Below are 72,089 nucleotides of genomic sequence, written 5' to 3'. Positions count from 1 at the left end.
ATTATGTACACAGCCATGTATCACCATCATTGATGGCGATCCGATGGATACATCTGTTGTAGGGTTGTCACTGACTCAGACGTACTTATGAATATAATCATTTTCTGTGACTGTATCTTACATTAATTTGTAGGATCCTTTACTATAGATAATTGAGCTGATCTGTAACAATAACATCTTCATGCCTTATATATCATGTACTGTAGTACGCCGCTAGATTAACACTGACGTGGAAAGGTAACATATGGCCAGCGAAAGCTCTTTTTTTGAGAGCCCAGCTGGTCATGTGGTCTAGCGGGACGGCTGCAGTGTAGGCGATTTGGTGTCACGATATCACAGTAGCATGGGTTCGAATCCCGGCGAGGGAAGAACCAAAAATTTGCGAAAGCAAATTTACAGATCTAACATTGTTGGGTTGATGTTTAGACGAGTTGTATATACAATATGTACACAGCCATGTATCACCATCATTGATGGCGATCCGATGGATACATCTGTTGTAGGGTTGTCACTGACTCAGACGTACTTATGTTTATATATATATATATATATAAACGAGTCTAAATTGAAAACTACGTTCAAACCTATGATTGCGTTGGATAAAAACCGCAATTTTTATACGTGTGCATGTCAAACAAATTTCGTTGTAGAAGGGTCTAAAAACAGCACAAACAACATTTTCCAAAAGACCAACAAAGTGAAAAAGTATATTTAAACAAAACGCATTTGACTAACAGGTCGAACAACTGATGTTCTTTAACCCTGCTGACAGCCATTGGCGACTTCCAAATAAAATTGATCACAAGTTGTAACAAACTGGATCTTAATATAAATTTAATACGTCACAGAAATTTTTTTTTGTTAACTTGTGGCCACGATGTTGCGCCACAAAATTTTGGTGTCAATATTTCTTTAGTACACCAGATCTAGATTTCGACAATATATGTCTCTTCAGTGATGTTAGGGATCGAAACGGTATTTGGAAGGCCATATAATTTACTCTCAATTTAAGATTGACTCTTGATTTAAGAGTCAATATAGGATGAACGGATCATATAAACCGGAAGGAAAATAGGATACATGCCCAAACAAAAATTATATATAAACGAGTCTAAATTGAAAACTACGTTCAAACCTATGATTGCGTTGGATAAAAACCGCAATTTTTATACGTGTGCATGTCAAACAAATTTCGTTGTAGAAGGGTCTAAAAACAGCACAAACAACATTTTCCAAAAGACCAACAAAGTGAAAAAGTATATTTAAACAAAACGCATTTGACTAACAGGTCGAACAACTGATGTTCTTTAACCCTGCTGACTGCCATTGGCGACTGCCAAATAAAATTGATCACAAGTTGTAACAAACTGGATCTTAATATAAATTTAATACGTCACAGAAATTTTTTTTTGTTAACTTGTGGCCACGATGTTGCGCCACAAAATTTTGGTGTCAATATTTCTTTAGTACACCAGATCTAGATTTCGACAATATATGTCTCTTCAGTGATGTTAGGGATCGAAACGGTATTTGGAAGGCCATATAATTTACTCTCATTTTAAGATTGACTCTTGATTTAAGAGTCAATATAGGATGAACGGATCATATAAACCGGAAGGAAAATATGATACATGCCCAAACAAAAAATATATATAAACGAGTCTAAATTGAAAACTACGTTCAAACCTATGATTGCGTTGGATAAAAACCGCAATTTTTATACGTGTGCATGTCAAACAAATTTCGTTGTAGAAGGGTCTAAAAACAGCACAAACAACATTTTCCAAAAGACCAACAAAGTGAAAAAGTATATTTAAACAAAACGCATTTGACTAACAGGTCGAACAACTGATGTTCTTTAACCCTGCTGTCTGCCATTGGCGACTGCCAAATAAAATTGATCACAAGTTGTAACAAACTGGATCTTAATATAAATTTAATACGTCACAGAAATTTTTTTTTGTTAACTTGTGGCCACGATGTTGCGCCACAAAATTTTGGTGTCAATATTTCTTTAGTACACCAGATCTAGATTTCGACAATATATGTCTCTTCAGTGATGTTAGGGATCGAAACGGTATTTGGAAGGCCATATAATTTACTCTCAATTTAAGATTGACTCTTGATTTAAGAGTCAATATAGGATGAACGGATCATATAAACCGGAAGGAAAATATGATACATGCCCAAACAAAAAATATATATAAACGAGTCTAAATTGAAAACTACGTTCAAACCTATGATTGCGTTGGATAAAAACCGCAATTTTTATACGTGTGCATGTCAAACAAATTTCGTTGTAGAAGGGTCTAAAAACAGCACAAACAACATTTTCCAAAAGACCAACAAAGTGAAAAAGTATATTTAAACAAAACGCATTTGACTAACAGGTCGAACAACTGATGTTCTTTAACCCTGCTGTCTGCCATTGGCGACTGCCAAATAAAATTGATCACAAGTTGTAACAAACTGGATCTTAATATAAATTTAATACGTCACAGAAATTTTTTTTTGTTAACTTGTGGCCACGATGTTGCGCCACAAAATTTTGGTGTCAATATTTCTTTAGTACACCAGATCTAGATTTCGACAATATATGTCTCTTCAGTGATGTTAGGGATCGAAACGGTATTTGGAAGGCCATATAATTTACTCTCAATTTAAGATTGACTCTTGATTTAAGAGTCAATATAGGATGAACGGATCATATAAACCGGAAGGAAAATATGATACATGCCCAAACAAAAAATATATATAAACGAGTCTAAATTGAAAACTACGTTCAAACCTATGATTGCGTTGGATAAAAACCGCAATTTTTATACGTGTGCATGTCAAACAAATTTCGTTGTAGAAGGGTCTAAAAACAGCACAAACAACATTTTCCAAAAGACCAACAAAGTGAAAAAGTATATTTAAACAAAACGCATTTGACTAACAGGTCGAACAACTGATGTTCTTTAACCCTGCTGACTGCCATTGGCGACTGCCAAATAAAATTGATCACAAGTTGTAACAAACTGGATCTTAATATAAATTTAATACGTCACAGAAATTTTTTTTTTTGTTAACTTGTGGCCACGATGTTGCGCAACAAAATTTTGGTGTCAATATTTCTTTAGTACACCAGATCTAGATTTCGACAATATATGTCTCTTCAGTGATGTTAGGGATCGAAACGGTATTTGGAAGGCCATATAATTTACTCTCAATTTAAGATTGACTCTTGATTTAAGAGTCAATATAGGATGAACGGATCATATAAACCGGAAGGAAAATATGATACATGCCCAAACAAAAAATATATATAAACGAGTCTAAATTGAAAACTACGTTCAAACCTATGATTGCGTTGGATAAAAACCGCAATTTTTATACGTGTGCATGTCAAACAAATTTCGTTGTAGAAGGTTCTAAAAACAGCACAAACAACATTTTCCAAAAGACCAACAAAGTGAAAAAGTATATTTAAACAAAACGCATTTGACTAACAGGTCGAACAACTGATGTTCTTTAACCCTGCTGACTGCCATTGGCGACTGCCAAATAAAATTGATTACAAGTTGTAACAAACTGGATCTTAATATAAATTTAATACGTCACAGAAATTTTTTTTGTTAACTTGTGGCCACGATGTTGCGCCACAAAATTTTGGTGTCAATATTTCTTTAGTACACCAGATCTAGATTTCGACAATATATGTCTCTTCAGTGATGTTAGGGATCGAAACGGTATTTGGAAGGCCATATAATTTACTCTCAATTTAAGATTGACTCTTGATTTAAGAGTCAATATAGGATGAACGGATCATATAAACCGGAAGGAAAATATGATACATGCCCAAACAAAAAATATATATAAACGAGTCTAAATTGAAAACTACGTTCAAACCTATGATTGCGTTGGATAAAAACCGCAATTTTTATACGTGTGCATGTCAAACAAATTTCGTTGTAGAAGGGTCTAAAAACAGCACAAACAACATTTTCCAAAAGACCAACAAAGTGAAAAAGTATATTTAAACAAAACGCATTTGACTAACAGGTCGAACAACTGATGTTCTTTAACCCTGCTGACTGCCATTGGCGACTGCCAAATAAAATTGATCACAAGTTGTAACAAACTGGATCTTAATATAAATTTAATACGTCACAGAAATTTTTTTTTGTTAACTTGTGGCCACGATGTTGCGCCACAAAATTTTGGTGTCAATATTTCTTTAGTACACCAGATCTAGATTTCGACAATATATGTCTCTTCAGTGATGTTAGGGATCGAAACGGTATTTGGAAGGCCATATAATTTACTCTCAATTTAAGATTGACTCTTGATTTAAGAGTCAATATAGGATGAACGGATCATATAAACCGGAAGGAAAATATGATATGATATATATATATATAATTTGTTTCAGAGATCGATTTATGAACTTTATGCTTAATATAATTAACCCACAATATATGTATATGGTATACGGCATTTATATACGTGTACATGCATTAAAAAAATTCCATTAGATATATTTTAGTTTTGACTGGTACAGTAAGTTGGTTTATGCCCAGTGTAAACTATGTCAAACATTTTTTATGAAGAAAAGAGTTTCTAGTTCGTAGGAAGATATTACGACATATTTTGCACAATGTAATTAAAAGTATTATTTCCTTGTTTCAAAGTAAAAAACATAAATATTTTTTTTTCATATTTATTATATAAAACGTGAATTTGTTTTGTGATCAATAAAACTTACTGCGATCAACTAAATTGTACTTACAATGAGCAAGGACTTATATATTACTTTATGAGAGCCGATGATTAAATATCCACCTTATTTTTCCGAAATGTTCATATATAATATTAATATGGCGTCAAGTGTTTAAACAGTTATCAAATCGGAATTATTTTAATTTTAGTTTCTTGTGTACAATTTGGAAATTAGTATGGCGTTTATTATCACTGAACTAGATAAGTATATATTTGTTTAGGGGCCAGCTGAAGGACGCCTTCGGGTGCGGGTATTTCTCGCTACACTGAAGACCTGTTGGTGACCTTCTGCTATTGTTTTTTCTATGTTGTCTCTTTGACACATTCCCCATTTCCATTCTCAATTTTATCAAATCGGTATGCACGTTAAAAAAATATTAAAAATGTCATATGAATAAATAAATGCTTAAAAAAAAATATGCAATTTTGTAAAAATATTAATCATGAAATAATATATATATATAAATATATATTAAATGACTGAAGCAATTAAAATTCTTAATGATATTGTTTCAATATTGCCGAAAACTGAGACTACTGTAACTGTTATACATGTAGTAGTCTCAGCCGAAAACAATACGTAATATTGATAATATAAGCAAGTGTGACAAACCAATCAAAAATTTGTTGTTTGGGATTATTCATGGTTGACCAGTTCTATATTAACCAGGTGTCCTATTTTTTATGAAAATAGACAGAAAAAGTATGAAACAAAAATAACCGATTTTTCAAAACAATATTTTCAAAATGCACTGCATAATTTAAACCGCTTTAAAGTGTTTCATTTTATTTTATGTTTGTACATATACGAACAATTGATAGCAAGTCAAACAATGTTCCTGACTCACGAGTATTATATTTCTTTTGAAATTGATAGATAAGCGGTTTTTCACAAATACCGAACAAAAGAATATAGCGTAAACGTCAATTAATGGACAAGCAACCCAACTAGAAAAATAAAATTTAAGAGGCATCAAATGTTCATGTATAACTAGTTTTGAATTTGAGAAATCATTCAATGTCATATGATTCTATTCAGATTTGTGCGTTTTTCGATTTACGAATAAGTCAATAAGATAAATTAGTAATTGAAGCAAAAAAAAAATACATGAAATAACGAATTAACTTAAGTTTACAAATACATACCTAGGTGCATTTCATAAAACAACATTTGAACTTATTAATAGATTTTTTTCAATTGTAATTTTATGTTTATGTACCCGATATGGAGTTCTTCTAAAAAAAAAAACTTGAATGAGTATTTCTGGTATATATACATGTACCACACGTGACGTTACGCACGATACTGGTGTCACTTCTTACTTTGACGTGTATTAACATTTGGATGGCGAATATGTACTTCAGTTAGTAAAACAAAACTGTATCATTATATACCAAAATATTCCGTTTTAATTGTATTTTATCATTATTAAATTAGATAGTCGTTTTATAAAATGTGTGTGTGTCAATCCGCCTGTTTAAACCAAAACTGTTATGAAAATAACTTGTAAGATGTAACAAAATTTTACCGTAATCACTCTAGTAATCTCTCAAAAATATTGCAAATATTGCATAAATTCCGCCAAATTTCACTCATTAACGTCATAACTAACAAATTAATTGTGACGTCTTATTTGGCGAAAAAGTCATGTCAATAGGCAAATAGTGGCAGAAAACAATAAAGGTAAGCATTGTAATCATTTGATTTTAACGTCACTAGATTTGCATATAAAAGTTTCTTCTCTAAATAATTGGAATATTTTAAATGACTAACACTATTTAAAAATATAGAAAGACGTCTCATAAACTAAGTTTCAACGTATAAAAGTTTGCTCAAAATCGTGTTTGTTTTGATAACCAAACAAGCCATATTTCTCAGTCTTACAAAATGTCCCCTTATTCTACATTCAACGTTTCCTTACACATTTTCCTATATTGTGTCATCTCAGTTCAGAATGCGAAGCTTTCACACTTTGTACGTTATGCTTATCCGATTGCTCATGGATTAAGCTTTAAAATGGTACCCATTGTATTGGTATAGCCGTTTAGTTAATTAATAATATGTCTAACTTTCTGAGACTTACAAAATGTCCCCTACGTCTTTTTTCGTATTTCAACGTTAATTTATCTTTTTTAACGTCACCTTTCTTATGCGTCAATTCGACGTATTTAATTTGCGATGTGTTTTAAATTAAAGATATTTTTGCAACTGTAGGTTCCATCATGAAATCAAAAGGTAAAATTGACAAAATGAAAATGTATAGAGAAAGGAAAAAACAACAAAAAAGTGAGAGAAATAAATTATACTACGAAATGAAACAAAATGAAAGAATAAAAGAATACAAAAATTCCATAGCTGCTGTAAAAAAGAGAAGACAAAGGGAAAAACACAACTCACTTAAGCAAAAAGCTGAAGCTAGGAGATTAAAAAATTGCATAATGTCAGAAGGTTTAGGGAAAAAAGAAAAAGTGAAGAAAATCTTGAAATTGTAGAAATTGAAGATGTAACGAATTTTACAAATAGAATGCAAAAATCCAGAGCAATGAAAAAACTTAAGAGAGCACTTCCTCAGACTCCTAGAAAAAAGGCTGAACTTTTGATAAACCTTTTGACGGGGAAAATATCTAAGCAGTCACCTACAATGGCAAAATTAAGGCAAATGAACATTGTTAAATCCCCTGACGAAATTGAAAATTATGAAATAGCAAAACATGTCTTAGTTGATGTTAAAAAGTCCTGACTCATACAAAAGCTCAAAGATCAAAAGATTCCTTAGAGAACAGGATCGCACAACATGCTGCTATCGGTACCATATTGAGTTCAGAACTATTTTTTCAGAATGTATGAAACAAAAAAAAATGATTCTCGAATCTACACACGATCGCGCTATTGTAGCGGCACGCGATTCCATTTTCAAAAGTCAAGCAGATATGTTTGCTGAAACTTTATATCCTAAAGGTACAAATAAAGAGCATTATAAAACAGAATGCTTGAACAGAAAATGCCAAAACTGTGGTGTTGCAAATCTCCTTTAAATGCCAGAGGAAAATGACACAACTGATGAAGCTATTGAAGTGACATGGGAAAAGTTTGAATATGTTAATGTTTGTACAAAGGGGAATCTGGAAAGAAAAAAACTTATGCCAGTAAAAAAAACAACAAAAATAGAAACACTTTTCAAATTTCTACTGGAGCTTTTATCTACCTTTCCCTCACACCAATTCCGAGCAGCATGGCAAAACCAGCAACTCAAGGCTATTATATCGAACCTTTCTGCCAACGATTGTATTTGTATACACGACTTTTCAGAAAACTTTAGGTAAGTTTTCAATATAGGTATATGACATTAATCCTTTCAATATATCTGTCGGTAATTGAATCCAGCAATTTTATTATATTACGCATACAAGTACATGTAATCACAAAACTGGTATACTTGGCCAATATGTAATGTTTCTCAAAGCCTGAGCTGGGAACAGACACACTTCGCCAATTCAAAAATTAAAATCGAGAACACCCTTGCATTTTTTACAGCCTCGTTGTCAAATCTTAGATAAGATTACTATTTTAAATTGTCCGTAAAATTACCTCCGTATAATTGTTTGAAATTCATGTACATGTATTTATATTCCTTTTGATAAAAACTTGTAATCAATACAATATCGGAAATGCCAACAATTATTATTACAATTTTATGATGTTCTTAAAAATTCCCTGCCGTGATTTTCAGCTGTTGAATTGAGAAAAACGATAAACATATTCTTTATTCTGTTTTATTACCCAACTTACTACAATATGTATAGAAATGCCCATGCTTTATAAAAGGAAAATTTCGACATCTGGTCATTATGAACGGAGAAATTGCTACAGCCAGTCATTACGAAATCTCAGTCATCCATTACGAAATCTCAGTCATGCATTACGAAATCTCAGTCATGCATTACGAAATCACACCCGTGCATTACGAAATCACAGTCATGCATTATGAACAGATGTCGTTTATTTCTTTAAATAAGTGTGACATTATTTTTTTTAAACTTAATATCATAAAAACAAGTTTAAATGATGTTCATTGACATCGTTTTGTAACGACTTGAAACAAACGGAAATATTTCACAGCCTTTTTCGAGTACGACTTTCGATTATTATCACTATTTCATTTCCGTTGTTCAATCCTCAGAATGTAGACTTTAGTATGTAAGGAAACTGTCTGATTTATTCTTCCCAGTCTACTTTTTATTTACTAGATGAAATGAATTTTAATAGCATAAAATTAAGTACTTGGATAAGAAATCAGAAATTTCATCTGACAGTCACAATGTTGACCAATATTCCATGCGAAATTGAATGCGAAAAGACAAGTTGTAGTTCAGCTATGAAATTCCTGTATCTTCTTCACGGTAAGTTTCTTACTCTTTGTTCAATAGAAGAATTAAAACCATTAAATAAAAATGTTATGAAACCGGCTTTCCTGTATCGATCCTATTGTAGTTTGTGGATAGCTATATAATTTTGGATCCGAGACTCGAAGATTGTTCTTGAATGAAGTTACCTTTATCATGTTTAAGTTGGTTAATAAAAGTATCAATATATGGACTTTTTCATATTGGCCCTGTAACATGCCCTTAATATTAATAATGGCCTCGGACAGTTGTAATGGCCCTTGGCGTTGCCTCAGTGCCATTACAACCATCCTTGGCCATTATTAACACCTCGGGCATGTTACAAGGCCAATATGAAAAAGTCCATACATTAATACTATATTATTAACCAACTTACTACAATATGTATAGAAATGCCCATGCTTTATAAAAGGAAAATTTCGACATCTGGTCATTATGAACGGAGAAATTGCTACAGCCAGTCATTACGAGATCTCAGTCATGCATTACGAAATCGCAGTCATGCATTACGAAACCACACCCGTGCATTACGAAATCACAGTCATGCATTATGAACAGATGAAACGGGACATCGATTAAAACAAAATGTCGTTTATTTCTTTAAATAAGTGTGACATTTTTTTATTCTTTTTTAAACTTTATATCATAAAAATAAGTTAAAATGATGTTCATTAACAATATTGTTTTGTAACGACTTGAAACGGAAATATTTCACAGCCTTTTTCGAGAACGATTTTCGATAATTATCACTGTTTCATTTCCGTTGTTCAATCCTCAGAATGCAGACTTTAGAATAGTTAAACTGTCTGATTAATTTTTCCCAGCTACTGTTTATTTGCTAGATGAAATGAATTTTAATAGCATAAATTTAAGTACTTGGATGAGAAATCAGAAATTACATCTGACAGTCACAATGTTGACTACAATTCCATGCGAAATTGAATGCGAAAAGACAAGTTGAAGTTCAGCTATGAAATTCCTGTATCTTCTTCACGGTAAGTTTTTTACTCTTTGTTTAATCGAAGAATTAAAACCATTTAATAAAAATCTTTTGAAACGGGCTTTTCTGTATTGGTCCTGTTGTAGTTTGTGGATAGCTGTATAATTTTGGATCCGAGACTCGAAGACTGTTCTTGAATGAAGTTGCCTTTATAGTTGGTTAATAAAAGTATCAATATATGGACTTTTTCATATTGGCCCTGTAACATGCCCTTGATATTAATAATGGCCTCGGATAGTTGTAATGGCCCTCGGTGTTGCCTCAGGGCCATTACAACCATCCTTGGCCATTATTAACACCTTGGGCATGTTACAGGGCCAATATGAAAAAAGTCCATACATTAATACTATATTAAAGGTGTTCAGCCAGAAAAGAAATACAAAGTTCCTATTTCCAACGCACAGAGGTGTCTCTTCACGTGTCGATCATTCATAGACACGAAGTTCTTGAGTACGACAGAAAGGACAGCACAACTGAAAACCCAAATACTATTAAGGAACATGTCTTTGTAGTTAGTAATGATGATAAGCACGATCATCATTTTGTCCATGAAGTCCAACATCAGATAAAAGAATACTTAAATTCCATATCCTATAATGTGTCAACAATGCACGAATATGCTGATGGTTGCCAATGTCAATATAAATCAAGGCACTGTATGGGTGATGTGTCAAATGGACAGCAAGATTTTGGATACGACAGACTAATAAGGAATTATTTTGAGACTTCACACGCTAAAGGTAAGTCGATGATATCTTAATGATTTATCTATAGGTTTGTTCCCTAAGAGATAGAAAACTCATTCAACACGTATTGCACTCAGGTAGTGGACGCACAATAATTATAAAAATAAGGAGATGTGGTATGCTTTCCAATACTCCTTTTCGTCACCACGGCAAACAGTTTTTATCATTGTGGGATTCCGGAAATAAAACATCCATCTTCGCCAGATTAGCTTACAATCTTTGGAGTCGAACGCACCTTGTAATGAGTGAGATTCTAACTCGCATCCATGAGCGGATTACTGGAGGTGCGCGCCGCCCGATTACCTTCAAATCTGTTAAACATGAAAAACTATCCGAATTTCAACACAATATTTAAAGAAATCATACAATAAGGTCAATTATACTGAATTTTACGCCGTGAAAAGACCCCCCTTTCCAACCCTTTCAAAATTCTGGATCCCCACACCGAACACATCTGAAAAAAATCCTAACGTGTCGCTTCTGTAATCTTCTTAACATTTCCAGTTAGTGTATTTCCAATACTTGTTTATGCCATAGTATTTACAATATCTGATCTAAATATTTATATTTTTCACTGTAGGTCCTCAAGATGCTGCGGGTGGATATGTTAAAAGACAAGCTGACTGAGCGATTTTAAGGAGGAAAGCAACAATTCAAACAGCTCATGATTTGTATAAATTTGCAAATAAAAACCTACAGGAAACAAGAGATTCGTCAGTTTGTTTAAGGCGTGTTTTCAGATTCATAGACAACATAGATCGGAATCGCGACAGGTACTTTAAGTCCATACCTCAGAACAGAAATATTCATCAAATCATTTCAGAACGAGAAGGCTTACTTTCGGTAAGAAATTTGTCATGCTACAGCTGTGATAGCTGCTTGCTCAACATGGCTCATTCCTGTCAACATACAGAACTTTTCGGCTTAGTAAAAAATATACAAACAGAAAAGGAACGCGGGTGTGCAATTGTTGAAGATATCTCCCCATATGACGATTTCGAGGTAGTTGATATGATCCGAAAAGGAAGTTTAGTTGCCTTATATACAGACGATGAAGGAGAAGACTTTTATCTAATGAAGGCAGGATCATGTCAAGAAAAACTGAAAAGTTCGGAAACTGCCGATTGGCAGGGTCAGTACCCAGAAGGAACTACCGTTATTCGTGGATTATATTACAGAAAACAGGACATTATCGTACAGTTTAATTAAACGTAAAAATGTGATTTTGAGTGTCAAATCTGTCTTATATGTAACACGTTATATTTTGACGGACTCCGTAATTGATTTGTCCTTGGCCATTCACGAAGAAATAATTGTACTGGCAGAGCAAAGCAGTTTATAACAGACTATTCGGAAAAGAATTGAACGAGTTATTTTGTCTTTGAATTGCTCTTATATTTTGTATATTTCTTAAAAAGTAAACAAACAAACATTAAAAAAAGACAAACTAAAGAAACAATTAACGTAAACAAAAAAGGGAAATAAACAAAACAAACATACAATCGAAATAAAAAAACATCAAATTCAGTCTTTCAATGCCGTCGTTTTTCAACGTTTCATTTTTCCATGTAGAAAACGTCGTAATTCGACGTTACGTTTGGTGACACCAGTATCGTGCGTAACGTCACGTGCTATCTACATGTACAATATACGGAAATGACACGGCTTGGTATTGTAAAGATACTGAATGAAGATTACCGTCAGGTGTACATACCCGGGCGAAGAATTTACTGGTTTGTCAAAACGGTTAGGAGTAATTTGTCATATTGTAAAGGTTTGAATCGCGCTCATCTCTTCTTTTTTATAATATGAATTGCGCCAATAAATGGAACTTGACACATTCCCCATTTCCATCTCAATTTTATAAATTGTGTCATAGTTACCTCGAAACGATTAACCTATTTAAGCTTACATGTAACATAGAATACGGACTTCAACTGTTAAAAATAGCTTTATGATTACTAAAATTACTAAAATTCGAAATTATGTACTCCTCCTTCTGTATGCCATGTTTTTTTTAATGTCATTTCTATCTTTCCATCAGGTCCCTAGTGCACTATTTTGTTCTAAGTGCACTAAGGAGGCCCTTTGCGGTATCTGTACCTGTAAATACCGGAAAGGACCTCCTCGGTGCACTAAGAACAAACATTTGAAAACAAGTCTATAATATTTGCGCAATAAAATGATTGTTTTATTGGCGCAAATGAATGCTGCAGTTTTTACGAAAAAGTGATGCAAAAAAAGAATCGGCGTAATTAAGTTGTGGCGCAAATTAATTCCTTTTGAGCAAAACTGGATATCGGCCTTTAAAACATTGTGTGTACACAAAAAACAAAAACAATATTCATCTTTTGCGCAGTCCAGCCGGAGAATAAAAGTTTTTGCAATTTGTGTAGGATTTTAATTTTAGAATGTAATGCACAAGTAAGAAGATCGTTAGAAACCTTAAGTGAATCGGAAAATAAGCTATGCACGATGAAAGAGAAAAGTGTGGTTGCGTCGATAATTTGTAGAACCGAATATTCTTCAAATATGTGTAGAATAATAATAAAAAAATATATTATTTAGTCTCTTTCATATAAATACTGTAGATTTGTATTTGATCATCGATTGTAAACATCAAGAGAAATAAACCGTTGTAAGCTTGGTAAAAACAGAAGAACCAGAAACTGCAGTAATGTATACCTCACAACACACAAGCGTTTTATTGAAAACAGCTATCGCACCAATATCATATTGATAATATACAGATCACAGAAGCTAGTATTTTATTTGATGAAGGTGCCAAACGTTCATTCATCACTCAGAGCATATCAGACAAATTATAGATAAGACCAAGCGGAAGGGACACAATTGAACTGTCAGCCTTTGGAGACAATGAGAAGAATATACGCCATTTGGATACAGCAACCGTTCAACTACAAACTGACAAAGGTGAGATTGGAAACAGTAATGCATTGGTTGTTCCAGATATTGCAGTTCCACTTCAAAACCAAACGAAATACTGTACACGCAATTTGCCATACTTGAAAGATTTAAAGCTCGCACATCCGGCAAATAACGCTGATAGCTTTGAAATTTCACTCTTGATAGGAGCCGATTATTATTGGGATATAGTTCAAGATCACGTGATTAGAGGGGATGGACCTACAGCACTAGCATCAAAAATTGGTTACTTGTTATCTGGACCGGTAATAAAAAACGGAGAGAAATCCTTAACTTCATCAGTTCTTTTGAATGTTACTTCACACCATGCAGAGGAAAGCGATATCGAGAAATTCTGGAATCTAGAATCGTTAGGAATACGTTTACCATAACAGAACGATGAGGAGAGTTTTGTAAAGACTTATCAACAAGACTGTATCAAATTTGAAAACGAATATATTCTGCCAAGATGCCATGGAAACTGGATCATCCGGACTTACCTTCAAACATCATGATCGCTAAAGCAAGGACCGAAAGCACAATTAGAAGACTAAGTGGTGAACCGCATAAGAATATATTCCGAAATTATTAAAGACCAAATGAAGAGAGGGTTCATAGAGAAGGTAAACGATGAAAACGACAATGGTAAAAGCACTCACTATATACCACACCATGCCGTAAAAAGATTCGACAACAACATCAATTCGTATAGTGTACGACTGTAGCTGTAAAAAAGTCACCAGATCACGCAAGTTTGAATGATTGCCTAATGTCAACTCCACCAGATTTGAAGGACTTGACAAAAACATGAAAAATACATGGATAATATTTTGTCCAGTTCGGAAAATGAAGATGACGCCGCAAAGTATTTTGTACAAGCCAGATCATTGATGTCGGAGGCTGGATTCAATCTTCGTTCATGGAGTTCAAATTGCTCAAAACTTACAGATTTAACCAAACAACATGACGTATGTGAAAAGGAAACTTTTGTCAAAATACTTGGACTGAAATGGGATACACTTAAAGATACGATCACTTTTCAAAAAGTCGACTTATTTGATATTGAACTACCAAATACCGTATAGCGGGTTATTTTCGCGGGGTGCAAATTTTCGCTTATTTTCGCGGACAGAACTTAATCGCCAAAATAAATTCCGCCAAATTAAAAGTGTACATACAAAGGTATTAATAAAAGTTTTTAATCCGCCAAAATAATAACCGCCAAAATATTTCGTATACCTTGTTCAATGAAAATCGCGAAATTTTACACCCGCGAAAATAACCCGCTATACGGTATTACGAAACGTGAAATTCTTAAACAGTCGTCACGTATTTACGATCCGCTAGGATTACTTAGCCCTGTATCCGTCCGAGCAAAGGTTTAAATGCAAACATTATGGGAACAGAAGTACGAATAAGATGAACCCCTACCATTAGAAGTACAGACAACATGGAAAAATTTAGCCAATAATTTGGAGAAAACGACTTACACAGAATTGAAAAGACCGTATTTTCCCAATTTACAAGATCAGAAAACCCAACTTAACGTTTTTGTAGACGCTAGCACAACTGCATACGGAGCAACTGTTTACATATGTAACCATCATGAGTCATCATTAGTTATTGCAAAGAATAGAGTAGCACCGCTTAAACAACTGACACTACCACAGCTAGAATTAATGGCCGCATTGATTGGAGCACGACTAGCCTATCACGTTAAATCAGTTTTAAACATAGAAGTCATAACGTTTTGGTCAGACAGTCAGATATTTCTACAGTGGTTTTCCAATTCAAAGCAATTAAAAAGGTTCATACGAAATAGAGTAATGGAAATACGCAAATTGACCAATACACAAGAATGGAGATATTGCCCAACGAAAGATAATCCAGCTGACCTTCTTACTAGAGGACTCAGCGCGTCACAGTTTGAACAGAATACACTATGGTTCAACGGACCCGAATGGATCTCTGATGAATCAAAATGGCTGCCATGGAAGCCAAATGACACAACAGTACTACTTACCAGTAAAGATATAGCCTTTTACAATTACCGGCGTAGACTTTACCGGAGCGCTGTACATTAGAGATACACATGATACTGAAAACAAGGTTTGTATATGCCTATTCACTTGTGCTTCAACGAGAGCCGTACACCTGGAAGTTGTACCGGACTTATCAGAATAATCATTTTTACAAGCCTTTAGAAGACTCGCTAGTCGTAAATCTAGACCACACACCATGATATCGGATAACGCCTCGACATATTTAGCCGCCTCGGAAACATTAAAGAAATTAACCCAATCACCATCGCTAAACGACACATTGTCAACATAGGGGAGTCCATCAGCCACGGAAGGAGTTTTCTGCAGGCTGGGGGCTCCGGTTTGCACACAGGGGTCTCCCAGGCCCTTGGGACATGTTGGGGTGTTCAGTTCCACGGGGGCACGCCCCAAGGCCCGTTCTTTCCCTACCCGGATTGTGCTCTCCCTCATGTCCCTTCCGTGTCCCAGTCCAAGCCGGTCACTTCCGGGTCTAGGGTCACGAGGCTCATCCTTGTGTGTGGGGGCATAGGGATCAGGGCACCAGGGAACTTTCTCAGGGAGTAGGGGAGTGGAGTCCAAATTGTGCAGGGACCTTCCAGAGCTGGCTTTTGACAGCCATATGCACCTGGATCGTTCCCTGAGCAAGATGGGGATGCCTTCCATGACATCCTTGGGTGATTTTCCTCGGGTGCAGTTGAACCCTGCTCCTGTGGACCCAGTCAAGCTGGCTGGAGGGGTTGCAGTCTTTTGTGATCCGAAGACTTGGCCCCGTGTACCGTTGAGGCTGGAACTGGGATGGGTCGGGCGGTGGGAATCCATCCCAAGAGTGCCAGGCAGTTTGAGGATGCCGGCCGTCAATGGTGGCCGTCTGTACGGAGTCAACCTGTAGGCGAGCAGCTCTAGTTGTAAATAGTTGACATCAGGGCCCGTTGGCCTTTTATAAATGAATTTACAGCCCGTTGGCTCCCAAATTATTTTAGTAATAGCCAGTTGGCTCCTACTTAATAAAATTAACGGCCCGTTGGCCAAGATGAAATAATTTATACATGTATAATCCTGGGGTGTGTGTCTTAGAGATCCCAGGATTCTCGGAGATAGGGGTACCACCTGTTGTTCAATTTCCAAGGGGCAGGGATACTGGGCGGGTCAACTGTATTTGTAATTTAAGAGTTCCTATATTTTTATGGTATCCCATACTTATATCCCACCAGAATAGAATCCTTAGTTTTTCTCCTGGGGTTACTCCTTTTTTATAAAGTCGGAGCCGCAGTGGCGGATCCAGGAATTTTCATAAGTGGGGGCCCACTGACTTACCTAAGAGGGGGCCCGCTCCAGTCACGCTTCAGTGATTCCCTATATAAGCAACAAAATGTTTTCCCAAAAAGGGGGGCCGGGCCCTCTGCCCCCCCCCCCCAGTGAATCCGCCTCTGGGAGGGGGGAGTGTAGTACCTCGGGGTTGTCGGTGGTGCTCCACTGGCGGAGGAGACAGATCCGGAAGACAACAGATTATCGTTCCGGATCTGGCAGTCGAAATCTAGGGCCAACACCAGAAGCAACGCTGATTCTTGCCGACACTGATATCACGAATATATCACTGATATTTGCAAGAGATCGCCATAGTAAGTTTTAAGAAAGCTTACAGTATTTATCCTGTAATAATTTTATAGAGTTATGTTTATTGTTAGCTCAAAAGAAAAGAACATATTTAAAAATATTATGAAAATAAAAATTTAAATGTGATGATTATTGGAACAACTCAATTATAGTTTCTTGACTTGTTCAAGGTCACAACACTAGGATCAGCAACGTCTATCACTAAGTCTTATCATTAAATAATATAAATGATTTCTTTTTCTAACAATTAGTTCAACAAGATGAGATCGGAATGTTTAAAGTAGATTTTGTTTTCTTTCTGAGTATTCTATCGAGGCATGTAGAAACCATATGTATTTGCTTCAAACATATTTTATCAAGTATCAATCAATACACTGTAAAACTATCTAAACTTATCTTAATGAATAGATTAAGCGATCACAAATTTAGTGTAGTTATTATTAGTTTTTGTCAGAAAAGAACTTTTTCCCTTTTATTTAACAGGACAATTCGTGTTTTATTTTTATTTTTAAAGATAATAAAGCCACTGACTCCCTATTTTCGTTAGATGTTTCAGAAGTATTAATGAGAAGTGAGTATATCGTTTAATGTTTTAATAGTCCTTTTATAATTTGTTTTAATAACCCAATTATTATTTTGGATACATACATCTTTTCGAGGCTTTTCCAAATATTTCAATAGAGCTTCTTAGTGACAAAGATTCCATAGCAGTTTTTAATCAAACAGTGTCTCTGGTTCTGGTGGATAGATTATGCATGAATATAAGAATTATGAGCTGTTGTATGATTGTCAATGGGAGAATTGTCCACCATAGTTCAAATGAAGTCAATGCTAGCAATTTTAGGCAACCGTATGGATGTTTTTAAAATGCAGTCGACAAGTAATGTAATTAGCAATATTTTCCAAAATAACACTTACCAAGTATGTGTTTAGGGATAACTTCATCATGTTCATCATGTGTTAATTCTTCTATTTTGGTATTTGTCGCACGCACATCTAAAATAAATTTTTTTTTTTTACATATAACATCTTATATTTTAATATGTATGTATGTGATTACCTCGTGTTTCACATGTCAATGTGACGCAGGGTTTTTGAAATAAAGCATAGTGCATATTGTATATTGTATTGTAATATTATAAACAGGTTCACCGGTCCTGTTATCAAATACATATATACAGTGTGGTTCATAGTGTTCTCTGTAAGAGTTTATATGTAGCCATTTATATTGTAGATCGGGCGCAATTACCATTTAACTGAAGTTTAGCTTTTAAGCGGATTTTACAAAATGCTGTAGCTAAAATACTGTCACTGTTGTATCAAATCTTTTAACGGGGTTATTGACAGTGTATGATTGTTTTACATACTATTTTGCAGTTTCACTAAACGTATTCAGTTAAGACAGGTATTTTGTTTTAAGCATCATAAACTGACTGTCTTGATTTTTAACTGAATAATTAAACCTATTTTATATGCACCTAATACAGCAATATTTTCCAGACACTATTCAAATATTCATAGAGTTAGTTTTGCATTAAAATTGTTCTACTGGTCACACAAAATGTATCATTTAATCAAAATTAAAGGGCGACATGACACATATCTTAAAGTTTATGTTAACCTTTTTTCTTTTCTCTGTCTCTCAGTTGCTTTATGCCTGAAACAAACGAGAACAACTTATATATATGATGAGAGAATTACACTTACTTTGATACACTCAAATCAACTTTATTTTGTGATATGAATTTTATAATACAATATCCTAGACTAAATCAATGGACATATAAAATATCAACATACTAGTTGTAAATAAGATGTGGTATGAGTGCCAACGTTCCATCTTAGTAACAACGAATAACCAAATAACACATATAGCCAAAGGCACGGCCATTACTACGAGCCTTGTCCCATACTGAACAGCAAACTCCGAAAGGCCTCAAAATGACTAGTGTTGGACAATTCAAACAAGAAAGACAACGATCTAATATGTTGAAGAAAAAGAAAAAAACTAGAAGCACTTTTGAATCTCACCACCAAACCACAACTACTGAACACCAACCTCTAGACTTAAGACATGTGCATAAACAGGTACCAACATTCATACTGATATGGACAGTAGCGTAAAATTACAACATACAAATATATATATTCAAGTAATTGGAAGGTTGAGATCTCACATAACCTATTTAATATCGCTGCCTGATTGTACATGTTCTGTAAGGATCTTCTGGTCTTTATTAGTATTTTATGTGTTTTAATTTTAGTTCATGTACATGTATATGCTTTGGACTTTACTAGTAGTGAGACATCCGATCACAACGACCTAAGTTTTATTTAGAGGCTAGCTCAAGCCCGCTTCTGGGTGCGGGATATTCGGGCTGTGTTAAAGAGCTGTTTTCTGATCTTTGGTCGGGTTGATGTCTCTTTTTGAAAGTCCCCATTTCCATTCTTAATTCTATGAAGCCTCTCTCAAACAAAGGTTTTTATTCTAAGGCAAGCAGCCACTATGAAGATATACTAATACAGTAACACAACAACACTGATATGCACAACTGTATCATTTGGTCTCTTCTGAAGAGATGTTTCATTTGCAATCATGCCACATCTTTTTTTCTATGCATGATATAAAGTTTACTCTCTCACAGATCATGCAATTTGCCGTTTGAACGACACATTACTTTTAATTATATTTACAGTAATAATTTTATATCCGTGGGATTGCTTCATTTTCTATATGTTTTCTACTGACTTTGAGTTAAGATGTAAGTGCATTCATTGCAATAAAGACTAACAATTGGTAACACTACGTCAAGTGAATCCATGATGTAAAAATACCTATTTGACACCACAGTAAATCAAGCTCTGAAATCGCAGTTTTCTCGATATCAGAAACAACATCATCATACGGTCCACGTCTGAGAGCTTCGAGAAGCTGTTTGAATGCATCTTCACCTTTGCGAACTAGTTTGCTAAGTAAAAGTCTGTTACTCTCGTGTCGAGTAATTGAAAAATTATAAACTTCCTCTTTTTCTTCAGTGTCTAAAATACCCGTCTCATAAAGGTGGTCTAAAATATCGGTTTTGCAATCCATATCATTGACAAACATCAAGTAATTCTTTTGAAGCTTTCCAATGTGCTCATGGATTACTGAAATATAAGTGAAGCCATTGAATATTACTTCTATGAATTTAGTGACAAAGGAGCACAGACCGAAGGGGGCATCCAAAAGTGTCTTACCACTTGTTTGATTTGATATTACTAACTTTGTACTATTTTACCATTTTTTAACAATCAAAATATTCCCCCGTAAAATATAATTAGCTGTCTTTTAATTGGTTTATTTCTAAAACTTGTCCACGTATTGATGTTATTTGGCTTGATATTTATCTAAAATTGTGAAAAATTATTGATAAGGTTAATTCGTAAAATGACTCAAGAAATTTAAAGAGAACGATCGTAATCAGTTTAAAAAACAAATTGGCGTCGTAAACAAACATCATGCATATAATGTAACAAAGCATTTGATAGTGTAAACTCTGGCCCATTTGAAATACTTTACCTCACTGTGTTGCAAAACATGTTTGGAACAGACTATGGATTCATTGATATTTTTTGGATTCCAATTTTTAGGATTGAGAATATTTATCTCATGGTCATACTGAAATCAGCATACAATCCTGTTCTGTCATTTCCCAGGTCGACTGCTTATATTCTAAAAAAATTACATTTTACTTACTTATGTCTTGACAGCTGATATGTTCATCACACCTTTTACTACATTGCATTTTACTAACAAGTTCTTGACAATCAGTGTTGTAAGGGTTAGATTCTTGTAAGACGTCCTTCAACATCTGAAAGGTATTATAAGGTCGGTCAATCAGGATATCGAGCAGAACCCTGTTACGTTCTCTCTGTGTTATTGGTTTCATAATTTCCTCTCTGTCCTCTATCATTAATATGCACCTGGAAATCAAGCTATCCAGAACCATCTTGTCAAGTACTGTTTTATTTAATAACTCGTCATAGTAAGGAATCAGACCATGTTGTTTCGGATCTGAAATAACAAAAAACCTATCACTTAATTAATATGTAAAGACATCATATGAATCATATGCATGTGAGTTGGAATACACTCTGACTATCATATGTGATATTTGTTTTGGATACTGTAAAACTGTCAAAGTAAGAATCTACTAATACAAGGAGACCAAGACACTCCTATGTTTTTGTTTTGCATATTTCGTACAGACAGAATTTAACCAAATACCAATTTAAACATTTCAGCTACAAGAGGTTTGTGTAACAAAATTTAAACCACAAACAGAAAATAATGAACAAGACCCCCCTTTTCTTCCGAGTAGCCTGTTATGCGCACCTGCTAGTTTTGCATGTTTGTGCACTCTACTTGCACCCTTCCGATTTACTATATCTATTAGGTTTTCTATTTTTTCATTCATAGGTGATATTACGTATGATATTTGAGCACTTCTTCGACAGCGACTAAAATTTTGTGTTGGACATAGCTGAAATGACCGGGTGAGCTAAAAAGATCAAAATTTACAAGTGTCTGATAGATTGGTGTTCATACATTACATCTCGTCATTATCATGCATTTGATAAAATAGAAGGTCAATTTATTGAATAGTTTGAAATGTGTTCGATGGTTGACAAAGAGACGATGGAGTTACGAACAGAAAGCCATGGTGAATGCAATATGAGCACGATGAGTGAAATAACTTATACTACCTTTGACAATAAAGTGTGTTTGTTTTAACTTAGTGCTTAGGTGCAGTTCTGTTTCTTTCTTTTCTGATTTCTGAGAAAAAAACATGATATAAATATTATATATAAAGTACAACTATAAACAGTATTTATATCGGCTGCATTGAATACATAATTAGTAGTAACATTTGTAAGGAAGTCATCATATATTTGTAATATAAAAGTGAGTGTATTGAGTAATACAATGTGTACGGAGGTTTTCTCATGTAAAACATGATGAGGACGTATTTAGTATTTATCGAGTGTAATACCAATAAGTATTTGAAATATTTCTTAATTTAGAATTTAACTTTATGTTGTTGAAGTAAATCATTCTTGTCACGCTTGCAATTTGGGTATCCTTTGTCATATGGTTAACATCCAATGAAGAATGAAATGACCTATTGGGTTTCAATAAGTACTAATATTGTATGTAAAATATTTCCAAATTTCTGAACTTCCGGTAAAGTGTCAAAACGAAAACTTAGCTAAATAGTTTCAAGGATTTTTAGTTTTTAGCTGTTCAAAAAGAATTAGAGATTGCCTTTGCCATTTATGATTTGTTAAGGGGGTGATTAAATCAGAGTTTATTGATCAGAAAACATTGGGCGTCGATCACCAATCTTGTGTACGTTTATGTTACAGGGAAAATTTGTGCTGATTACAGTTTCAAAAATATATCTACTATCACTTATAATTTTTGCGGTTTACATTTTTAACCTATCTTTGTAAATTTTCAAGAAAATATTAAGAAAATAAAGTTAAGTAAAAAATCGAAATTCAAGTAATAATTTGTAAAAATATACTACTAAACGTATATTATAATATTTTCGCATTAAAATGTAAAACATCTTCAAAGGCCAAAGCTCGTCCAAAGAGTCATTTGACGATATTGTCCTTGTTGAATTGTTTCAAGCTCTTGTACTGCGGAATTATTTTTTCAAATGAGAGGTTTCTATATCAATTAAAATTGCATATACAATGAAAAAAGTGACACAATACAGATATTCAAGAACAGTACTTCTAAACGAAATAAGAAATATTTTTAGATTTTATAGTGTAGCACACTTTCGTACTTTATTTGGCCTTTTTAACTTTTTTGGATTCGACCGTCACTGATGAGTTTTTGTAGACGAAACGCACGGTCTGGCGTATATACAAAATTTAGTCCTGGTATCTATGATGAGTTTATTTAACTCTTTCCATGTTGTCCTTCACCTCTCTTGTTCTTGAGAAACTGAACGAGTATGTATAATCTTGTGACATTAATAACTCATGACTATGCTAACAGGGGTCGTTTCAAAGTTTCCATATTTTTGCCTATTTGTAGATTATATTTCTCTGAATATTGTTTACATTCCCATTAAGTGTTGTCACATGTATCATTGTTTCTAAACAAAATACACAATTCGGTTAACAATTTCTTCCCTAAGTCCAACAAACTTATATGTAGAGGGTAACCTGCCAATTTCTGTCTGTTTGACTTCATGATCAATCGTGTATTTCTGTTCATCTTTCCGTCGTACAAATTGAATATTAAGCTGTTGATTATGTATTTGTTTTAATTATTAATGTGCAAGGGAATTGACTCATAATACCTGTCACTTTTCGATTTTTAAAACATTGATATATTTGTAGATTTTCGTAGTTCTGGTTAAATTTGTAACTTTAAAATTCTCTCTTTCTATCAACAAATTAAAAATGAACATTTCAAGCTCAGCTCCTACAAAAAAAGCTGTCAAACTTCTCTGAGAAGGTTAGAGTTGAAAGACCTTAAAATGTTTATCTGATATTTTTGTATATCATTTTTGCGTTAACGGCTTTGGCTATTGAGATTTAAGCCAACAACTATAGTTTCACATCATTGTCAATTTTTGCCAACTATATGTTTAAACTTTATTTTTAAAATATTTCTATTATACCATTATCATAATATATAAGTTTATGTAAAAAATGGACATACAATTTGAGGTGCATTTGGAAGTGGCGTATAAATATAATCAAAAGATGCAAACGCACATTTTTTTTTACAATAGACAGGTGTCAACGCAATATGTTCAGTTCGAAACCGTAGGTTCTAAAAAAAAAAGACTTACATTAATAGAAGACGTATCTTTTCGATTTTTCTGTCTTTCAAGTTCTTTGGTCTGCAACTTGGGTAGCCGGGAAGAAATATCACATGCTGAAGAAGACGTCAAGCTTTGTACAGCTGGATCATCAGTCTTTATATAGCTAGGAACATCATCATACTTTCCTTGAACAAATAAAGCATGTCAAATCAAAATTAAGGGTTTCCGGGCTCCAAACGAAAAAAAAACCTAAAAAAAATAGTTCTTTATTGTTAGATACTTTTAATTATCTGCAACTCACTGCAACCCAAAAGATTTTCATTCTATTTAACCACGTGCAAATAATATGCAAAAATCAGATTTTAGGGAAAATAAGTGAGGTATTTTTTTGTGGTTATCTTTAACATTCTTTCTTGATTTACCTTGCTCCTTTATGTTCCAGGGTTATTTCTTAATAATACTTGGAACACGTAGAGTGCCGTATGTTTTTTTGTGTCTGCCCTAAAGCTTCTAATCCCCTGGCGTAAAAGAGGGACGAAAGATACCAAAGGGACAGTCAACTTTCCATTCTATCGTAAAAACTTCGTAATATAAAAAACAAGATGTGGTATGATTGCCAATGAGAAAACTATCCACAAAAAAACCAAAACAAACATTAACAATTGTAGGTCACCGTACGGCCTTCAACAATGAGCAAAACCCATACCGCATATAGTCGTAAGCTTGTTAGGTGATTTCTAGGCGAAAGGATTTGTAATAATGCCTGTACGTATGCATTTATGATTGTGTCATGTTGACCGAACCTCTCTTTAAATCGATATATGTCTTTATCGTAGTTTACATTTGTTAGTGCGAACCCTGCTATAAAATCTACTGCTTCATGTTCTAGTTGTGCTTTCAAGTAATTGATTTTTTGTACATTTGTACGTGACAGGTTAATATAAGTTATATGGTTCGCTACTGACTCCATACGGATCCATAGAGGGTCAGTAAAATCCATAGAAGTAGAGGCCGCCGGCCTCACCCCCTATGTATTGTATTCACCCTCTATGGATCCGTAGCGGGTCAGTAGTTAACCGTATAACAAATTTATCGGACGCTGGACTTTTTCTGCGGCGTTTTGTTGAAAAATAAACAATGAAACACAACAACATTAATAGATGACGTCGCCATTAACGCGTCACGAACCCCATATGAAACTTACTAACCCCATACGGTCTCATAGTGGGTCACAACGTGACGGCGTTTAACCAATCACAACGTGATAATTCATCTGTGGTTCGATAAGATGTATTGCCGACTCATATGAGTCCCAGAATGTTTGCCATTCTAAGATGCTGCCTGAAAATACATTAATATTGGAAGCGAAAGTTTGGGTAGGCGCTGACTACTAGCTGACGAAAATGTACTTCTCTGCGTGATAAACAGGTGACTGGATTGTACAGACGGGTTTTCAAAAGAATGTGCGTTGTGTGAGTTGGCTATGTTGTGCGTTGGAACTAACGGTATAGTTTCTGGATTTAATGTGTGGTTGTTGTATGTGCTATGACGAGACTGCGGTGTGTGGACATTTTGTATGGACTAACGTATGTGGCGAATCTACGTTTCCTTATCCACTGAATATTCATCTGAATCTATTATCTCATTTTCCACATTTTCCAGTTCTGTTAATTTGATATTTTTTTCGTTTAAATCCTTGTTTTCCGATCGTACTGATTTCTATTTTTCGATATCCATTGGTCAAGGCACCATAAAGATAGATGAGTGTTCAGGCAACTATATTACAGCAACTGGTTAGCCATTACATTTAATATATAAGTACGTATTTCCGGACAAGGCGACGTCGAGTTAATCGATAATCTCAACAATATCCTATTAAAATCTGTAAATACATATACATGTATCATACCACAAATTTTAGACGATTGATAATGCATCAATCGATTTCAAAAAATCCAAATCTAACCTGAAATCGGAATAACTGATTGTTGAAATTAAGTAATTTCTTATGTCAAGGCTTTAATGGGTGTGTTTTAATTAAAGGTTTGGCTTTCTGCATGTACATGTATATGCATACGTAAAAAAAGAAGTTGATTTGTTTTCAATAACATTTTTTAACTTTTGTAAAAGTTTATATGTATATATATACTCTCCTTTTGGGAGTTTCACAGCAAAACGAAGCTTATATTTGTGATACATCATGTAACCAGACTTAAATTTTGTTTTCTATATTCTATGTTTATTGCCACAGTGCACTTGGAAAACCAGACAAAAATAAATTGAAAGAGCGAGCACATTTGTTTTGTATACTTACAGGCTAGCCATTCACATATATATATATAAAACATTATCTATTTTTTAATTTGAAATGTCATATGACTTTAATTAAAGAAAACAATTGCATGTAAAATGATGATATGCTCCAAGAATAAACCTTCATACATTTTAGTTCATTAATAAACTCCTGTATTTATACGGGTCTCTCCGTCATTGTATCTTGTATTATTCATTTCGGGATTGATCCTTTCTGGATCTGGGAATTCTTTTAGTGAATTTTGGGATATCGCATTAAATATACCAAATGCATGTACTTCTAAAAACTTGGGCTCTCTAATATTGAATGGTATAATGTAAACTAATTTCCAAGCGGAAATGGGAAAAGACCATTTGACATGCATATTCGTACCTAATGAAGCATGATAATAATACAAAAAAAAAAAGATTTTAATATGACTAGCTTCAAACGCTATTATTACCACCCGATGATGTAACTATAAAATGACTTACTCCCCCATTTTTTCTATGTCTCCTTTTTGTCATAAAAGAGGAACATAGAAAAATGGGAGAGAGTAATGCCATTTACTTTTGATGAGATTTGTGTCATACAAATACTGACATTTGACTATTTGTCTCTTCATAAAACCAATCAATCTTTTTTTGCAGGTACATTGTTTTTTAAATACCAGTGTTCCTACTGGAAATTAAAGCGTCATGAAAGAGTATGGTATGTCAACAGTAAACTTGCAACAGGAACATGGACATGTATGCACAATATTATCTAATCATGTAAGTATAGTCAATCAGCATCCAATCAACATTTTGTCATTACCACCTACATTTTCAGGGTTCACTTTGTTGGTTAATGTTAATGTCATACTTTACTATATCTTTTTATTGATCAGGTCATAAAAATATTACTAGCACTTTCACAGATGCAGTTCTTGCAAGATTTTTATAAACTTATACTATAGGCTAATATCAGCAATATCTCGGACAAGGATAATAGTGGATTATCTACTATTTCAAGACAGTTATGCCCTTTTTAAATATTAAATTTATTGCAAATGGCCTCGTTAGTGCACTCAGTAGAACAACTATTGCCAGATGTGTATTAAACTTTATACTAAAGGTTTGTATCAGCGAGTTTTAAAATGGTGCATGATTGATTTTTTTTCAAAGAGTTATGCACCTTGGAAACATTAGATGTATTGAACATGACCTTGTTAGCACTCTATGGGATACTATTCATGCCAGATTTTTGTAAAACTTATACTCTAGGTTAATATCAGCAATATCTTGAAGAAATTATAAAATGGTGAACGATCAACGCTTTTTAAAGAGTTATGCCCCTTGGAAATATAAAATACATGTACTTATGTTTTAATTAACTGGTATAATCTAAAAACTATAAAATATGATTGATAAAAAATCATCAGCATTGCAAGATCAAAGAGTGCAAATATTCATCAAATTTGTACTGCATCATGATCTAGATCATTCTATCATTCTCTTCAACTTCGTACTTTATTTGTCCTTTTTAACTTTTTTGGATTCGAGCGTCACTGATGAGTCTTTTGTAGACGAAACGCGCGTCTGGCGTATATACTAAATTTAGTCCTGGTATCTATGATGAGTTTATTTGATCATTTAATTACAGCCCTTGTTCACTCTGGACTTGGAGAAAGACAAGCTTATAATTTCCTGTCAGAGCTAGATATCTCAGCATTTAGTTATAAACTATTTAATGTAAGACTGCGAGAAGTATGAAATGTTTTTGAAGAGGTAGACAAGGAATCAACAAATGAAGCACTGGAGAAAGAATTGACAGCTGTAGAAGAGTATGTACCTAAAAATAATAAAAATTAAATTATCCTCAAGTTCATCAATGGGATACTTTAAATTTAACTTATAATGAGCACTGATTGAATTTCAATTTTCTATGCACTGTAAAAAATTAGAAACACATTATTATCATTTCAGTAATTGAGACCTTCAGTTTCCATTTTGTAATTAGACTTACAGTTATGTAGATTTCTAACATTTGACTAGATAATTTGATTCAATAATGCTTATGGTTAATATGGATTAGGACACAATGACAAACATTATTCTGACTACAATTGGCGATTTCAGTCTCTAATTACATTTTATATTATGTTTAGTTTATTAACTAGTACTTTTATTTATTAATTATAGAAAAAAGGGTAAACTTGTGGTTGTTGTAGATGCAGGATGGCAAAAAAGAGGAAGTGGTAGTGCGCGTTTCGTCTACATAAGACTTATCAGTGACGCCCATATCAAAATAGATATAAGCCAAACAAGTACAAAGTTAAAGAGCATTGAGGATCCAAAATTCCAAAAAGTTGTGCCGAATACGGCTAAGGTAATCTATTCCTGGGACAAGAAAATCCTTAGTTTTTCAAAAAATTCAAAGTTTTGTAAAGTTTTTGGAAATTTATGAAAATAACCACAAAATTGATATTCATGTCAACACCGAAGTGCTGACTACTGGGCTGATGATACCCACGGGGACGAAACATCCACCAGCAGTGGCATCGACCAAGTGGTGGAAATAGTTATCAAAAGTACCAGGATTATAATTTAGTACACCAGACGCGAGTTTCGTCTACATAAGACTCATCAGTGGCGCTCATATCAAAATAGTTATAAAGCCAAACAAGTACAAAGTTGAAGAGCATTGAGGTTCAAAAACTCCAAAAGTTTTGGCAAATACGATAGATCATATGACAGCAAATCAGGTATAACTAGACACTATCAGTTATAAGAATGAAAACAGGAATTTGGCATATACATATAAGATATCTCGTAATATTTTCTTTATGAGATATATTATAAACCAGACCTAAATAAATAAATTGTATGTTTTCTATTTCAATTTCCCCAAAAAGGTATTGTAGGTATGTTATTTTATTTAAACTTTTTTTTATAAACATGTTTTCTCCCATGTGACAACATTTTCAGCTTTTGACAGTTTACACGTGGCACAGTTGTCGACAAATCATACTTGTTGATTTTTAAATTCTGGTTCTAAATACGTTTGTCCAATATGTGTTGTTATTTTTTATCAATAAAACGATTTATCTGATAGAGATATATAGTTATCAAAGGTACCAGGATTATAATTCAATACGCCAGACGCGCGTTTCGTCTACATAAGACTCATCAGTGACGCTCAGATCAAAACAGTTAAAATGCCAAACAAATACAAAGTTGAAGAGCATTGAGGACCCAAAAATTCCTAAAAGTTGTGCCAAATACGGCTAAGGTAATCTACTCCTGGGCGTAAGAAAATCCTTAGTTTTTCGAAAAATTAAAAGTTTTGTAAACAGAAAATTTATAGAAATGACCATATAATTGATATTCATGTCAACACCGAAGTGCCGACTACTGGGCTGGTGAAACCCTCGGGGACGAAACGTCCACCAGCAGTGGCATCGACCCAGTGGTGTAAATAGTTATCAAAGGTACCAGGATTATAATTCAATACGCCAGACGCGCGTTTCGTCTACATAAGACTCATCAGTGACGCTCAGATCAAAACAGTTAAAATGCCAAACAAATACAAAGTTGAAGAGCATTGAGGACCCAAAAATTCCTAAAAGTTGTGCCAAATACGGCTAAGGTAATCTACTCCTGGGCGTAAGAAAATCCTTAGTTTTTCGAAAAATTAAAAGTTTTGTAAACAGAAAATTTATAGAAATGACCATATAATTGATATTCATGTCAACACCGAAGTGCCGACTACTGGGCTGGTGATACCCTCGGGGACGAAACGTCCACCAGCAGTGGCATCGACCCAGTGGTGTAAATAGTTATCAAAGGTACCAGGATTATAATTCAATACGCCAGACGCGCGTTTCGTCTACATAAGACTCATCAGTGACGCTCAGATCAAAACAGTTAAAATGCCAAACAAATACAAAGTTGAAGAGCATTGAGGACCCAAAAATTCCTAAAAGTTGTGCCAAATACGGCTAAGGTAATCTACTCCTGGGCGTAAGAAAATCCTTAGTTTTTCGAAAAATTAAAAGTTTTGTAAACAGAAAATTTATAGAAATGACCATATAATTGATATTCATGTCAACACCGAAGTGCCGACTACTGGGCTGGTGATACCCTCGGGGACGAAACGTCCACCAGCAGTGGCATCGACCCAGTGGTGTAAATAGTTATCAAAGGTACCAGGATTATAATTCAATACGCCAGACGCGCGTTTCGTCTACATAAGACTCATCAGTGACGCTCAGATCAAAACAGTTAAAATGCCAAACAAATACAAAGTTGAAGAGCATTGAGGACCCAAAAATTCCTAAAAGTTGTGCCAAATACGGCTAAGGTAATCTACTCCTGGGCGTAAGAAAATCCTTAGTTTTTCGAAAAATTAAAAGTTTTGTAAACAGAAAATTTATAGAAATGACCATATAATTGATATTCATGTCAACACCGAAGTGCCGACTACTGGGCTGGTGATACCCTCGGGGACGAAACGTCCACCAGCAGTGGCATCGACCCAGTGGTGTAAATAGTTATCAAAGGTACCAGGATTATAATTCAATACGCCAGACGCGCGTTTCGTCTACATAAGACTCATCAGTGACGCTCAGATCAAAACAGTTAAAATGCCAAACAAATACAAAGTTGAAGAGCATTGAGGACCCAAAAATGAAAGATTCCAAAACATTTTTTGATTATGCCCCATTTATGAGCATTATGTTTTCTGGTTTGTGTGTCCATCCATTCGTTCGTCCGTTCGTTATTTCGTCCGTCTGTCCCGCTTCAGGATACAGTTTTTGGTCGAGGTAAGTTTTGATGAAATCGAAGTCCAATCTACTTGAAACTTAGTACACATGTTCCCTATAATATGGGGCATCCATGTATTTAGAACACATTCTCGTTCTTATTATTTATTTTTATTTTTTTTACATGATGATTGTAATTGGTTAAAGTAGACGTTAGAAACGTAGGTGGGGTCTGGTAACCTGAGACACAAGCAAATAGTTTTGTACCCATATAAAATGTTTTATAAACTATATGAGATATCTCATGAACCAAGGCATATTATTCATGCTTGGGCCTGTGATAGCCAACTATGCAATATGGTTTGTTTTACATTGCTAGGGGCTCTATGGTTTACTATAACTATTGACACATACTTAATTAAAACCCTTGATAAATAGTTCTCTTATTGACGATCATACCTCATCTCCTTATTTTTGTCCATTCTGCGACTTTTGTCGCAGAAAGCTCAACGTAGGAACAGTGATCCGTCATTTGCGGTGGCGTTAAATTAATTCTTAAAAGCTCTATATTTTTGAAGATGGAAGACCTGGATGCTTCATACTTTGTATAAGTATGCCTTATGTTAAGAAATTTCCGTCTGTGACATGTCTATTGTCCTTGACCTGATTTTCATGGTTCAGTGTCTTCTTAAGAAAAAAGTTAAGGTAAATATGTCCAACTGTCAGGTGCCATCTGACCTTGACCTAAGTATATAAAGACTATTTATAAGATTCAAAATATTTATAAAATATCTTACGTATTGATATGTAGTAAATAAGATATCTTAGATATCTCATATTTTTTATAAAATATCTTAGATATCTCATATTATATATAAGATATTTAAGAGATCTCATATAATACATAAGATATCTTAAAGGAACCAGATTGTATAAGATATCTTGAAGTTAGAAAAAAAAGTAAAACGACTTGCCATACTAAATACATTTAAAAAAAAACAGTTTTTTATTTAATAAATTATTTTTAATTTCTAGGCCATTGTTCTATGGTTGGTCCAGAGACTGAAAAAAATATAAATCGCTCCGTCAGATCAAAAGTCTGCAGAGTTTGCAGTAGAGCATAACCAAGAAATGAAAGTCCAACAGAGCGCACATGTTACCGTAACTGGGAAGCAAGTTCAAAGGGAATGGAGGCTGATATGGTAATAGAAATGGTGAAAAATTTACAGAGTAAAAGCTGTACAGTAGATGCATTAGTTGGGAATGAGGATTCGTCAACAATAGGATGAGTACGGGCTAACATCAGTAATAAAATTGAGGATATTTCTGCTAGCAAACACATAAAGAAGATTCATGGAAACAGTCTTAACTCTCTCAAGAAAATCATCCTGTTTTAACTGTTAAAATCATCAAATATTTACAAAGTAGTTTTAACTATATAATAGAGGGGGAGGACAGGGGGTACCCTTCTCCCCTCTCCCACCCCTCTTCTCCTTTCTCCGACCCCCGTTCTCCTTTCTCACATTAGAATAAAACATCTCCTTTTGAGATGTTTTTTCTTGAAATATTAGATCATTTTTTAAAAGGAGAGATATTTTCTTTTTTCTCCTTTCTCCACCTTTTTCTCCTTTCTCCCAGCCTTCCTCTCCTTTCTCCTTTCTCCCATCCCCTTTCTCCTTTCTCCTACCCCTTTTCTCCCTGTCTCCCTTACCTCTGTTCTCCCCCTCATAATAGCCCAAGGTGAAGGTAATCCAGAACAAATAACAGAAGATCTCAATGCACGTTCGAAACATCCTTTTTGGCGATCAGCAATGCTGCTTTAGTCGAAGGTGTAAATTTCTCAGTAATTTAAATTCTGTTTTTAAATCATTTTCTCAAGGAAAACTACTGTCAAGTCCTAGTCTACAAAAGTCAGCAAAATGTTTTTGAAGGATATGATCAGAACAGCATTAGATTTTCAACTTTTGGTAGTCCCCAAGCTAATGAGAGTTTCAACAAAAAGCGTTCTGCTAAAACACAAAAACATCTACACTACAGTTCTTCAGGAAATTTGAATAACAGAGTTGCAGCAAGTATTGCCCAGAAGAACACAGGTCATAGATACCTAGTTATAGTTAGTTTTACTATATTTATTAAAACCCCTACTTGAAAAGGGGGCAGTATATAGTGTTTGTGGTGTCCTTCTGTACAGCCATTTGTCTGTATCAAGTAGGTAGGTAGAACTTATTGTTATGACATGTAGAAATAGTAGATTTGCATATTTTCCTACCTTTTTTATTCAACCAACTATTTAAGGATTATAGCACTTTGACTGTGGCTCATCAAATTCAAATTAACATCTAAGGCATATATGTTTGTATGTAGAAGCATAAATTGTAAAGACTATACTGAACACTTCACATGCTGTGGACACAACACCTCTGTCTTTGTTTTGTGGGTCAGCATTCAAAGCATCATGTAGTGTAGATCTGTTTATTAACAAGCACTTATTATTTTGTATTTTGTAAGAAAGAAAAAAACATTAATATGAATATGAAATCTTATTTGTTATTTTTCATTTTTTAGGTTAAAAAGAAGTTTGGGCTTTCACCAGGTTACCATAATCAGCGCCTTGACAGATTAAGAGATTATCAGCGATCAAAGCAGAGGGTCTTGGCAACTACAAGAGCATTTAAACGAAATCGACTGGAAAATAAAGCTAAGATGTAATTAATGTATATTTTATTACAAAATGTTACCCTATTATTTACCTGGGTATAACTCAAGAAAACTGCAATGTCCAATGAAAAACCATATTTTTTTATTGTGGAATAACAATAGAAAACCACATCTATTACAAAAACCTTGTTTTCCAAGGGGAATAACCCTAGAAAAGTACAACTTCTAGCGATTAGCCCCCAAGAGCTTCTTGTAACTCATAAATTAATACTGAAACCCCATACATATTTGCTGTTTCAATTAAGTCAGTAAAAAGCTTTCATTGAAATTAGATTTGATATTTTGATAATTTTATGGTAGTTTTCAAGACAAACTATAATGAAAATTTAAAACATAAAGACCCAAATGGTAAAAAAAAGAGTGGGTGACAATTTTTCTTCATTGTTGAAATAAATCTAATTTTATTTAGGCACCAAAAGCTTGCCATTGCAGACGTCAGAGAAGTGTCTCCTATCAAACAGGGTGTTCTCTTGATGCAGCAATATTGGATGATATTCATAAAATTGAGAATGGAAATCGGGAACGTCGTTCAGCTGTCCTCTAAACAAATATATACTAGTTCAGTGATAACGAACGCCATACTAATTTCAAAATGGTACGCAAGAAACTTAAATTTAAATAATACATGATTAACAAAGGCCAGATGCTCCTTATTTGGGACAGGCGCAAAAATGCGGCGGGGTTAAACATGTTTATGAGATCTCAACCCTCCCCTAAGTTTAAACATATTTTATTGTCAAAAACATTGACAATAGGATTATACACAAGTTTTGCAACTTAAAACGTCTTCTCCAAAAAAAAAGTTATTCCTTTGCACTGTATTTTTACACGAGAGGAAATAATGTTGAGCAGCGTATAAATAACCACATTGACACATTGCGTTAGTTTTAATATTTGCGTGATACAGATCCATGTTCAGGGCACTGCATTTGTTTCTTAATCTTGCGTGCAAAACATTTAAATATTTATCGCCAATATTGAAATATGCAGGGGATGATTTGTTTTAATAATATTTCTGTTTAATTTTTAATTCAAACATATTTTAAAAAGAAAGTTCATTTCAAGCACTTAAATCGAGCGAATTCCACATTTTGATACTGTATGGAATAAACTATTCCCCTATACCTCTAGCCAATGTAAAAAAGTAAACACATAACAATATGCACATTAAAATTCTGTTCAAGAGAAGTCCGAGTCTGATGTCAGAAGATGTAACCAATGAAAATAAACAAAATGACAATATATAAATAACAATAACAATATCAGGCACAATCCTTTCCGTTAGCGGTTTAGTATCATACCATCATAACATATATGAGAAGAACATAACCCATGTCATGCCAACAACTGTTTTTTGAATTTTCAGTCTGTTCGTGTACCAGTTGTCACTCCATAGTATCTTCCTCTGGAATCTAAGACCTTGAATGACAGTTGTGTGACATACTTTGATGTTGAAACAACAGGACTTGGTAAGGATTTACTTCTTATGACAAAAGGCTTTATTTAAGAATTGAATACCTCTTTTTTGTAGATTTACTGGGGTGTAAAAGTATTGACTGAAGTACTTTGTTGAGAAGCACAGATTTGCTTCATTCTAAAAATGTAAACGGTAAACGCTTTTACAACCCTATAAAATAACTAAAAGAAGCATTCATTTATAGTAACATGCTATTTTGTAAAAATCATGAAAACAAGATTTTTTTCAAGTTTTTCTTTCATTTACCTGTGCACTTTATTGTGGAGGCCAGTGTCTTCAGAAAGTTACATTTCATTTTGAAATAAAGGTTAATTTTAGAATTATGCGAGATTATTGTTAGCCAATCAAAATAATGTGCTATAATGAAACATACATGTAATGTAATTATATAGATATAAGTAGATGTGGCATGAATGCCAATGAGACAACCCGAGAACCCAAATATGACTAGTGTAAAACCAATGTCATATATACTTGATCTACACAAACATTGTTGGTTGTCTTTTTTTTTTTACATTTTGAGAGATGAAATTTAATGACAATGGTTTGAATTTTAGAAAATTATAGGTTTGAATTTTAGAAAATTTAAAGTATTCTGCTGATACAGTTAAAAAAAAGGTTGGAAGAAAAATGAAAGGATAGATGTGGGCATCTGATAAAAAAAGATCACTGTGACATACATTTTACACTTCATCGCATTTTGCTATATTCAATGCTAAAGTTCATATATCAGCATCTAGACTACATGCGGTAGGAGCAAGCAACCTTGCATCAGGGATTGAAGGTCAGCGTCCAATCTAAATTGGGTTGCTGTTACTGAAATGTGATGCCTCAGAACTTAATATTTTTAACAAAGTTGTAACTAATACCAACTTGTCTAGCAAGTAACTTTGAACCTCTAGATTATATTGTTTTTATTTCAGGCAGAGATTCTCACATAATACAGTTGTCCACTGTCTACAGCCAACACACAAAATTCAACAGATACATAAAACCAGCTAGACCTATATTACCCTAAGCCTCTGAAGTGACTGGTTTGAAGTTTAAAATGGGAAAATGTACCATAATGATAGAGAAGTTCAGACTAATGGAATTTCTTATGCCTTAAAAGCTTTTATTATCTTTCTGAAAGAGATTAATAACACCGTACTTGTTGGGCATAACTCTAAGGTTTTTGATGTTACAATCTTAATTACTGCACTTGAAAACAAAAATGGTCTACTTAATAACGTTGTGTCATCAGTGACAGGATTCATTGACACACTTCCTCTTTTCAAAGTGTGTATTCCAAATCAACCATCATATTCACAGCCAAAAAATTACAACACTTAATTGGGTGAACTGTATAATGCTCATAATTCAATGCAAGATGTTGTTGTTCTACATCGCTTATTTGAAAAAAACAAATCACCTAGTCTAGTATTGAAATACAAATTCTCTGGCACTAATGAATCTAATATACAGCTGTATCTACACAGAAACTGTACAAAATGATTGCTTACAACACTGAGACCTCTTACAAGGAATAGAGAATCTATTTACTGAAATATGTGGACATATCTCACAAGCTCGTGTCACAAAGTAAAAAAAAAAATTCAGACAATATCAACCTATCTGAATGATTTGGAGGAATGAATTATAATGGACATGTAGAAGTAGTTTTATTGACAAAATAGACTAGCTTGATTTTATTTGTAGTTACTTTTTTTTTTACTATATATCAACATTTAGATGAAAAAAAAAGAAATTGTATTTCAAGAAAAGCTATTTCGTAAAATAATAACCCTCTAAAGACAGAAAATTTTATTTTATCATAAGGGTATTTGTTTATGTTCATTATGTGCTTGACGTAGGGTAATTGGATGTTTCGTGAAACAACCTACTGTTCACTGCTTATGATGTTCATAAAAGAATACATTTTTTTTTTTTATCTGAAACAGCATCTTTGGCAAATACCATTCAAATAACAATGAAGGTCCTGGATCTTCTTGCCTAACAGTTACTTTTTTCTGTCTTTAGAAAATAGCAAAAAAAAAATCGTACAAGACGTAAAGCAGAATTTTTTTTAATACAAACATTACATAAGCTGGAGTATTCAGATTTAAAATTATTTCTTTTGGACAAAGATAGACACAAAATATTTATTCGCCAATGACTTAGACATTGACATTCTGATATTTTGTGTATAAGATAAAATAGTGAAAAGTACGGAAAAATTTTTCCTCCAAATTTCCCCTATATTACCAGTCAACAAATTTCCCGCCATCTTTTGGCTTGAGTTGAAAATTTAGGTCTACTAACTTTGTCTTTAGTGCAAATTAAACAACATCTTTTAGGTTAAATCATTTTATACTTTTATAATGTACTGTCTACTGCATTATAATTAGGTGGAAAAAAGTTTTTTTTTCTGTTACTTTTTTTCTGAAATAATTTAGCTAACAGTAAATGCTTGAAGATAATAACAAACAACTAGAGGCTCTAAAGAGGCTGTGTCGCTCACCTTGGTCCATGTGAATATTAAACAAAGGACGCAGATGGATTCATGACAACTTTGTGTCTTGGTGATAGTAATGTGTTTGTACATCTTACTTTACTGGAAATTCTTGCTGCTAACAATTATCTCTATCTATAATGAACTTGGCCCAGTAGTTTTAGTGGAAAATGTTAGTAAAAATTTACAAATTCTATGAAAATTGTTAAAAGTTGACCATAAAGGACAATAACTCCTTAGGGGGTCAATTGACCATTTTGGTCATGTTGACTAATTTCAAGGTTTCACTTTGCTGTTTACAGTTTATCTCTATCTATAATAGTATTCGAAATAATAACCAAAAATGGAAAAATCTCCTTAAAATTACCAATTCAGGGGCAGCAACCTAACAACAGAATATCCAATCCATCTGAAAATTTAACGGCAGATAGATCTTCACCTGAAAAACAATTTTCCCGAGCCAGATTTGCTCTAAATGCTTTGATTTTTAAGTTATAAGCCAAAAACTGCATTTTACACCTTTGCTCTATTTGTAGCCGCCGTGGCGGCCATCTTGGTTAGTAAACCGGGTCATCGGACACATTTTTCAAACTAGATACCCAAAAGATAATTGTGTCCAAGTTTGGATTAATTTGGCCCAGTAGTTTCAGAGGAAAAGATTTTTGTAAAAGATAACAAAGATTTACGAAAAAATGCTTAAAAATTGACTATAAAGGGCAATTACTCCTAAAGGGGTCAACTGACCATTTTGGTCATGTTGACTTATTTTTAAATCTTACTTACTTGCTCAACATTAATGCTGTTTACAGTTTATCTCTATCTATTATAATATTTAAGATAATAACCAAAAACAGCAAAATTTCCTTAAAATTACCAAATCAGGGGCAGCAACCAACAATGGGTTGTCCGATTCATCTGCAAATTTTAAGACAGATAGATCTTGACCTGATAAACAATTTTACCTCCATGTCAGATTTGCTGTAAATGCTTTGGTTTTTGAGTTATAAGCCAAAAACTGCATTTTACCCCTATGATCTATTTTTAGCCATGGCGGCCATCTTGGATGGTTGACCGGGTCACCGGACACATTTTTTAAACAAGATACCCCAATAATGATTGTGGCCAAGTTTGGTTTAATTTGGCCAGGTAGTTTCAGAGGAACAAATTTTTGAGAAAGATTACTAAGACTTACGAAAAATGGACAAAAATTTACTATAAAGGGCAATAACTCCTAAAGTGGTCAACTGACCATTTTGGTAATGTTGACTTATTTGTAAATCTTACTTTGCTGAAAATTATTGCTGTTTACAGTTTATCTCTATCTATAATAATATTCAAGATAATAACCAAAAACAGCAAAATTTCCTTAAAATTACCAAATCAGGGGCAGCAACCCAACAATTGGTTGTCTGATTCATCTGAAAATTTCAGGGCAGATAGATCTTGACCTGATGTCAGATTTGCTCTAAATGCTTTGGTTTTTGAGTTATAAGCCAAAGCATTTTACCCCACCCCTATGTTCTATTTTTAGCTATGGCGGCTATCTTGGATGGTTGGCCGGGTCACCGGACACATTTTTTAGACTAGATACCCAAATAATGATTGTGGCCAAGTTTAGTTTAATTTGGACTAGTAGTTTCAGAGGAGAAGATTTTTGTAAAAGCTAACGATGGACGACGACGACGGACGACGGACGCCAAGTGATGAGAAAAGCTCACTTGGCCATTTGGGCCAGGTGAGCTAAAAAGAAGATTAATTATTGCAAATTATATGTCATTTGTATAGGCCATGGTTGTTATGAAATCAGTGAAAAGCAGAAGAAAAAGCGAAAGTAAAGGTCCGTTGACTATGAACAAAATAAAAAGACGCGCCTTTTGCGTTATCGCAAAGGTAAACGTATAGGTCGATGCCCGTTTAATTTTGAAGTAAACGTTAAGTTAACGCGGCGTTCACATGAAGTGTACGCAAGTAATCAGTGTGTTATTTTTTTTCCGCGCGTCTTAATGTAATAGTCTGCACCCAACTGTAGGAAATTTTGGAGTGACTTGTATGAACTCATGCCTGTACACGTTGCTTGAACTTGCCAATTGAGTGCCTGCATTGTTAATTCTTCTGAAATGCAACTCATTGTGTTCACAGTTAAAGTTAAAGTTATCGTTTTTCTTTGATAACACGAATTAATGCAATCTCAGTTTATCATCTTTCGACTCTATTAACAAACTGAAGCATGGTAAAAATCCGAAAAAAAAAATTAAAAAAAAAGACAAACAGTAAAATTATAAAAAAAAAGACTCAACATAGGAAACTGGTCGATTAACCAACCACCTGTCACGAACGGTTAACGTTTGTACAAGCTTTTAAAATTGACTGGATGCACTTTTATATTTTTTGTAAACGTTGAATTTTCGGGATGGGTACACAACTTTGCAATCGGTATTTCAATTAAATGGATTTGTTTTTTTTCTTTTTTTACATTCTCGGATAAAGAATCAATCTCAGGAGATTTTGATGAAGTATACCTATATGAAAAAAGCAATATCTTGCCTCTCCAAAGTGTTGGCTGTTTGTTATACAAGTAGACATCAGAGTATTTTTATCTGACAAAAACAATGCAACGAAACATAAATGCATGGTATACCTGGATCTTTCACCCATTCAAGGAGCGTGTTTCTAAACTGACGAACATGTAACGGCTTCTTTGCCATTCCAACTGTCTCCATTGTGTCTTTAAATATTCTATCGTCTACTTTTGACAATTTGATTACATCCAACTCACCTGGAATAAGGTAACCGTTCATTAAGCATGTTTTGAATGCCAAGTATATACTATCGTTAATAATTTTTTTTATTTTCACATATAAGATTTTGTAAATGTATTGATGAAATTGAAATTTTATTCAGCATCTCAACTAATTACATATGCAACTTAACTAAAAGATTTGTCAAACAAATTATTTGGAAATGAAACAGGTTTGTGGCTTCAGATAAAATTAGTACGAGAAAAAAATGACTACCCTGCGGACGGGAAATCCAGGAGAAAGCTATTTAAAATAAAGGAACTAAACAAAATCAGTCACCGTACGCACGAATTAGTTATTTTTCCTTTGTGAAATTTACACATTTTGCATTGAACTTGATTCAACCGTCTCCTCTTTGTTTTTAAGTTTAAAGCAGCTTTATTAAAATTATTTTGTGTGCAATAGTTAAATTGATCCACTACAGCAACTGTGCAGCCTTTATCCGATACATTGAGTTATATATACTTTACCATGTCTAATGAAGTTGTCATAATACTGAAGCATGCTCGCTTTTTTCAGAACACACTGCAGTTGCCATTCTGACAAGGTCTGTGGTATATATGCTGCCATTACTATACACAACTCACCTGAAACACAATACTGTGGGCAAAAATAGGTGCATTTTTACAAATGATATATATATATATTAAAGTAATATGAAGGTCCATTTTGTTACACCTGGTGTACAATTAATTTTGCAATCATTACGACATGCTAATCGTTATTATAGGTACCAGGCTTAAAATGTATTACGTCAGTCGCGTGTTTCGTCAAAACAAGCCTCAACAGTAACGCTCAGGTCAAAATAACAAAGTAAGCCAAACAAAGACGAAGAGCATTGATGACCCACAATTCCAAATAAGTTGTGACAAACACGGCAAAGGTTATCTGTCTGGGACAAGAATATGCTTATTATTTTGAGTAATTCATACTTCTGCAAACAGCAAATTTATAAAAAAAAAATACCATATAACTGATATCTATGATGTCAACACCGAAGTGTTGACTAACTACAGAATAATTCGCAAAGGATAAAACAACCTACATGTAGGTCAGCACAGCCGAACCTCCCATTGTATACATTCATCACCCAACTAGATCGACCCACAAAAGTGACGTCAAGGCAAAAAGGTGTTTGAGAGCAAATATTTTTGAAAAATAGTGGAGAAACAACACTTAGAAAGCCGTTTGTCTTACTTTATTTAACCAGGTGACACTACTAAAGCAATGTGGAGTATGGAGATAAAACAGTAAGGTTCTTAAAAAAACACGTGTAATGTATAAATCTCGTATTATTGATAATGAGGGAGATATACCATTCCTAGATCTGAAATATATAGCTATTTTTGTTTCCATTTAAATCGGAAATAGAACAGTTCAAGATTCACATATAAATGGTAAAGTAAAGTGTTAACCCTTTTGCAAAAATGCAGTTTATGGCCTCACGTTCAAAGTTTATCTTAACATTTTAGGTCTATCTTGTATAGCAACCAGTATACTGGTGGGGATTATCTCAGTAAATACGTAACATATACAGTTTGAATCTATTTGTATTTGAAATAAAATTGTTTAACATGTTGTGAATTTTACACATATTTAAACACAATGGAATGCACATTTCTTCGCAAAATCTATGCATTTTTTCCCTATCAACAAATAATTACCCATAGCAACGGCATATTTTTTTCTTTTACAAGATTTTGCTTATTATATGTAAATAAACAAAAAAATAATTCAAGATGCACATTGGTAAAGTACTAAACTCTAAAATATCACCGATAAAAATCAATGCAGAAAAAATAGCAATCAAAAGAACAGAAAAACAACGTGAACACTTCAAAAGGAACGCGGTTCATAATGCACTTCTAGAATCCACCTGTGCATTAAACATAATATCATTGACCTTACTGTGAAATTATTACATTTTGTCGTGTATTTATACGTGTACACCTTGTATAGTCCTTCAATTATATCGGAAATTTATGATATTATATGTTGTCTCTAGAGATGGGTTTACAATTTTTGTATTCCCCCGCCGTAGGGTCTCACATAGCGACAAGAAGAGTAATGTTACAACAAGAAGGCTTACTGATCTTCAATAAATGAATACATAATCATATATTATACTGTTATTGGATAATTTGTTTCAGTATATGAGTGTTTTCTTTGTGAAGCTGATGTTGAGTCGCTAAATTTAAAAAATTCAAACCAGATTATCTAATGTTTAATTGTTTCAGACTCAAATATTCGTATGCATGACACATATTATTCTGTGAATTCTTTTTCAAAAGTATTGTATTTTGTTTCACTAAAAGCTCATAACAAAACTTTAGTGCTACTATATAAAGCACAATTTAAAACTTTAATAAACAACAACTATCAGGTGTAATTAATTGACATTTTCTATCTATTCATTCTTTTAGTAAATATAAACTGTCTTAAGGTTGTCTCTAAAATTCTTCTACGGTAATTTTTTAGGCCACCCGTCGTGGCAGAGAAACCACGAAGGCTGACACTGGGTCCGTTTGCTCTCAAACCACATTCATAACATATACGATATACCATATACATTCGAGCCTAATTTTTTTCAAATACATGTTGATTTATGTTGTCACTCTTAGACTAACGGAAGTCTGGTGACATATTTTGATTGCTCATATCTTTTTATTTTTTTTTATTTTCCACACTATATGTCCATTTTTTTTTTTAGAAAAGTATTAACCAATTGTAATGAAACTATACAGAAGTCCAGCCATGGTTGGGAATTTCAAGATGTCAAAATAAAAAAAAAAAGGGTATTTTTAATTTTTGGTGAATAATTGGATTATGCCTAAACACATGAACAAATAATACTCATTTTTGTTTTGTTGTCCTCTTTCAATAAATTTTCCTCTCAAAAATAAGATATTGCAATGGAAACTGATCAAAAATATAAACAACATGTTTTTTTTTCAAACTTGTTGACTGACATATGAAGTTGTTGAATTTTCAAAATAAGTGCCATTATCATAGAAACAATGCAAAAACTACAAACTGCTCAAAACCAAATAAAATTTTATAAAATTGTTAACCACCTATTAACTTAAATGTGAAACTTGAGTTTGGAGTTTAAAAAATGGCCGTCGCGGTCATGGAAAAAGTAAAATCAGAAATCAATTAGGAAAGTCCATAACAACACATTTTAAGAAAATTTGATATTTCGCTTTCAGAACACACATATATTTGTGTTGTCATGTATATATATATATGCTTTCACTGCTTGTGACGCCATTGAACCATATCATTTAAAAAAAATAATACAATCAACACCTTTATCAATTACATGTAGTCCAGTGTTGCTTACAACTATAACGTACACTTTGCTGATTATTGTACATGTTGTGAGGAATTAAATGTGAACTCCGAATATTGTCTCATCAGTTCTAACCCATTAGAAGATAAATGATAACGAATTATTATATTTTTTTCGCTAAATTGTTTCGCCAATAGTGAATTTCAATCGCTACAGTTGTGCAAAAATGGCGATTACCAGCGAAAACCCTGGTTTTATATTTTATAGCGAAATAAAAAAGTATAAAATATGATATAAGAAATAAACGAAAATAAATTTGCAGTGTAATATTTGAGATTATTGATTTAATTATCACTGAGAAACAAAGGTTTGGGTTTTAACCTTTAATGATTTACATGTAAGCTACGTGGGGTAACATGATACTTATACAAACTGACAACGCAATCACCTTAAACCGTAGATAAATAATTATGTCGTTGAATATATATTAGTCAGGCAAATGAAATCTCCCACCTATGTTTTCTTTATCAATGAGATATTCTGCCTTTCTAATGTTTGTATATGAATACTGGATTAAAGAATAACATTGCGTGCAAATTCGAGTTGTAAATGTAAAATTTATACGGTGAGTCATCATGCACTAATCGAAATTGAATGATTAAGTGATATACCTTGTTAACACATCGTGTAAAATCCATTGTACGTGTATAGATAAACTCAAGGTTTTCAAAATAATATTGTCCGGATGTTTTATGATATACATATGCCACCAAGGAAACATTAGCATTGTAAATTGCTGCCATTCGTGTGTTGTTTTTATTTTGGGTCATTCGATAAAACAATCGCCGTACAAATATTGTAAATTTTGTTGCAGATTAAACAAATACCAATATAAATATAACAACATGACAATATTTGGCAATTTGATATTTTGATGTTTTCTCTAAATATATATGTATATATAATCAAAAGTTTTGCTGGGCGACTCATTAAATGCATCAGCCGCAACAAAAACGCACTTTCATAAAGGATTCTGTTTAGTAGCAAAACATTCTAGTGAATGACTTAACGTCCCCGAGGGTATCACCAGCCCAGTAGTCAACACATCGGTGTTGACAAGAATATCAATAACGTGGTCATTTTTATAAATTTCCTGTTTACAAAACTTTGAATTTTTCGAAAAACTAAGGATTTTCTAATCCCAAGCATAGATTACCTTAGTCGTATTTGGCACAACCTTTTGGAATTTTGGATCCTCAATGCTCTTCAACTTTGAACTTGTTTGGCTTTATACATATTTTGATATGAGCGTCACTGATGAGTCTTATGAAGACGAAACGCGCGTCTGGCGTACTAAATTATAATCCTGGTACCTTTGATAACTATTTACACCACTGCGTCGATGCCACTGCTGGTGGACGTTTCGTCCCCGAGGGTATCACCAGCCCAGTAGTCAACACATCGGTGGGATTTGGGATCCTCAATGCTCTTCCACTTTGTACTTGTTTGGCTTTATAAATATTTTGATATGAGCGTCACTGATGAGTCTTATGTAGACAAAACACGCACTACCACTTCCTCTTTTTTGCCATCCTGCATCTACAACAACCACAAATTTACACGAGACGCGCGTCTGGCGTACTAAATTATAATCCTGGTACCTTTGATAACTTTTAACAAATAGGTCGCTAACAATAAGCTTCGGAATCAACCTTATAAAAATTAAAACAATCATAGCAGTTTACGAATATTCGTGTTAAAAAACATTGATTACCTGTATTACGGACATCAAAACAAAAAGACATAAGCTGCGAAACAAGTTGTGGACAATGGAATCGTAAAACAGGTATAACACCCGATACACTATGCTGTCCAAAGGAACCTATTACTTATACAATGAACCAAAAACCAAAGTTGGTTCCTCAACCTGGTGCTTTTCAAAGACCATTATTTCATCCGTTTTTAAATACTGCTTCATTTAGCGAAGAAACGTAGATAATATGGATTTTTTATGACTTTTCGAGCTCATCAAAAAAAGAATATCCCACAGAATTGTTTATCAAGGACTTGCTGTTATACAATTATCTGGCATATTCAGTAATGCGTAGTGAGAATTTCATTACTTAACTTCTTATGATTAATAAATATAAATAAGGGAAAACAAGATATGATCCCTTGTTTATGAAGGAACCCAATATTCAAGACCAAGCGATTAAACTTTTTTGCAGTTTGGTATAGGGGTAAACCCAACATATTCATCAAAGCATCCATATCTTACAGCTGAGCATTACGAACGAAACAAAATATTTTAGTTTGAATCAACTTTATAAAGTGCAGAAAAAAGACACCCAAGACTGATGAATATCGTTAATATCTTAGGAGAAAAATATTCAGTACCATTAACAGAACGCAACGGCTATGAAAAGTTGTATGTTTTTAAAAATAGAAAGTACTGGTATGAGAGCCAATGAGACAACTCTCTGTAAGAGACCGAATGACACAGTAACTAACAACTATAGGTCACTGTACGTCCTTTTTTGTTGCAGTTAGAAATAATAAATTAAATAGACATGTAAAACACTGTTTATTTTTTCAGATCAAAACAGTTCAATAATACGATATTTTTATCAATTATTTGAATCCCACCAAATTGATGTTTTTGATTAAACTTTTTTGAGCTGATGTTCTTTAGTTACGCATACGTTATGTTTGTCTTGACTCCCGGTCCATATCAAAATTATACAAAATCAAAATAAAAAAGAAATTACTGGAGAGAATTTCTACAAAAATGATAAAAAATATAAACCAATCCTGAAGTTTGTACGTTAATCAAAGATTATTTTTTTTTTAAATCGCTGTTGCGTTCCAATGGTAATTGACACATTCCATTAGTATGCTATAAAAAAACAATGATTCAATGAAAATAAAGCTAACTAATTGCCTTCCTCTGCTGAGCACTTAAGTGTACGCCCAGTTACTGGTTGGATTTGTGTGGCTTAACTTATAGTTTTCTATGTAGTAATTAGAAGGCCGAATTTTCTTCTCGTGATTTTTGATAATGCCCGCGTCACACTGTCCCGATTTTTACGCCGATTGCAATACGAATATGGAAATTTTCAAAATCGGGACAGATCGTATCCAGATCGGGCTATTCGTAGTGCCATCTTCAACCATCATAGAACCATCGACCACTTTTTCTAGCCTTCGGGGACAACTTCGGGAAGGGTTCTAAATTTTTTAACATGTTTAAAAATCCCCGAAGGTGCGTACGATGTTGAGGGTTCTTATTGAATTCGTATCACCATTCTCACCATCGTAATGTCACCGGGAATGCATCTTTCAACATCGTATTGCATTCGTGTTTCCATCGTTTCCATCGGGCAGTTTTGACATTACGATGTCTACACGAATGAATCACGAAGCTACCCGAAGGTCTTACGATGGCAACACGAATTCGTGTAGACCTCGTAATCCCGTCACGCTGCCATCGAAAAAAAGTACGAAGGCGACAAGCTGGAACTACGACGGCAATAAATCTAGCTAAATGTAAGTTAATTTTCGCGCTAAAATACATTTAAAGTGTCATGCGCGACATGCACTGGTCAGTCTAATACTGTTAAGAAAGAAGTTCACAATAAAGAAAGGCGACAGCGTTGTTTCTATTAATTCAAATGGAACAAGAAGAGCAGCTATTACAGGCTCCGGATTTACTTTTACAAGTAAAATACTATTTTTGGTCCATTTTTCATATCAAGTGACATAATGAAAATCATAAACGCTCCTCGTATACCAACACTTCAGGTACACGTATATAGGGAAACCAACTTTTTCCTCATTTTTCTGTTGTTTTTTTTTATATATCGTCTGAGTTGTTGTCACACGAATGTTTACTCCATAACCGTTTTGTTATCTATATGTCATCTTTTGCCGAATTTGTTGCTTTCCCCACATTATTCCTTTTGTCTATATTATTATGATATTCTTCTGGAAAGAGCTCTTTTTGAATAAAAAAGGATCAACGAACCCATTACCTTACCTTTTAGATAGATCAGTAAACATGGGCATAATTATGGGTGATTATTCAGACAAGTGCACACATTTTTCAGTACAAACAAGGCAATGCCGAGCGTGGCATCCCCTCGTATGTAACATATTGGGGACAAATATGGACACTATATTTGTATATGACACATGCAGAAAATGGTAAATTGAATATGCATATTTGATACATAAACTATATTTAAGAAATCAACCAAAACATTCAGTAACTGGAAATACTTTTAATATTGTCTTTAGAACCAGCAGTTAAAAAAATGAGCAATCAATTTCCTGTGTATTATGCTGTTTGAAGGAGAAAAAACAAGTCCATCTGCATGACCTTGACCTTTGGCCTTGAACGTAAAAAATGTCAGATCATTACAAGGAGGAACAATATACCAAATGTGGTTAAAATCTTTTGAATCATATATGTTTTAGAGTGTCCACAAGGGTGATATTGCCTTGTATTACAACTGCCACTGTCACATTGACCTTTGAACTTAAAAATCAATAGCGCTTAAGATATTCTTAACGAGTAACACCATGCCAAGTTTTGAGCATTTTGGTTCCAGAGTTACATGTAACAGGCGAGGGTATAATAAACTAATTCTTTTAGATATCGTATGGCCATCGCGCCATCATCGTAATCCGTCGTGTAGCCTTCGTAATCCATCGTGTAGCCTTCGTGATCCATCGTGTAGGCTTCGGCTGAGATATGAAGCTTAAATATCCGTCTTCGTATGTCTATCTTTTGCTATCGTATATAATTTCGGCTCCATCGTATAGACTTCGTTATTCATCGTACTTGCTTCGGTCACTTTTTAGTATTTTAACGAGATCGGGACAAACTTCGTACGAACTTACAATTTTCGCATTCGGGTGTCCATCGTATATACAAATCGGGATAGTGTGACGCGGGCATAAACCAGTTGATGAAATGGCCTAGATCAGGACACAATGCAGGCAGTTTTGACAAGATGTAACAAAAGCATGTATTATATTTCAGTCGGATATAGAGGAACAATTTGGTACTTCTGATTCGCAGGTTTTTTTTGTTGATCAAAAATTCACTCGATGTATATGCTGTGTGGATATTGCATGCAAGTCAGTTGGTGGTGAATGTCATATTGGACTATATCTAAAAAATACCTTTGACTTTGCACTTGTATCTGCCTAGGAGCGGTCATGCTTCAGTGAGTCGCTATATACGTAACAATTTTTTTTCCAGAAAAGGGAGCCTGCCCTCTACCCCCCTTAAATCCGCCTCTGTATAAATATATGGCAAATATTCCAATCAATTAAATTAGATGATTCAAGTAATGTGGGATTTTTTCATTGGCAACCGAATAGTAAATACTGATTTTTCAATATTTGATCACTTAACTTTCAGAACGCATTTCTAGAAAAAAAAATATCGAAGAATTCCCTTTTTCACTCAAAGTGAAAACTCAACTCCAACACCCTCTCACAAAAAAAAAATCTTGCTGCAGTGATTGAAACAAATATTTTTTTATAATAAAAATAATTTCAAAATCATGCAAAAAATAAATTATGAGACGAAACGCAATTTTGACACGTTTACAAGTATAACCAACGCCAGTATCACGAGTTTTAGAAGAAAAGAAGGACGAAAGATACCAGAAAGTGGTTTATAGTTATTATTTTAATTCAAAAGTGTGTATGAAATTATTTTGTTTTTATAAACAAAATACACACATAAACACAAATCTATATTTAGAATGTAAAGGTCGTGTCAATTTGAAGCTAGTTATTTGGTGATACAGAAATCAATTCTTTAAATTTCATCATGATGAATAGTAATAAATTCAGGCGTTAAATGATACCTCCACAACAGCACCAACGGTTGTGTTACGTACCAACCGTACTTGATAAGTAGCAAATCGGGAAACCTCTATTCTTTGGTTAGTCACCACTTCGGTGTTTACATCTATATCTATTATATGGTTATTTTTATGATTTTTATGTATGCATAAGTATGAATTATTCTAAATACTAAGGATTTTTGTTACCCAGGCTGATTACCATAGCAGTATTTGGAACAACTTTTTGGAATTTTGAGTCATCAATGCTCTTCGTTCTTGTTTGACTTTCTCTTGTATTTTGACCTGAACGTTGCTGATGCGTCTCATGCAGACGATACACGCGTCAGGTGCTTTAATGTTCTTATCATGCCAAGAGCTTACCATACTTGAATTGGTAATCTTTTCACAGGGGTCATCAGATCCGTTGTGCCCATTGCATCTAGTGGTAGCTGCTTTTAAATACATCCCACAATTTCAAACGAGTTCCCTTATTCAGCAAGAAACAGAGAAGTAAAAAAAATACTTGTTTTTATACCCCAGCTAACTCTTGGGAAGAATTTTGATATTGAAAACAATATTTTTTTTTGTGAACTGTAAACCACCGCGGTTAAGTTAACAAAATATATAGAAATTTGGTAAGCATAATATGTTGCGTTGTTACTGTATTATTCATATTTACCTTTTAACTGTAATTTGAATGCTAGTTCATTGCGAGAATCGTCAAATCAAGTTGTCAGACGGCTAAGATGATAACTATAACTAGTAAAGATCGGTAACATTTAAATGACATGCATATTTGAGTCATTAAGCCCTAGGGATTGTACTTGTTTTATCTATTGATTTCAATTACACCTTAACAGAGGTATTTCTGATGACCATTTATAATAAATTATATCATTGTGTTTAGCGTACTACAAATGTAATACACTTATTATTGATTAGTATTTTGAGAAATTAACAACAAAACAACCCATCACGGAGATTTAAAATGGTAGACACGCCTGCAAATTGGTTTGAAGTAAAGATAAAGACGTTAGATAACAACAACAAAAAGAAGTAAAAAAACAGTATATATCGTATGTGGCCTTTTGTAACGAGATATTTAATAAAAAAAAACGACATTTAAGATTTTTACTTCGTTTGTTATATAAATGTAAGTATATCAATAAGTTTCTTTAGACATATGCATATTGTGTTTTTAAACTCTAATGACTTGGTTGTTCTGTTTCGCTGGTTTGCAGTCTCATCAATGTGTACAACGTTTCATCTGCATCACCTCGCCTTAAAACGCCTCTTCGTCCCTGGTTGTTTCCTATCAAAAACAAGTAAACTATTGTGGAAAAGTATAAGTCTGTTTGGATTAGTGATATAGATTAATATAATCTAGGGAAACGGAACATTTTATTAGATATCTCATGCAGGTAGTGTCGCCCGCTTTTTGTAAGTTAACGAACTTTTAGGCTGAAAGGTCAAATGAATAAACATGTCAAACAAAAAGTCAATTGATCACACTCTTTTATATGAATTTTCAAGCAAACAAGTACAAAAAAAAAAAAAAAATACAAAAATATAAAAAAAAATACCGAGCACAAAGGAACGAGAAAGACCATTAAATATGTCTAAAATGGTGCAGTTTAGACATATTTAATTAACCTTTCTAAAGTTTTAGGAATCATATTTTCAATAATATGATTTGAATGAAAATAAGCAAATGTGGAATAGTTGCCAAGATGTTTGTGTATTTGTACAAATTTCAGAATATGTAATGCACACATGTACAGGATACAGTCAGAATTGTGCAAACGCGTCACTGATTATGTTTAGTTTTACAATTATAAATTTGTGTTTTACAAACAAATCTAACACCAACGTTATTATGAATATATATATTACAAAAAAAGATATGTATTAAGTATAAGGTACACAATGGTATGTTCTGTATATACCATTGTTTTTGCGAGTATTCAATATATTTGAACAAACGAACACGAATTATAAAGGAGTAGGTCCAGTAAGACCGCTTTTTCGCCCCAAAATATAGCAGTTTTATAAAATTGTTAAAATGTTAACTTTTAGTTATTTATTGGATAGTAAAATGCTTCTGCTACATAAATATGGGCTGTTTTTGTCAACATAATGCACATATATCGGGTACCAGCACCATTAAGTCATGCTAAATTACTTAAATCTTCACAATTCTATCATTTTAGTTAAATTTTACACGGTTTTCGTGTAAAACGAAATTGGCCGCATTCGTGTTCATCCTTAATATTGAAATGTAAGTTGTATTTTATGATAATACATAACATATATAAAGGTTGAGGATGAACACGGATGCGGCCACTTTCATTTTTGACAAAAACCATCTGAAAAGTGACATTTTTCGGCATATTTGATATATTTTTCATATTTAAGCTTGAATCGGTGCATTTTTTATGACTAGATCAGTTAAAATTTTTCACATTAACTAATTGATTCAAATGAAATAGACACTTAAGTGTTTAAAAAGTGGTCAAAATCATTCGTTAGATGAACGTGAAATTTGAGGCCTACTCCTTTGTTAAAGTATAAAAACGAGTAAAACACATGATATAATATATGCAATTTATTATACAAATAAAAGGATTGACAGCTTCAACTAATATAGTCACTAATCACGTGACCGAATAACGCTATGGTGGATTGCGCTTAAGCTGTCCATATAAATAATAGCATACGTATTTGCTGTTTAGGTATAATAGTTATATGTGACAAGTTTTAGAAATTATAAACAACCAATAGATAACTAATTTCTTGAAATGATCTTCTATATAAATTTCAAGTCGAAATGGCAGTAATAACAAAACGAATCAGTTTGTGTGTGTAAAAATTGGCCTACATTTAATTCTTCTATTAGGAACGAAATTGCATACCTATAAATCTCCCATGAGGTAATAATCGGTAACGTTACAAAATACCCTGTTCACCGGTTAGGGTTCGAAATGAAGATAATTCCGAAATATCATATATATAAATCGTCCATAAAATTTGCAGTTAACTTAGTTGGGCATCTAATAATGTTTATAAGAACCACATTTTTTCCCAAATTTTATTATAGCAATTGCTGCTTTGACCATGACATATAACGAAGCTACTTTAAATTTGAAAGAGTTATTACTACTGTACGTTAGCACGTCACCCTTCCTGTAACATGTGATACTTTTGCAAAGACTCTTCATTGGAACACAAATGTAAAATCCAGTTTCAAAGCTTGACTCATAAGTCATAAGATTGATACAAAGAAAGCACAAATACCAACAACAAACTGAAAAAAACCCTCGCAAATTACTAGCTAGCAGGGTTGAACAAAGACTTGAATTGTTGTTTTGATCTCAGCTCACTTCATTTAAGATTACGCCCCGACATCAATGTACTTAGATAATTTTGTCCAACCATGTGTACATAGAAAAAAACACTTATCCCTTTCGATATGAGCATGCTTTTATCTTCCGTTTTTTTACTTTCCCCATTACTACTGAAACATTTATTCACTTCACAATATTTGTGTTATCTTAGTTTGATCCAAAATTTAGCAGGGACGACTCTGTATCTAAATAAGAGTGTCCTAAAAGAAGTTTTGATCATTTGATTTGTACAGTCTTGTATTTTAAGAACGTTCAACAATGTTCAAATTCAATTGAGATATTCCGCTTCGTTCTTAAAATAAAATAAAACGAGTGACTGGTTAAAACTAATGTTAATCTTATTTTTGAACCAATGCATGCATATATCATGAACTTTGCCTTTAGTGCACGATTTTATAACTTTTACGCATCCAAATCATAAACTCTGTTAGTGTTAGTGTGAAAACATAGCAGCTTATATGTGATCGTGTTTTGAAGCCGAAATATACCGATTGACACCTTTGTAAACAATTAACAAAGACTATTCATATTTTTGGTAAGCACGTACTGTATAACGTGTGCAATATGAAATAGTTTATTTCGATGAAGGAGCGATGTTAACGTTGGTTGGCTCTCTCTGCCTATTTAATTTTCCCTTTGTTTATTGCGATTACCGCATATTTCCGAGACAGGTTATGCTGAGGGAATTGCATACGGAAAACATGTCGGCGAAATATTGTCTTGGAAGCCAGTAATAATAAAAGTAAATGTCTTCTAAATTTGGACAAATTAGTAAAATTTCATCAGAAAAAATTGTGTTTACCTAATTTTAATAAAAAAAACAAGTAGCCATTAATTTAAAAAAAACGTATGCATCATTTTTTTTATTTGATGTTTCATAGGACTTTAAAATTAATGTATGACTCTGTTTGAGGTAATCTAATTAAAGATTTGTTTATTTTATCAATGTGGAACAGATATTGTTAAAAGCACTGAACTAATAGTTGTAGAACACTTACTATAGGCTTAGATGAAACGACATTCTACTGTTGTTTTGTGTTTTAGTTTAGGTAACCAATACATAGTAGGGACCTCCTTCAAATGTTCAAGAGCCTGGAGCGGTGATGTTGTTCTGATGTGTTTGTTTAAGTATATGTTTATACTGAAAAGTCGACACCAAACGATAACAACTAATAACACCTTCAGTTTTTAATCTAAATTAAAAATAATATAAATATGATAAAAGTTTTATTAAGCGTTAGAAAAATCATTCACAATCTTAAGATATATGTATTATTCTTTGGATACACGTTTTTTCTAATCAAAATGATTCTGAAATATGACTGACTGATATTAAAACATCAACATTTTGATATAAATATAAATTTTCAAATAAATCCATCGCGTGAATAAAGACATACAAATTGTCTAATCATCTTGATTTTCTATGTATGTCAGGTTATGTAAATGATATAGTTCGTGCAATTCGTGTATTTGGGATGTCATTTTCAAAAAACAAAAATATGAAAAAAAACCCATAACGATTATAATCTAAAACGCAAATATGATAAGTCTGATACTACATGCATACATACACAAATCATTTACTTTCTTACGGTTTCGGTTAAACACAATTGTAAGATCTCTGATCAGCAGTTAATGTCACATAATTTCTGTGCACCCTATAGTCATGATAGTGTATCTGACTTAACTATAAACTACACTTTTAAGTGTTATGCATAAATAAAAACAACTTAACAAACAATTTCATAAGAATGCACATGACAGCAATATAATAACATGGGCAGATCTGTTAAAGGTATATGGTCAGTGAAACAACGAATCCAGTAATTGATTGGCAATCGATTGAGAGTGAATTATTGGTAATATACAAACACAAAGTTGGGTAATACCTACATAACATGTTGACATGGGTTAATAATGCACACGGATCATTTATCTCCAACGATGTACAACTATAAAACAAAACTATTAAATATATTCAAAATAAAGAATACACATAAGGTAAGATTGGTCAACTTTTTGTCTAAACTCCGACCTACTCAATTATATGCATCTGAACATTTTCAGATCCTATGTTTAATGCCAGATGTGGATTTCGACGTAAACTAATCAAATACCAATTAAGCATTTTAAATAGGTTACAAGGATGTACATTTTACCTGATTTACTTTATCCTCGATATAAACATGCTTAATCTTTAATGAATATATTACGTACAGTTACACACCAAGACATAAAAGTTTAATGAATAATGAAGTGAAAAAAATGTAGATCACTTTGACCAACTTTTCTTAGATGTTGAGAATAGCAATATCAGTATAATTTGAAGTTAAGAAATTTCCATATCAATGTTTAAGCTAAAGCTAACAAAAATAATATAAGTTCAACAATAGACAAGTCTCTATATCATATGGCAAGTAATTACTCATTCCTAGTACTAATATGCAGTTGTTAATGTCTGTGTCATTTTAGTCTTTTGTGGATAGTTGTCTGATTGGCAATCATACCACATCTTCTTTTTAACATGTTAACTCAATTCAATTTAAAAAAAGAAGATGTGGTACGATTGCCAATCAGACAACTATCCAGAAAAGACCAAAATGACACAGTAATTAACAACTATAGGTCATCGTACGGCCTTAAACAATGTGCAAAGCCCATACCGCATAGTCAGCTATAAAAGGCCCCGATAAGACAATGTAAAACAATTCAAACGAGAAAACTAACGGTCTTATTTATGTAAAAAAATAATTGATCATTATACTTTAAAAAGCTATAAGTTAAAAAAAAAAAAAAAAAAAAACACCTAACCAACCAATATACACCATGCCCAAAGTATTTTGATCATACAATTTTAATCAGTCAACTAAGCAAGAATGTGTCCATAGTACACGGATGCCCCACTCGCACTATCATTTTCTATGTTCAGTGGACCATGAAATTGTGCTCAAAACTAGAATTTGGGATTAAAATTAGAAGGATCATATCATGGGGAACATGTGTACTAAGTTTCAAATTGAATGGATTTCAACTTCTTCAAAAACTACCTTGACCAAAAACTTTAACCTGAAGCGAACGGACGCACAGACGGAAAAACGAACGAACCAACGGAGGCACAGACCAGAAAACATAATGCCCCACTACTATCGTAGGTGGGGCATAAACAAATCAATTGTTCTGGTAAATGTGGTATGTAGAAATAAACAGTGTATACAACACATGGAATGATACGATGCATTTATGCATTGACATTAACGAAATATCCTCCACATTCAAATGATGAAATGGACGAATCCCCCTTTTTGTTATTTTTTTTCCAGCTAAATAATGTTTATGGCAGACAACTCTTAATGAATATACTTTTCCTTACTAACGACTAGTATTCGAATGTATCAAGCATGTCAAGAGAGCTGATAGTATTGGGTCAATCTTTCTATACATGTGTGCAGTTGTAAGGTAAACAAAAAATCAAAGCTTGAAAAGAATTAACAAAAGTAAAAAAAATAAATAACACAAATAGCTACATATATCAACACCTTTCCTTTTCATATGTATCAATTACCATACAAATCATAATTAACAATATAATAAAAAAAAGATAGCCAATATAAATGTCAACAACTATATAGTATACATCATTAGGAAAATTTATACGTGTATATCACACCAAAAACAGTATTTTCAACCATAAAAAGATCTGGTATGATTGCCAATGGAACAAAAATTCTCCAAAGACGAATGTGTACGGATGAAAACACACTTAGCTCAAGAGACAACATTCAATGTTTTTACCTTTGTCAAAAATTCCAATCTGTGGGAGAAAAAATAACTAAATATGAAAGCAGTACAGGAATATTTGATGATAAAAGTGAATCTAACAATACAAAGACTTACTCGAAAAACGTTTGCTATTCAGATTAAAAGTTTTTTTTAATATTGTTAAATTAATTATGTAACAAAAGAACGGATTGGAAAAACAAACAGTTTAGCATAAAATTTTACCACTTTCATACATGTGAAAAAGTGAAGCTATGAAAACAATTTCAAAACGTATACACATTTTTGCAACTTTTCCTAATAACGAATGTCAATTATAATGTAAATAGATTATATTTACATCTCAAAGCGGTTCAACGCAAGGTTAAACAATAGTATATATGGACAAGCCCCAAGTGTCAATCTGTATTTATAAAATGTCAAGATAGATATTATTGAATATTTCAGGAAACAAAATGACAGCACAAAGCAAGTCCACCAGGTCTTATTCGAACTGGCTGTTGCAAAATATTAGAAATTATAATAAATTAAGGAATGTATCTCCCTAATGCAAAGCTTTGATTCCTTTCAGGGATTTGGCTATACTTGTTGGACCTTTTGGATTAAAGCTCTTCATCTTTTATATAAGCTTTGGATTTCAAATATTATGGCCAGGAGCATCACTAAAGAGACATTTTGTCGAAATGCACATCTGGTGCAAGAAAATTGGTACCGTTAATTTTATTACCAAGTACATTGTAAATTTAATGTTGATTTGCAGCTTTTAGAAAAAGCAATAATTCTAATTCCACGTGTTCATGCTCCTGTGCTATACGGAGGGGAGTTCTACCTTGAGTGTCACCTATGTTTATATCTGCTGAATGTTGTAACAATTCTTTTACAACATTTACATGTCCTTGCCTACTTGCCAAATAAAGTGAAGTACAACCATAATTATCACAGTGATTAAAATCAATATCTTCACAATTAAGAAGTTCCTTTACAACATCCGTTCTCATAGTGTAACAGGCAATATGTAATGGACTGCTACCATCGATCCTACAATGATTGACATTTGCTGAATATTGTAACAATTCTTTAACAATGTCAGCATGCCCTTGCTGACTTGCCCAATAAAGGGATGAACGTCCATCTTTATCACAGAGGTCAATTTCAATGTCAGGACACTGTAGAAGTTCTTTTACAACATCGATTTTGTTGTTGAAACATGCGATTTGGAGTGGTGATGTGCCATCATTCATGCATATATTGACATTTGTTACATACTTTAACAATTCTTTAACAACAGCAATTTGTCCATCCTGACATGCAACATAAAGAGGTGATCTACCGTCATTCGTACATTTGCTGACTTCTGCCGAATGCTTCAACAATTCTTTAACCACATCAATATGTCCCCAATCACTTGCTCTCAACAGAGGTGATACACCGTTGTTGGTGCATTTGTTAACTTCTGCTGAATATTTCAACAGTGTTTTAATTACACCAGTGTGTCCCGTCCGACTTGCTATAAATAGTGGTGATACACCTAAATTCGAACATTTGTTAACTTCTGCTGAATGTTGTAACAGTTCTTTAACAACATTAACATGTCCACGACAACTTGCCCAATATAGCGCAGAACGTCCACCATCATCACAGAGACCAATATCAACAGCATCACATTGAAGGAGCATATGTACAACCTTTATCCTGTTGTTGTAACATGCAATGTGTAAGGGTGTGATGCCATTTTTCCAACATTTATTGACATCTGCTGATTGTTTTAACAATTCTTTAACAACACTAATATGTCCCTTCTGACTTGCTATAAACAGAGGTGATGCACCCGTGTTCGTACAATTGTTAATTTCTGCTGAATGTTGTAAAAGTTCTTTAACAACACCAATATGTCCGTTCTGACTTGCTACAAAAAGAGGTGATGTACCGCCATTGGAACATTTGTTAACTTCTGCTGAATGTTGTAACAGTTCTCTAACAACATTAACATGTCCACAAAAACTTGCCCAATATAGCGCAGAAAGTCCATCATCATCACAGAGACAAATATCAACAACATCACATTGAAGGAGCATATGTACAACCTTTATCCTGTTGTTGTAACATGCAATGTGTAAGGGTGTGATGCCATTTTTCCAACATTTATTGACATCTGCTGATTGTTTTAACAATTCTTTAACAACACTAATATGTCCCCTCTGACTTGCTATAAACAGAGGTGATGCACCCGTGTTCGTACAATTGTTAATTTCTGCTGAATGTTGTAAAAGTTCTTTAACAACACCAATATGTCCTATCTGACTTGCTATAAACAGAGGTGATGCACCGTCATTCGAACATTTGTTAATTTTTGCTGAATGTTGTAACAGTAATTTTACAACATGTATATGACCATTTATACTTGCAATCCAAAGTGACGACCATCCATCATCAGTACAAAGATCAATATCTACAGCATCACATTGAAGGAGCATATTTACAACCTTAATCCTGTTGTGTTTACAAGCAGTATGTAACGGTGTCAAGTCATATTTCCAACGTTTATTAACATCAGCTGAATGTTTTAACAATTCTTCAACAACACCAATTTGTCCGTTTCGACATGCCATATACAAAGGTGGTGCATCATTTTTCTCACACTGATTTGTTTCTGCTGTATGTTGTAACAGTTCTGTAACAACAATAACATGTTCATTATGTTAGCTATGTATAGAAAAGGTACATCATTATTTTTACCTTAATTCGCATCTGCTGGATATTGTTTTAAATCTTTGACATCAACATGTCCAGTCTTACGTTTTTTATACAGAGGTGCTACACTATTATTGTCACATTGAATTGGAGTAGGTAAATTGGTGGCTATACAACCTAATCGAGGAACATTCATGAAAGGGAAGGGGATTGTAGTTACGACGTAAGGAACATATCCAATATCATTTGAGAAACGGTTATTTCATAACGGTCAACCAACTCGTGATGGCGTCCGTAAAATTAACGAAGGGATGATTTCAACTTCACCATTTGAAACTCTTGGTTTAATAGCTTCCTTGTGAGCAGCAACCCTCTATCAAGAAAATCATGATAGGAAATGCAAGCACGGGAATATTGTATCAATTGGGAGATATATACCCCGTATGCAGATGCAGCTGGAATGTTGCTACTTAGAAATGGAAAGTTCACAATTGAAAAGCTGAAATCATCTCTTTTGTTGTTAAGTTTTGTTTTCAACAGACCCTCATTGTCAATTTCTAGATGTAAGTCAAGATATGAAGCCGACTTAACTGTATCTGTAGTATCCTTTAACTCTAGTTCAATAGGATAGATGCGTTCCACATAGTCACCAAATTTTGAACTATTTAGTGAAAGGACATCATCTATATAGCGGAAAGTAGATTTAAAGGATATTGCTTACTTCTTATCTTTCTTCCTAAGAAGTTACTGCATGAAGTGAGCCTCATAATAATAAAAAGATAAGTCGGGAAGTAATGGGACACAGTTTGTTCCCATGCCGACAGTCTGTTGAAAAACACGTCCAAACATTACAAATATGTTGTCAATCAAAAAATCCAGCATCTTGATGCTATCAGTGTCAGAGAATTTTTGTTGGAATCAGAGTGATCCTTTACAAAGTAGGATTTGTTCCTTCCTAAACCAAGATATTAGCACGGCGTAAATAATCGTTTCATGAATGTACGAATCACTGTATGTTCTCGTCTTTTACATGAACGAGTCACAGCATATATAATCGTCTCATACATGAACGATTCACAGCGTATATACTCGTCTCATAAATGTACGAGTCACAGCGTATATAATCGTCTCATACATGTACGAGTCAGGGCGTATATAATCGTCTCATAAATGTACAACTCACAGCGTATATATCCGTCTCATATATGTACGAGTCACAGCATATATAATCGTCTCATACATGAACGATTCAGAGCGTATATAATCGTTTCATACATGTACGAGTCACAGCGTATATAATCGTCTCATAAATGTACAATAATGAGACAGCGCATATAATCGTCTCATAATAGTACGAGTCACAGCGTCTATAATCGTTTCATGCATGCATGAGTTATAGCGTATATTATCGTCTCATACATGTACAATTATGTGAAAACGTATATAATCGTCTCATAAATGTACGAGTCACAGCGTCTATAATCGTCTCATACATGTAAGAGTCACATCGTTTATAATCGTCAAAATATGTACGAGTCACAGTATATATAACTGTCTCGTGCATGTATAATTATGTGACAGCGTATATAATTGTCTTATAAATGTACAAGTCAGAGCGTATATAATCGTCTCATTGATTACGAGTCACAGCCTATATACTTGTTTCATGCATGTATGAGTTACAGCGTATATAATCGTCTCATAAATGTATAATAATGAGACAGCGTATATTATCGTCTCATACATGTACGAGTCACAGCGTATATAATCGTCTTATACATGTACAAGTCACAGTGCATATACTTGTCTCATACATGTACAATAATGAGACAGTGCATATAATCGTCTCATAAGTGAACGAAGCACGGTGTAAATAATCGTTTCATAAATGTACGAATCACTGTATGGTCTCGTCTCATACATGAACGATTCACAGCGTATATACTCGTCTCATAAATGTACCAGTCACAGCGTATATAATCGACTCATAAATGTACGAAGCACAGCATATATGATCGTCTCATAAATGTACGAATCACTGTATGTTCTCGTCTTTTACATGAACGAGTAACAGCGTATATAATTGTCTCATACGTGTACGATTCACAGCGTATATAGTCGTCTCATAAATGTACGAGTCACAGCGTATATAATCGTCTCATACATATACGAATCAGAGCGGATATAATCGTCTCATACATTTACGACTCACAGCGTAAATAATCGTCTCATACATGTACGAAGCACAGCGTATATTATCGTTTCATAAATGTACGATTCACTGTATGTTCTCGTCTTTTACATGAACGATTCACAGCGTATATAATCGTCTAATACATATACGAATCACAGTGTATATAATCGTCTCATACATGTACGACTCACTGCGTAAATAATCGTCTCATACACGTACGAGTCATAGTGATAAATCGTCTCATACATGTAAGAGTCACATCATATATAAACGTCTTATAAATGTACGAGTGACAGCGTATATAATCGTCTCATATATGTACGAATCACATCGTATATAATCGTCGCATGCATGTACGAGTAACATGTATATTATCGTCTCATACAAGTACGAGTAACATGTATATTATCGTCTCATACATGTATGACTCAAAGCGTAAATAACCGTCTCATGCATGTACGACTCACAGCGTATATAATCGTTTCATACATGTACTAGTCACAGCGTATATAATCGTTTCATACATGTACGACTCACACTGTATATAATCGTCTCATACATGTACGACATACAGCGTAAATAATTGTCTCATGCATGTACGACTCACAGCGTATATATCCGTCTCATGCATGTACGACTCACAGCGTATATAATCATCATACATGTACAAGTCACAGCGTATATGATCGTCAAATAAATGTACGACTCATAGCGTATATGAGCGTCTCATATATGTACGAGTCACAGCGTTTATAATCGTCTAATAAATGTACGAGTCACAGCGTATATAATCGTCTCATACATGTTCGAGTCACAGCGTATATACTCGTCTCATGCATCTATGAGTTACAGCGTATATAATCGTCTCATACATGTAAGAGTCACAGTGTATATAACTGTCTCGTGCATGTACAATTATGTGACAGCGTATATAATCATCTCATCCATAACGAGTCATAGCGTATATAGTCGTCTGATACATGTATGATTAACAGTGTATATAATCGTCTCATAAATGTACAATAATGTGACAGCGTATATAATCGTCCCATAAATGTACGAGTCACAGCGTATATAATCCTCTCATACATGTACGAATCACAGGGTATATAATCTTCTCATAAAAGTACGAGTCACAGCGTATTTAATCGTCTCATACATGTACGAGTCACAGCGTATGTATTCGTCTCATACGAGTTACACATTCAGTTGCATTCACCTCTTTCAAATATAAACAATGAACATAGAGCACACAAGGAATAAGTAAAAGTTAAGTAATTGAATAATAATAAGGTACTATAAGAAATACCTTTTTTTTGTTGACCTTGGTATAATTAGCAGACAAAACATAAAAACAGATAATGTTATATAAAAACTATAATAAACTGTTAATTTGATTATATATAACCGTTAAAGTCTCTATTACATTTAAATTAAGTTTAAATACAAATGTTTCAAACAAGTTTATCCGATAAATATTAATTTTCCAAAGGCAGAGAAAGCGATTGTTAGGGTTAGGGTTAGGGTTTTAGTTAGGGTTTCCCTCGGTTTTAATTTGTTACCCCGATTTTGTTTTTTGTCCATGAATTTATGAGTTTTGAACAGCGGTATATTACTGTTGCCTTTATTTATGTACCACATAAAGTTCAATACCAGTTACAATCACATAACTCTACCTGATGATCATCGGTTAACGAATAATCGTTATATCATAGATTTAAAAAAAATGTTAAAATTGATATGAAAAATAAATAATTGAGATAATATATTTTAATAATAAAAACACAATAGTAATAAAAAAAAAAACTAAGTTTATTACCTTTTTCATCATTATCACCTTTCTCCTCTGTATTGTTGTTACTGGATTTCTAAAAAGAAAACTATCTTGAAATACAAGTTAACACATCAACCATGTCAACGTTTCAAAAATACTTTAAGAAAGATGATCTTGATATGGCAAGTACGAGATCGATCTTGCTATACTTATGTCTTGTTCGTGCATTTCAAATTTATGATGAAAAAGATACCGTCTATATCAAAGCGAACAAATCAATCCCTTCCAAAAAAGTTCTGTTTTTGTAGGAAAATATTTGTTCTTATATTTTCATCTTTTACTGTTAAACGATCTTCATAATCGTTTGAAATATGAAATCATAAAAAAGAAATACTTTTGAAATACCTTCCGAAAAAAGCTAACCATGCTGCCTAGCAATCCTGTTGTTCTTTCTGGTGCCTGCTCTGCAAACAAATTATCAAACATATATAAATAAGGGTTCAGTGATGTCTTGTGACCAAAGAAAAACTATATGAGAAATCCCACTTCTTGTTTATGATTATTAGTATCAGTCTGTCTTAAGGAAATTTGACAAGTTAATGTTCCCTTGATTTTTTTCATGTAACATAAGGAATCTAAAAATCTGCCCTTCAATTATGACAAAATTTCATTGAAGTAATGGGAGAAATAATTTGCTTGCCGTTCCATATACAAACGAAATATAAAATTATGTTTTAGTTAGTTTTATGTATTTGAAAAAAAATAAGAAATTGTTAATTTTCTTTTTTTTTTACACATTGTGAAATCATCTGTATAGCGCTATATGCTGTTTGAATTATCAAAAATGTACATAGCGTACAACATTGAGCTATGTATTAATTATTATATATTATGTAAATAATCATAATTATTTTATAATTATTATATATTATGTAAATAAACATAATTATTTTATAATTATTATATATTATGTAAATAAACATAATTATTTTATAATTATTATATATTATGTAAATAAACATAATTATAAATTGATTCATTCGATTTTATACCTACATTGTACCTACAAAGCGGAAAAATGACAGATCTACACCGTAACGTTTTATGGTTATTACTGTGTTTACTTGTCTCGCTTGTTTCTAACACAAAGGTTCCTGGTTCGATTCCCGTTTGGGATGGAAATTTCCGGAACTCAATTTTCGGCTCTCCCTTGACACCATCTGCGAGTATGGTCTTGAGGAAACGATGATAGTCCGTCGGAAAGGGACGATAAATGGCTGACCCGTGTTAAGAGAGAGCCACATCTCTTGCACGTTAAAGACACCCTTGTAGATTTCGAAAAAGAGTAGGCTAATGCCGCTTCAAGGCAGCACTCGCACCCGCAAAGTGGAAAGGGATTAATATAAGTTGCAAAACTTGTTTCCCAATCCACTATAAATAAACATGTTTAAACTAAACTAAACTTGTCTCGCTGGAAACCTATATAACTAGATTTTTTTTTTCATTTTTGTTGATTAATTATTTAAACTTATTTGTTTGACAATGCTAATAAAAATATAGGTATTGTGCTAAAAAAAATGAACTGAGGTTGCTAAATGTCAAAAAACGTGGTGAATGATATCCATATTTTCATATTTTGATTCCAAATTAAAATCATGAATACCATCACCCGAAATTTAAAGACAACGAAAACCCAGTTGCTTTAATTGAGTACGCTGTTTGCTTTTGCAGATACAAATACATTACATAATCATAATACATATATAACGACTTACTGGTTAAGCAGCTTATTATCGATAAGACTTCTATATTTTCAATTTTATTAGAATGTACCACTCCAAACTTTTTAACTAGGAATGAGACAGTTCATTAAAATTATATACAATACCTTGTCGAATAAAAGTGTCATAACTCTGTAGTTGGGTTGCCCTCCTTAATACACAACGTGACTTTTCTTCTGACAAATCATGTGATTGATTTGTTGCAATGGTGACCAATGTTGGAACTAAAAGAGAAAAAAAACACCAATAAAACCAATAAAAATATATCGCTTGAAAATTATATGAAATATAATCTTTCTGATGATGTTGTCATAATTCTTCTATACCTGACGCGTGATTGATTTACTGCAGATTGACTTACAATATATCTACGTTTTAACTTATCGAAAAAAGACATCTTAAGAGCTTAAGGTTATATACTCTCACTTTTTCAAATCGTGCTTAGAAAAAAGAAAAAAAGCTTAACCTTTACGAAATAATATAGACACGTATTTATCTTGGAGCAAAAAGTATAAGCAAGACGATTGTTAATCTACGAATATTTAAGGGGGTAGACCTTGGTCCAGGGAGATAACTCTTTAATTCAGTGATGCGTTTGCAATAGTCAAGTTTTATTAATAAATTTTAAGCATTTAACTGGAACAGATTGAAAATAATCTATGTATCCAAGAAGCTTAGAACGTATTAATGAAAATGGCTGACACAAACGTAATGATGATTTTAAGAGTTAGTTCCCTGGACCTAGGTCTTCCACCTTAAATAGAATTGTCGACATATAAGAGTATAATTGTCATTAACAAACATGAGCTGAATATATAAACATATACTAGATAGATAATCATAACTTGTGTTTACTAATCAAGATAAAAAAATAGTGATACCATTTGAGCCACATAGATATCCAAACTAAGGCATACTAAATATTCAATTGTCTATAATAATAAAACTATTTTTTGTAGATCTATTGGACAAGCCTAATTTTTTTTCATTCCGTCGGGATCAAATGATGTTACATTTCTCCAAGTTACAATAAAATTAAAAAATGCTTCTTCGTTTTAGATTTAATATTCTGAAGAAAGTGTCTGTTCCATTTCAAATATAGCAATTAAATAAGGATGGATACTGTTGAATGAATATGGTGTCTTTTATCATGAAATAGTGTCATATGAGTTGGTATCAATATTCAATTTTAAATATGTTGTTGTGGTATACTGATAGGGGTAGTTATTAAATTGAGAATGGAATCTAGCCAAAGAGACAGTAACCCGACCATAAAGCAGACCACAACAGAAGGTCACCAACAGATATTCAATGCAACGAGAAATTCACGCACGCGGAGGCGTCCTTTAGCTGGCCACTAAACAAATATATGCTGGTTCAGTGATCATGAACGCCATACTAACACATGACTAAACTCCAAATTGTACACAAAAACTAAAAGTTTAAATACTACAAGACTAACAAAGGCCAGAGGCTCCTGACTTCGGACCAGCGCAAAAATGCGGCCGGGTTAAACATGTTTGTGAGTTATGAACCCGCCCCTATACCCAAAGCCAATGCAGAAAAGTAAACGCAGAACAATACGCACATTAAAATTCAGGTCAAGAGAAGTCAGAATCTGATGTCAGAAGATTAAACCAAAGAAAAAAAAAATTACAATAATACATGAATAACATCAGACTACTAGCAGTTAATTGACATGCCAGCTCCAGACTTCAATTAAACTGATTGAAAGATTATGATATGAATATCAGGCACAATCCTCCCCGTGAACGGTTTAGTATCATACTATCATAACATTAATGAGAAGAACATAACCCGTGTCATGTTCAATTAGAATGACCAAATGTTCATGTTATTATCATTATGTTGGTCTAGTTATGTAACTGACGTATAACGGTCGGATCTTTTAATCAGTTTGAATGTGACCTATGTAAACAGTTTAAATTTTGATCATTACAAAAGACTCTTGTTGTATCAATAATGATTCAAATGATGTATACTAGGATTCCAATTTACAAATTGAGACTTAAATTTTTTTATTATTTAGGTGTAATGTGGAATTACTATTTGGGCATATATCCATATTCATAAACACTTGTCATTCCTATGCATATTGTAGAAAAAAAGCCTGCACAATCAATTAAATGGACACTTTATAATTATGATGGGTTACTTAATTCAAATTAATTTGTTTCATAATAATTATTGTTGCTCCCCTGCTTCGTTGATTTGAATGACTAATGTATCTACTTTGAGAGATAGTATTCATAAATATTAAGTTTTTTTCGGTCTTGTCCATTTTTGTTATCAGATATAGATTCTATTTTCCATCAGATAGAGACATACTTTTTGAATATCAACAGTATTAAAACAAATTACAGATTTGAGTATCTTATTCACACTTTAACCCATTTCTCTGACGCCAGTCTATGGTTCTAACAATGGATTTTTTTTCAAGAATCCACTGAACACCATGTTAACTTAAGATAACTTATATGCAGATAACTTATATAGAGGATAACTTCATGCAGGAACTTCTTAGGAAGAAGATCAAAAGTTAACAATATCCTTTAACTCTACTTTCCACTCAAACGATGTTCTTTCACTAAATAATTCAAAATTTGGTTACTATGTGGAACGCATCTATCCCATCGAACTAGAGATAAAAGATACTACATATACAGTTAGGACGATCTCATATCTTGATTACATCTAGAAATTGAAAATGATAGTAGGTTGAAAACAAATTTTTACGACAAAAAAGATGATTTCAGCTTTCCAATTGTGAACTTTCCATTTTCTAAGGTGCAACATTCCAGCAGCACCTGTATAAGGGGTATATATCTCCCAATTGATACGATATTCCCGTGCTTGCATTTCTTATCATGATTTTCTTGATAGAGAGTTGCTGCTCATTAGGACGCTTTTAAACCAATAGTTAAAAAAAGTGCAGTTGAAATCATCCCTTGGTAAAACCACGAGTTGGTTGACCGTTATGGAATAACCGTTTCAGAAATGATATCGGATATGTTCCTTACGTTGTGACTACAATCCCCTTCTTTTTCATGAATGTGACCTACTTAATTAGACTATTTGCCAGATTTGTTATCAAATAAGCAACACGACGAGGGCCACATCTGCTTACCCTTCCGGAGCACCTGTCATCACCCCTAGTTTTAGGTGGGGTTCGTGTTGTTTATTTATCAGTTTTCTATGTTGTGTCATGTGTACTATTGTTTGTCTGTTTGTCTTTTTCATTTGACTGTCCCTTTGGTATCTTTCGTCCATCTTTTATATCATAACTTTTAACATACGATCTTTTATCTTCTTAAAAAAGAGTGACTAATGAAAGGTTTGAACTCATGCGTATTTTCGACAGTAATGTCTATAGTCTATGCATGATACCAATACACCACGAGTGTTGATATAAATTATTATTTAAAAATCACTCTTTAAGCGTAAATCTGTCAATGCATGGCAATACACTGTTTTTCTGTCTTTTTGTTATCTAAAAAATACAAATAAACACTATAAAATCAAGGAATTGTAAATATTACTTATTAGTACAATTCCTTGATAAAAGTAAAGAACAATTGTTCAGAGAACAATTGAAGGTCTTTCCACCAAAAACCAATGTATTTTAAGAGCCAAACCGCCAGAAAACCATGCAATATTATAAAAATCGTCCAAATCGACAATCACAACTTGACAAATTATTATACATCATCTTTGACATAAAATAAAAGAATTTGGCCACTTAATTTTCCCCAGAATCGTATCTATTTTTAGAAACAGCCTCATTCGCATAATTCTGCAAATTCATTATAAAACCATGTAAAAATAGAACTTTTTATGCCTTTAAAGATCTACCAAGAAGCATATTAAATTGGGTAGTTGAGTTTTTGGAGTAATCATTGGTAATGTCAGCTTGAACTCATCAATATTACTACGAACACAAAAGATGGATCTTTCATACATGAATTTATATGATTTAAACTTGCTTCTCACTTGCAAGACCCATTCCGGATATGCTTGCAACTTATATTGTTTTTTATTTTGATGATTTTTTAAATTTAAACAAAATATTAAGCTTGGTAAAAGACTATGACATGTTAATTTATGCCTTGGAAGAATGTTGATATTAGTCACGAATTGACACATTTTGATTTTGATTTTAATTATATACTAACTACAATTGTAATAAAATGGCTCATAAAATCAATTTAGATAGTAAAATAAATTTGTTTAAAAAAATAAATAAGACATGTTTTTACTGCAAGTGCAAAAATCAATAAAATTTCTGAAACCAGGGAGTCCATCTTTTATGCTCTTCCATCGACTTATCTTCCTTGGGTAAAATCTCAAACATGTCAGCTCCCAGCGATGGATTCGGTAAACAAAGTTAACAGCGAAGTTTGCAACCTTTATAATCTAGGAGGGGTGTGTGGGCTATCCCAGCATTATGCATCTACATATTACAAACTATTTAAGATATCTGAATGCGCTAAAGACCAAAATAGCATTTTCAAAAAGAATAATTAATGCCAATGCAAGAATCTGACAATCATGACAATAATTTACTAGACAATAATCATATTTTAGTGAATAAACATGATAAATATTGATTAGAAAAACAAATCAAAAGGTGTTCTTACATTTCAACTAGCAAAACAAAAATATTCAAAATCATTTTTAGTAAAATAAAATGAGCGAGTGGAACCACCTTGAGACAGTGCATCTGCTTGCACCAACATTGTGATTAAGAGTGTTAAAACTGTGTGGCGCATTATAAATTATCAAGACACTCTCTCTATCGTTGTATTAAAACCAGCGTTGGTAACTATCATTAGTTACCAAATATATTCGTACAGATATAGACTACCATTCATCTCAGAAGTCTGAAAAATACTGAAAAACTATGGTGTATAATTTCCAATAGGACTCCTTACTTTATATAAGACTAGGAGTGGTTTTTTTTCCTATGGTAGTTATATCATCTCGTCTTAGACATGTTAGAATATGCTTGTACAGGGACTTTTCTGGAATTCAAGCAAAATTCAAAATTTATAACATGACCTTGACCTTTGACCTTGACTTCAATTTCAAGGTCATGGATCAGTGAACTCAAATTAGAAGGTCCAAACCCAATCACTTGTATGGTTATGGAGAAATAATGATTTGAAATACATAAGGGGAGAACATTTCTATAAGGGTTAACAAAAACACTTTGACTGAATAAGTTGAAGTTGCGCCTTATTGTAAACAGTGATTTTGCAAACATATCATATCATTAATTGTTACAGTTTCTTTTGAAAAACGATTACAAGCAAAATTCCGAATTTATAACATGACCTTGACCTTTGACCTTGACCTGAATTTCAAGGTCATGGATCAGTGAACTCAAATTAGAAGGTCCGAGGCCAATCACTTGTATAGTTGTGGAGAAATAATGATTTCAAATACATAAGGGGAGAAAACTCTTATAAGGGTTAACAAAAACACTTTGACTGAATAAGTTGAAGTTGCGCCTTATTGTAAACAGTGATTTTGCAAACATATCATATCATTAATTGTTACAGTTTCTTTTGAATAACGATAACAAGCAAAATTCTAAATTTATAACATGACCATGACCATTGACCTTGGCCTCAATTTCCTTTATATGGTCCAAGGACTTCATATCAAAAGACTGTAGGCCTCTTCAACTTATACTGTATGAATTAACCCAACATATCGTTTATTTTAAATTTTCAAAGGGTAATAACCCCCATAAGATGTCTTCTGATCACCTCAGTCAAAGTAAAACAAATCATTCTTAAGAGTAGACGAACAATTTGGTGAAAACAGTTTGTAAAAATCTTATACGGTTTTAGAGATATAGCGATAACAAGAAAAAGGGGACGCGGGGAGATAACTCCTATAAGAATAAGTGTTCGGTCACACAGGGTGAGTTTTGAAACCTCGATTACTGAGCAACATCCTTGGCCAAACATCCATTAGATATGTTGTAAAACAAAAAAACATCTCAGACGGCAGAAGAAAAAAAATAATCAGAAGAAAAAAAAAGGTCTTTCCACGAAAAGTGGAAAGACCTAATTAAAACCGCCGATATTTATATATGCATAATTCAACATGTAAAACTATTATTCAACTGTTTATGAATACCATTCGTGCCATAGAATTAAAATTTGGTCTATAAATGATTCACTGGGTCAGCAAATAGGCATCATTTACATTTTTTATCAACTTATCCCCTCTCAGTCCAGACACAGATTACAAAGGTGCTTTAGAACTTCTAGATTCTCACAACCCATTAGCCATATACACATATTTTTATCGTTACATTTCTTTAGGATAAGAAATACAAAGTTCTTTAATAAATGTTATTCTATAAAATTGAGAATGAAAATGGGGAGTTTGTCAGAGAGACAACAACCCGACCATAAAAAAACAATAGCAGAAG

This window comes from Mytilus galloprovincialis, chromosome 5 (assembly GCF_965363235.1).
Source record: "Mytilus galloprovincialis chromosome 5, xbMytGall1.hap1.1, whole genome shotgun sequence".
NCBI lineage: Eukaryota > Metazoa > Mollusca > Bivalvia > Mytilida > Mytilidae > Mytilus > Mytilus galloprovincialis.
The sequence above is the reverse complement of the archived record's forward strand: the minus strand, read 5'-3'. Positions refer to the sequence as shown.